At 44.7% G+C, this 72089-nt stretch overlaps 1 protein-coding gene and 1 long non-coding RNA gene across 3 annotated transcripts; one reads left to right on the forward strand and one right to left on the reverse strand.

Annotated features, from left to right (window-relative positions):
• Positions 1-12450: 12450 nt before the first annotated feature.
• Positions 12451-31712, forward strand: LOC147101173 (uncharacterized). Its single transcript, XR_015073499.1, has 3 exons — positions 12451-12540; positions 15140-15212; positions 31479-31712. It is a non-coding gene; the product is annotated as an uncharacterized LOC147101173 (long non-coding RNA).
• A 35575-nt stretch (positions 31713-67287) lies between these two features.
• On the reverse strand, positions 67288-71243 carry arl4d (ADP-ribosylation factor-like 4D). 2 transcript variants are annotated; one of them, XM_085966389.1, is made up of 2 exons: positions 71003-71243; positions 67288-69683 (listed from the first exon to the last, which is right to left on the reverse strand). In XM_085966389.1, exon 2 carries the CDS (start codon positions 69524-69526, stop codon positions 68924-68926), a length of 603 nt encoding a protein of 200 aa, XP_085822515.1. In that variant the 5' UTR covers positions 69527-69683; positions 71003-71243; the 3' UTR covers positions 67288-68923. The 2 variants fall into 2 exon arrangements, with proteins under 2 accessions (XP_085822515.1, XP_085822516.1); XM_085966390.1 differs by lacking the exon at positions 71003-71243 and adding an exon at positions 69983-70990.
• Positions 71244-72089: the final 846 nt, after the last annotated feature.

Consider the following 72089-nt stretch of genomic DNA (forward strand, 5'->3'; position numbering starts at 1 on the left):
TCACCGTAGCTCAGTGCACACAAATTGGGTGTGAGTTCTGGCAAATGTTATCGTTGTGGAAAGACAACGCATGATCAGAACCAGTGTTGGTTTAAAAACCAAGAATGTAGAACTTGTGGTAGGCTTGGACATATAGCTAGAGTATGCAGGTCAGGGAAGAAGACCAGCAACAAGAAGTCACCGCAAGGAAAATACGCAAAAGTACACAAGGTGGCCGAACAGGAGTCCGATTCAGACGCTAGCAGTAATGAACTGGCTGGCTTAAGCAGTATTGAACTGGCTAGCTTAAGAGTACTCAACGCTGGTAAGGGTGCAGACCTCCAGACAATTTGGGTCACTCTTCAGATAGAAGGAGTCCAAGTAAAACTGGAATTGGACACTGGATCGGCATTGACGGTCATAAATAAGAAAGATTACGGAAAGTTATTCCAACATATTCCCCTACAGGATACGGGGATTATATTGAAAACATACACGGGGCAAAGAGTGTACCCCATCGGGAAAATAGAGGTTGCAGTGGTCCACAAGGGCGAAGACAGTCAAATAATGGACTTATATGTGATATCTGACGGAGGTCCTCCACTACTAGGACGGGAGTGGATTAGGAAAATGAATATGGACTGGCATTTCCTACAAACAATAACGAGTGAGAACTCGGTGAAGATAGTCGGCCCAGACTCTGGAACGGATGATGGTAAGCCCAACTCAGGTGCAAAAGACAAAGTTTCAGCACAGAACTCCACTGAGCAACAACAACATAGTTTAACTGTGGATTCTGAGTCTGGCAAGTCTACTGATGTGCCCATTTCTGAGGGACACCGGGCTCGAACTCAACTCCATTTCAAACTACAACAGCAATTAGAACAAATGCTTCGCCGTTTTGAGCAAGAGTTGAATGCAACGAAAGAGTTCTTTGATATAGAGTTGGAGAATCTGGAAAGACAACAGAAGCAGCTGATGGAGAAAATGGAGCAGGAGCACACAAAACGTCTGATGTCAGAGGAGTTAACGGTCAGCCAACTCCTGCATATGCTGAAGGACAGGACTCTGAAATGGGAAAAACTTGAACACGAACTTCAATATTCAAACGAAAGGGGTTCGGAGCTCTCAAAGGTTATTGGAAGAGCTGAGGTGGCAACACAGACTGAGATGACTGCAACAGAGCAGACTTGGATGCCAAAAGTACGCTGACTCACGTCAACGTAGAACAACAGACCACTGAAACAGCTGCTCCGGTAGAGGGATTGCATAGTCCGATCAATCAATCTCCAAAGGAAGTTGAAGTATTAAAATCACAAATGAGGTCACTAGTAAACGACTTGCTGAAAGCCCAGAAAAAGCTGGATGCAGAGGTACACATGAAGAAGTCTCTTCAGGAAAGATGTCTGGATTTGGAACAAGAGCTGGCTAACGTCCAGCTGGGTATGGAGGAAATAGACGACCCTCTCGCTGACCTGTCGGACGACTCCGAATATTACTATGTCCTGTCCTGCCCAACTTGTAACTTCGACTCCCACCATACAGAAATCATGGAGGAGCACCGAAAGTCTACGGAACATCGGGAGAAGGTGGCTCTACTACGAAAAAAGGAGGAAGAGAAGGAGGAACTGCGCATGCAGCTGGCAGCTGTGGCAGCTGACAATGGAGCCCAGAGAGTCTCCAAGAAGCAGAAAAGGAAAAGTAAAAACAGAAGATGACCCATCTGAACCATTATCACCTCTACCAGATCACACTCGTGGTCCCTCCGAACGGAGCCAAATCAGTTCGGAAGTTCAAGCTGTTAAATCCATGAAAGGACTATTGAATGAGTAACGTGAACTGACTACACCACAGAGATTGAATCTGTGAACTGTTTTCCGCAGAGACTGAATCTGTGATATGTTACGTTAAACATGAAGTTATATATGTATATATGTTATTACGTTATGTTAAATGGGGGGGATGACTATAAAGCTAAGAAGGGAGGAGTGTTGTGTATGTAACCTGTTCCACCTTAAGAGAGCTTAAGCCTGTTCCACCTTAAGAGATGTACTACTTTCTCAGGCTGCTGTAGACGTAATACCGGGGGTGAACACACCGGTATATAAGCACTGTGCAGTAATCTTGTATTCAGTGTAGTCCCTACCTCCAACCAGTAAAGACCTGTTTTATTGTTACTGATTAAGTCTGAGTATTAATTACTTGAACAACTCACAGACTTAACACTGGCGACGAGTCAGGTTCTTACCCTGCGGCAGTTATTCCACGGCGGCTTCGTCCACAGACAGGACGTTGAAGAGAGGTTTCAAATCTCACCACCCCACTGGAAGCGACAGGCATTAGGACCCTGAAGCCTCCATCAGCGACTGAAAACTGCAGGACAGAAGACATCCTGCAGCTTCTTTTTCAACCTCGGTGGTGGGTAAGCCAAGCAGCGTTGGCTGCAAAGACAGGGCTGGGGGAAGTCGGAGGTAGAAGGGCCATCGATCGCAATCCCTGATAAGGGCCGCACTCGGGATGAAAGGCGCAGCGTCGGCAGACACTGAAGGCGCGAGAGCCGCGGTGAAAAGCGCGGGCCATCGATCACGGCGGAGATAAGGGCCACACTCGGGGCTGAAGGGAGACGGCGTCGGGGGACGGGTGAAGACCGCCAAGCGCGGGAAAACCGCCATTTTGTGGGCGGAGGACGACGGCAAGAGCGGGAAGCCGCCATCTTGGATAGCAGTAAAAAAAAAATCTGAGAAATTGCAAATCTGATAAAGTACTACAATGCCTAAACATGGGAATATTAGCAACTTTGATAGTGACATCGAAGATTGGGCCATATATGTTGAACGAGTTAAAAATTATTGTAAGGCCAATAAAATTCGTGAGGCTGATAAAGCACTAACATTATTAAATTTAATGGGTGCGAAGGCATACGGGCAATTGAAACACCTGTTATCACCAGATGAACCGGCGGATAAGACGTTCGATGAGATTGTCACTGTCCTGAAAGATCATCTAAACCCGACGCCGCTGATGCTAGCGGAACGATTTAAATTTTACGACAGAAGGCAGCTACAGCATGAAAGCAATGCTGAATATTTGCTGGAATTGCGTAAATTAGCGAAATATTGCCAGTTTGGAACGGGACTGACAGATGCACTACGAGACAAATTTGTGTGTGGTTTATTTAAACAGGATACACAAAGGCGACTGCTCAAGGAGAATGAGCTGACGCTTGAGAAGGCGGTCACTATGGCAGCAGCACACGAAGCCGCAGCGAGAGGCACGGCAGTAATGCAGCTACAGTCACCGGAGCTCAGTGCACACAAATTGGGTGTGAGTTCTGGCAAATGTTATCGTTGTGGAAAGACAACGCATGATCAGAACCAGTGTTGGTTTAAAAACCAAGAATGTAGAACTTGTGGTAGGCTTGGACATATAGCTAGAGTATGCAGGTCAGGGAAGAAGACCAGCAACAAGAAGTCACCGCAAGGAAAATACGCAAAAGTACACAAGGTGGCCGAACAGGAGTCCGATTCAGACGCTAGCAGTAATGAACTGGCTGGCTTAAGCAGTATTGAACTGGCTAGCTTAAGAGTACTCAACGCTGTTAAGGGTGCAGACCTCCAGACAATTTGGGTCACTCTTCAGATAGAAGGAGTCCAAGTAAAACTGGAATTGGACACTGGATCGGCATTGACGGTCATAAATAAGAAAGATTACAGAAAGTTATTCCAACATATTCCCCTACAGGATACGGGGATTATATTGAAAACATACACGGGGCAAAGAGTGTACCCCATCGGGAAAATAGAGGTTGCAGTGGTCCACAAGGGCGAAGACAGTCAAATAATGGACTTATATGTGATATCTGACGGAGGTCCTCCACTACTAGGACGGGAGTGGATTAGGAAAATGAATATGGACTGGCATTTCCTACAAACAATAACGAGTGAGAACTCGGTGAAGATAGTCGGCCCAGACTCTGGAACGGATGATGGTAAGCCCAACTCAGGTGCAAAAGACAAAGTTTCAGCACAGAACTCCACTGAGCAACAACAACATAGTTTAACTGTGGATTCTGAGTCTGGCAAGTCTACTGATGTGCCCATTTCTGAGGGACACCGGGCTCGAACTCAACTCCATTTCAAACTACAACAGCAATTAGAACAAATGCTTCGCCGTTTTGAGCAAGAGTTGAATGCAACGAAAGAGTTCTTTGATATAGAGTTGGAGAATCTGGAAAGACAACAGAAGCAGCTGATGGAGAAAATGGAGCAGGAGCACACAAAACGTCTGATGTCAGAGGAGTTAACGGTCAGCCAACTCCTGCATATGCTGAAGGACAGGACTCTGAAATGGGAAAAACTTGAACACGAACTTCAATATTCAAACGAAAGGGGTTCGGAGCTCTCAAAGGTTATTGGAAGAGCTGAGGTGGCAACACAGACTGAGATGACTGCAACAGAGCAGCCCTTGGATGCCAAAAGTACGCTGACTCACGTCAACGTAGAACAACAGACCGCTGAAACAGCTGCTCCGGTAGAGGGATTGCATAGTCCGATCAATCAATCTCCAAAGGAAGTTGAAGTATTAAAATCACAAATGAGGTCACTAGTAAACGACTTGCTGAAAGCCCAGAAAAAGCTGGATGCAGAGGTACACATGAAGAAGTCTCTTCAGGAAAGATGTCTGGATTTGGAACAAGAGCTGGCTAACGTCCAGCTGGGTATGGAGGAAATAGACGACCCTCTCGCTGACCTGTCGGACGACTCCGAATATTACTATGTCCTGTCCTGCCCAACTTGTAACTTCGACTCCCACCATACAGAAATCATGGAGGAGCACCGAAAGTCTACGGAACATCGGGAGAAGGTGGCTCTACTACGAAAAAAGGAGGAAGAGAAGGAGGAACTGCGCATGCAGCTGGCAGCTGTGGCAGCTGACAATGGAGCCCAGAGAGTCTCCAAGAAGCAGAAAAGGAAAAGTAAAAACAGAAGATGACCCATCTGAACCATTATCACCTCTACCAGATCACACTCGTGGTCCCTCCGAACGGAGCCAAATCAGTTCGGAAGTTCAAGCTGTTAAATCCATGAAAGGACTATTGAATGAGTAACGTGAACCGACTACACCACAGAGATTGAATCTGTGAACTGTTTTCCGCAGAGACTGAATCTGTGATATGTTACGTTAAACATGAAGTTATATATGTATATATGTTATTACGTTATGTTAAATGGGGGGGATGACTATAAAGCTAAGAAGGGAGGAGTGTTGTGTATGTAACCTGTTCCACCTTAAGAGAGCTTAAGCCTGTTCCACCTTAAGAGATGTACTACTTTCTCAGGCTGCTGTAGACGTAATACCGGGGGTGAACACACCGGTATATAAGCACTGTGCAGTAATCTTGTATTCAGTGTAGTCCCTACCTCCAACCAGTAAAGACCTGTTTTATTGTTACTGATTAAGTCTGAGTATTAATTACTTGAACAACTCACAGACTTAACAGTGTGCTCCTTGCACTGCCTGCGCTTGGCTTCCAGCTGGTCTTGGCGAAGAGACTCAAGGTGTTCGGCGCCTTCCCGGATGCTTCTCCTCCACTTTGTGCGGTCTTGGGCCAGGGATTCCCAGGTGTCGGTGGGGATGTTGCACTTTTTCAAGGAGGCTTTGAGGGTGTCCTTGAAGCGTTTCCTCTGCCCACCTGGGGCTCTCTTGCCGTGTCGGCGTTCCGAGTAGAGCGCTTGTTTTGGGAGTCTCGTATCGGGCATGCGGACAATGTGACCCGTCCATCGGAGCTGATCGAGCGTGGCCAAAGCTTCGATGCTGGGGATGTTGGCCTGAGCGAGAACACTGACGTTGGTGCGCCTATCCTGCCAATGGATTTGCAGGATCTTGCGGAGGCAGCGTTAGTGATACCTCTCCCGTGCTTTGAGGTGCCTGCTGTACATGGTCCATGTCTCTGAAGCATACAGGAGGGCGGGTATCACTACTGCACTGTAAACCATGAGCTTGGTGCTGGGTTTGAGGTCCTGGTCTTCAAACACTCTCTTCCTCAGGCGACCGAATGCTGCACTGGCACACTGAAGGCGGTGTTGGACTTCGTCATCGACGTCTGCCCTTGTTGACAGTAGGCTTCTGAGGTATGGAAAGTGGTCCACATTGTCCAAAGGCCTCGTCATGGTGCCTGGATGAGTGCAGCTCCAACAACACTCAAGTTCAATACCATCTAGGACAAAGCAGCCTGCTTGATTGGCATCCCATCCACCACCTTAAACATTCACTCCCTCCACCACTGGCGCACCGTGCCTGCAGTGTGCACCATCTACAAAATGCACTGCAGCAACTCGCCAAGGCTTCTTCAGCAGCACCTCCCAAACCCACGACCTCTTCCAACTAGAAGGACAAGGGCAGCAGGCGCATGCGAGCACCATCACCTGCGAGTTCCCTTCCAAGTCACACACCATCCTGACTTGGAAATATATTGCCGTTCCTTCATCGTCGCTGGGTGAAAATCCTGGAACTCCCTTCTAACAGCACTGTGGGAGTACCTTCACCACACGGACTGCAGCGGTTCAAGAAGGCAGCTCACCACCACCATCTCAAGGGCAATTAGGGATGGGCAATAAATGCTGGCCGTGCCAGCAACACTCACATCCCATGAACAAATAAATAAAAAATCTAGCACAGCGAGATGCAGAGTGAAGCTTACTCTACTCCGCCCCAACAACTTGCCACAACCTCAGAAGGGCAGCTCCTACTGAATCGTTGTGACAAGTTTCCGTTTCCCGCAACAGTCATCTCTCTGAGTGAGACTGTCAATTAATGGGTTAATTTTCCCTGCCCACTATTTTTAGTGCACTGGTTTGCACAAATCCCTACTTGTGCTATTTTAAGGCAGTTGATGACAAGTTTATTTAAGCAGGTTAATGACTGCGCTAAAATAGTGCAGACAGGATTTTATACAAATCCATTAACCAGAGCGCTAAAAATAACAATGAGGAAATTAAGGCCATTAATATCAATTATAACTGAATTAGACGCAGTTTTGTCCTGCAGGCTGATGCCTACAGCGAGCTGGATTGAAACGGGCTAGATTTCTTTATAGTTTAATTTTTTCATGGAGCCCATTTAAACAAAGTTACATTGTCACACCTGCTAATGCAAATATTGATGCGAGTTTTATTCAGGGCCTCTGTATTTACACTTTCACTGCAGCTGTGATCCAAGTTACAATGCTGTCCGTGCAGAATGAGCTGTGGTAGACTGAAAATGATTAGCAATTTTCAAATGGAATTACAAAATTGATCTGCCGAGCAATACAGAGAACCTAATGTGTTAACGATTTGTTGTTATTGTGGGACCACTTTAAGGAATTTAGCTTGCAAGCTTTAAATCAGAGGGGCATTTATGTGTCCTAATTTGACAGATTGGAATCCGTTGAATCTGATGCGTAAGAATAAATGCATCGCTGCTTGCAATTCAAATAAATCTGACAACTTTAATTGGAACTTGTCACACTCCTCACGCACAGTGATGAATCTCCTTCATCAGCAATAATTAGAGCAATTAAATAGGAGTGATTCCATATTAATAGCTAGGTTATGTTTTGACACTTCCAGTAGTTCTGACACCAAACATTTGTCAGCAGTTCAACTCTACAAGGGCCAGGAAGCTGTGGACAACATATGTCAAGGTCACAGACATTCATGTTATTAAAATTTCCTCCGAAACAGAAAGGTTTTCAATGATGATTTACCTGTGCCTAAATCTTAAAAGGCAATGTCATTTAGGGGAAAAAGAGCTGTTTGGTGAATCTTTCTTTTTCTTATTTGTTTACAACACACAGCGTGATTACATAATCTATATCAAAATGCATCATTGCATCATTGAATTGCCCCATCATCAGCACAAAATTGATTAATGGCTCTTCCTTCTGCCCAAATAGAAAAAAAGTCTCCTAAATGTTTTTTAAGCAGATGGTGTCCCTTTGAGTTTTGCTACCTATTGATTGACAATTCCGATTGATATGACGGTATATATACTGAAGATGAAGAACTGTGCTCTTTTTCACCTACATCTATCCAGTTCTTCATGAGGCGAGGAGGTCAATGGCCCTTTTAATTGTCACTGTAAGATACCAGCAGCCTTGGCCTATGTAATGCACGCTTCAAGGGGAGAAACATTTTGTTGCTGATACAACTGGCCAGCATTGTTCTCAAAGGGTTAATTACTTAATCCGAATTTGTGGAGCTCTATGTATGGTCCTATATTGGTACACATGCATACAAAAATCTTTTATGCGTTTATTACTTTTTTCCCTCTAGCGTTCTCCTGGAGATGCTGACTCATTCTGGGGTACAGTTCCATGGGCACCATCTGCCCTCTGATACCTTGCCCATATGCCTATCCTTATTGAGTGAACCTAGGCAGTGAGGGGTAACTTTAACCTAACTCGTCAGGTGGGAAACCCACAAGATCGGGTGGAATGCCTGTTTTACACCCCACTCAATATTAATCTCCAGTGACTTCAATGGAGAATAACCAGGCGGGATGCAAAACCAGTGTTGTAACCAATCCCATCAGCTTCCTGATGTGTGCGTTAGGTTAAAACTCCCCCCTCAAGTGTCACTTGACCATGGGTAAGAGGGCAGCATCACAGTCAGGCCAGAGCCTATGGGGTCGATTTTCCCGAAGCTGTCAGGAAGAAGGCGGGACTACAACTTTCGGGTTTTAGACCCGCCTACTTCGACGTCCGGCCAATCCGCGCAATTTTCCCTTGATTGACCTTGTTGAGCCCGCCTAGCAGGCTCAGCAGGCCAATTAAGGGCCACCCAGCAACAGGTGATGTCACAGACTGCAATTTCACCTGTCAAGAGTTCTTGACAGATGAAATATTAGTGTTTCACAGCTGTTTCAAGCTGTGAAACACTGACAGTCTGAGTTCTAACATGAGTCCTTCTGCACAGACTCAGTTAGAACTCTAACCGGCACGCAAAGCTGAAGGCTGTCACTTTTCACAGATCGCAGCCATTCAGCTTTAAGTGCCGGCTGAGTGATGGGCTCCCGACGGCTACAGGAAGAAAGGCTGTTAAGGTAAGTACAGGTAAGTAAAAGTTCTTTACACACTTTAGACACACCAAACACACTTACCTTTGCACTCATGTACCCATCACTCACCTGAGCACCGACATCACGACCCCTCCAACTCCTTCAACTCCTTCAACCCGACGGCCCGCCTGCTCCAACCTGGCGTGGTTTGGAGCTGTCGGGAATCCCACACGACACCCCTCAAAATAGGGATTAGGCTAAAAACTGCCTGTTAACTACCTGTTAACAGGCAGTTAATTGGCACTAATCACTTCCTGCCTGGTTTCGGCGGGTCCCAGTGTGGGGCGGGTACCCGCCGCCCCTGAAAGTTGCGTGGAGCGGGGTTTTGGGCGGGATGGTGTCGGGACCCCCAAATTCAGGATTTCCCCCCCACCCCTGAAACCCCGCCTGATGGCTCCACGAAAATTGACCCCTATGTGTGTCTTCCTAATGTCCACCCAGGAAGAATCATTGGCTATCATTCAGGAGTGAGAGTTCTGGCTGATGTTTCCACTCCATAGCCTAGGAATTAGGGCCCGGAATTTGCAGTCAGCAGCGAAGCAAAGGCATTCGCCGCTGGCCCCGAAGAAAGCTGCCCACAAAGATCTCGCGATCTCTGTGGCGAGAATTTCGGGTTTTCCGACGCGCAATTGAAATCAACGCAAGTTAACGGGGATTCCCAGCGAAGGGCTGCTGTGACAGCAACCAGCTGTCTAAGTAGCCAATCAAAACGCAGGATTCTCGCAGACAGCAAACCAGGGAGTGGGTAAGGTCCTTTGATTCTAACTTTTTAAAAATGTTAGAGAAAGCGAAACAAAGATTGGGGCTCTCACACGGGGAAAAGGCAAACCTGAAATGAAGGTGAACAAACTTAAATTTTTTTTTTTAAAGTTTCTTAAAAATTTTAATTTTTATTAAAATGGATAAATTTGACACTCCACAAAATTAAAATTAGTTTTTAAGGGCCATAACCTTTGTTTAGCAGTCAAAAATGCTGTTAAAACCCCAGTTACACCTAAACCAAAAGGGTCTAAACTTTAATGGGGTATTTAACAGCGTAATTACCATGGAAGAGCTGAAGATTTGGTCAGTTTCCATGATTTAACAGATTACACTGATTGCTGGCTCTGTGGCGGAGGGAGGGGCGGTGCGGTGCGGTCACTGCGCAGCCTGTGAATGACAGCCCGCAACTTCAGGGTTTCCGCTTTAGGCTGCACGAGCGCTACCTCCTGAAGTTTCGGTCAGTTTCAAAGGCGAAATGACGACGAATGCAGCCAGTTCGCCGCCATCATGGACCACCAATCCCAGGCCATAGAGAGCAATTGTAAAGGCTTCGTCCCCAGCCGAGATTAATAACTCCGCACAGGCTGCAATTTGCACCTACCTGATCGTAGCACCACTTAGCTCCACAATGGGCAAGTGGCTTTAGTTACTGAGCCACCAGAAAATTGGCTAAATCCATTTAAACAAATTGTGGCCAAGGCAAATCCTGTTCAGATTCTGCCTTTTTTTAATCTTTATTTCAGTGCCGAGCTGTTGCAGCAGTTTCAACCTGGCTTAATATTTGCCTGCTTTTTTGTTTGTCAGCCCCATTCATCCTAATGCACTCTGTCTGATTTTGTGCTTTAACTGAAATTGTTTTAAATAAAATGTTCAGCAGGATTCCATGATTGCCTCAGATACTGTCAGCACTGCTCGTTCATCAGTTTATCACTCATGGATTATGAGGTCAAGGTGACTTGAGAAATATTTTCACCATCCCAGTGACCCTGGTCTATCTCCTGTTAATACTCCTCTTACTGCTGAATATGCAGAAGGGAATCTGAATCAATTAAACTGTGCTGTTGGCAAAGGCTAGACGTGCTCCAGCATTTGTTAAAGGACTTTGCATATTCTTGTCACACTGAATTATAGAATAGCAGCACGCAATGACTTAAACCTCTGAATTGGGAACCCCCCAGCAATTTTTTTAAAAACCTACTTTCAAAATGATCTTCTGAAAACCTCCCGTTATAACATCTATAATGTTTGCGTATTTTTACCCTCATTAAGGTGAGAAATATCAACACCAGAGAAAGGGATATTTTCCCCAGATTAGGCACCTAGTCCCTCTAAACTCTGTTACGCAGCATCACAGACATTTTAGGTGGAAGCTGGGCTCCGAATAGGCAAAAAGGGGACCCCAGGAGCAAGTGACCCAGATGGTGAACTCTGTCAACCACCAACAGGATCTGGATGGAAGTGAGAAAGAGTTTCCACGACTTAAAAACAGCACAAAGGAAAGGCATGAATATTACTGTAAAGTAGGAACACAGGACGTATGTGCAAATGATGGAGAGCTATAGCTATAAAGAGATAGGTAAGTGCAAAGGAAATGTCAACAAGAATGAAGCAAGTAAAATATTAGAAGTGGAATAGCCTGGTTATGATGGGAGAGAGAATGTACTGCAGGAAGCAGGTTCCTTGGGCCAAAATCACCATGTCTAGATCGCCAGTGTTGTTGTGTTTAAAGGCATAACTCTTATGTAACGGGAAGGTCCAAGGTGGAACATGTAGTAGAATCCCAAACATAAACCACAGCCACTGCATGAACAAGCTACAGTCCATCTATTCAGGAAGGAGAGCTTGGTTGGTCTGAGGTCTGCGGAGCTTGGAGGATAGCGCAGATCTATTCATGAATTCAGATATTCCTAACCACTCACCAGGATACCAACCATTGCCATCCCAACTTGGAGCAGTCACCAGCACAGATACACACAACCGGAAGAAGTAGATAGTGAAGGTCAAGAGCAATTACAGTACTCGTGACGAGAAGGTAAGAGTGGTGGTTGTTGATGGATGGCCAGTTGGTGCAGTGCTGAGGTCCAGCGTGGAAGTGCCCCTTTGTTGAATTATATAGAGAGACAAAACTTAGTGGTGGTGCTTTCAAATGGAGACTGGCAAAGCAGCATGACTGTATGGAGCAGTCAGTTGCCTCTTTGCACAAACAGTGGAAGATGGCCTGGGTAGTGTGGAGATGCCCTGCAACAGAGCATATGTGCAATAGCACAGGAGCATCCCATTGGCACTCATGGCAGCCTCAATTCTGGCCATCACATAGTCCTGCACAAATGGCAGTAGGCAATGCATCTGAAAGGAATTAGCCAACAGTAACCTGAGCAAAGGAGACCCCTGGCACTGGTACAGGTGCACCACAGTTAGCCACAGATATAAAGAGTGTTGCTTCTCTATCTGTGCAGCCACCTGCCAGTGGTCCTCCTCCAACTGGGAGACACATGCCCAACCACAGCACAGAGAAGTTCACATCACACAAGAGGCAAATGCACCAACAGAACACATTGCACATGTACACCGCCACTGTGCAATTGCATAAATTAACTAATTTTTGTTTTCTTTGCAGCCTGTGTTTCTTTTATTGCGCAGAAAGGAACAAATCAGTTAACCCAAAGGGAAAGCAAAGTAGCTGACACCTGGATGGACCCCGTAAGTTCCTGGTAGTGCCCTGGAGCCTTTAAGTTGAAGGTAGTGGAGACAGACTTTCAATGACGCTACTGGTGTTTTGCAGATGACTGAGTATCCTTACAGGTCTTTGTACAGTAGGTGGCACACTGGAGTCACACCCTCCCTGGTGAGTCTGAATCATGCACTTGCACCATCTTTGTGCCCTGGTAGCTGACTGCTGCAGCACACCTGCTATCTGAGGCGTGCTGCAAATTATGCAGCTCACACGCCTTCTGCATTTTCAGAATGATTTCTCCTCCTGCGGTGTACACATACAATAGGTCAGATGGCCTCTCCCTGTACTGTGAACTTCTATCAAAGGAAAATAAGGTGGTGGCTACTTTTATGGTGCTGGCCTATTAACTCAGAGACCATGAGTTCAAACCCCACCATGGTAAGTTGAGACATTGCTCTTACCCCAATTAGATAGCACCTTTAGTGTAGTAAACATGCCAAGGCATTTCACAGCGGCAAAGACAGATACTAAGTTATTAGAGGAGATGATCAAAGGCGTGATGAAAGAGGTAGGTTTTAAGGAGATGTTAGAAGGTGCAGAGAGAGGTGACAAGGCAGTGGGGTTTAGGGAGCAAATTCTAGAGTGAGAGGTCAAAAACACTGAAGGCTTTGCCATTAAGGTGGAGTGGAGGGAAGGACAAAGCAGAGAGGAGACCAGAGTTGGAAAAGCAGAGTTGTGCACTGCAACTTCTCACTGGAGAACATTGCAGAGATAGGAGAGGAACAATCTGTAAACAAGGACAAGGATTTTGAATTCAATGCATTGGGAGACAGGGAACCAATGGAAGTTGGCAATGATAGGAGTGATGGTGGGACAGTGAAGAGCAGAATGCAGCTGATGGAGTTTTGCACAGTTGGAGTTCATGTAGGCTGGAACATGGGAGGAGACCATTGGAAAGGTGAAACCTGGACATGATAAAGGCATTGATGAGGGTTTCAATGATAGTGGGGGTGAGGTACGGGCAGACATGGTGGAGGTGGAAATAGGCTGTCTTGGTGATATGGAGATATCCTATTACCCTTGTCTTTGCCAACCTCCATTACTACCCCACCTCAATGCACTGAATTCAAAATTACCCTCACTGAGGCTGCCAAGATCATCTATTCCCACCTATGCTACATCATCCGCATTGAAGCTGAACTTGGGACAAACAAAAAGCCTGAGTGAGCAGCTAGGAAGGAAAATGAAATCAGGGAATAGCACGCGATGTATGTAATAGGAATTAAAGAGGATTGCTTCAATTTTGCCGCTGTTACATTGGGGAAAGTCTGACTTGATATCAGAGAAGTGAATAAGAAAGCACAGTGGTAGAAGTAGAGCCTTGACAGGGAGCAGAGAGGTATAACTGGGTGCCATCAGCATAGATATGGAAGCTGGAAATACTCAGCAGGCCAGGCAGCATCCGTGGAGAGAGAAACAGAGTTAACGTTTCAGGTCTGGGACCCTTCATCAGAACTTTGGATTCCTGATGAAGGGTCCCAGACCTGAAACGTTAACTCTGTTTCTCTCTCCACGGATGCTGCCTGGCCTGCTGAATATTTCCAGCATTTTCTGTTGTTATTTCAGATTTCCAGCATCCGCAGTATTTTGCTATTATATTATAGATATGGAAGCTCACCCCTTTAAACAGCCATCCTTATTGTGTCTGAATGAGATTGCCAATTTATGCCATATTTCAGTAATAGTTTCATATTAATGTAAAACTGCCAAGGGAAGCAGTGTACTGTTACATTAAATGTAGCTCTTCAGAGGCATTGGTGCAGTGTGTTGATGTTTTAATATGATGCACCATGCAGAGGGAGGGCATGAATACTTGACAGGATGTTATTAAAATACCAATTTTATGTCAGAGCTCTCAAAGAAATAAAAGATTTGCTGACAAATTATTGGAAATAAATAGCTAAACTAGAGATTACGATTTGTTAACAAAAAATGTCTGCTTGCCTGGAATTGGCAACCATCGATTGTATTCCCATTCATCAACTTGAATAAGAAATGATCATCATAATATCTATAAGTAGGGCCACTGTGTGAATCTACTATCTCTGCTTCAGTCAAACTGAGATTCCATCTGAAACAATTCTTTGTATAAATGAAATTTAAGGATGTAATAAAGCAATAAGAGCGCTTCAAGCAACATAATGTACTTGGACCCAGAGCTAAGTCTTCAATTATATGGTTCAACACGTCCGCTTAAATGTGTTTTAACAGTTGTATTTGTAGTTTCCTACGGCTATTCCGCTCCTTAATGGAATGCTGATGGTGTTGTTTCTTCCTTTATTTGTACTAATTATGTTGCAGATAAGAAACAAAGAACAGAGCTTGTTTGGAAACAAAATGTCATCCCCTTAATCTCCCTTAATCACATAATGGACACATATTGATTGACACAGCTCACAAAGGATGTGACAGCACAGAAATGATCAATCTTTCAGTGCTTAGTGCAAGACATTAATTTGCAAATGTCTCATTCTACACCAACACACCATAAGTAAAGGCACCGTTGTGTTAATTGTATGGTTCTAAGGATGTCAATACCCATTTACTTATTATTTATTCTTTCAGAAACCAAGGTGAAGAGCCAAGCTCTATAGTACAGGACACCGTCAAGGTTGAAATGAACAGGAGAGAAGACAAGGTAACTCAGGGAGTAATGATTAGACAATGGCAAAGAGTTCCAGAATTTTTTTAATCCTGGGAAAGAATGAGTTAGAGTAGGAGACTAAGCAATGAGCCTTAATTTCGATGTTGTAGGGAGAAGGAAGAGTATGTAGAACAGCATATTAGTTCAGAATAATAAGATAGGAAAGTTCAGAGGAGCACTCACCAGAACAGTATTAATAAAATTGGAAACAATAAGAAAGTTTGGAGTGAACAGAGAGCTTGAAAGCTAGAGGTGTCTATCAGATGAAAAGCCTTTTCATATATCCTGTCCAGAAATTAAATGAGCCTCCCCAGATATGGGAACAGTATTCAAGTCTTGGATGGAATTGGGCTTTATACTGAATTAAAAGTCACTGAGGGGGGGGAAAGAGCTCGAGACAAAGGAAGAAACTAAGTTGCTTGGAGAGAGCTTTCACCTTAAAGGAGATGTGATATAAAGGTACAGAGGTTTAAAACTGTTCATATTTTCAACTGCCATAGGAATATAGGCATTGCTAGATGAAAAAAGACCACTATCCATCTAGTTCGTCTTCTACCATCCTGATAGTCGCGTGATACAACAATAATAGAATTGTTGACTTATCATGGCTATCAATCTCTATCAATTAGTTTACAATAGATCAGACATGAGGCAAGGAAACCCCCAGTGGTGGAAAGCTTTTAGAACCAAAGCTCCAAAGTCACCTGTTCCTCCCAAGCATGCTACACTTACCATATATTATGCCTCAAATTATTCATATACTGTATCCCAAAATATTATTTTCTGAAAGAAATCTATCGAATCTGCATTTGAATGAATCAATACTATCTTCTTCCACCGTCTCTCTAGAGAGCCTATTCCATAGATTTACCATTTGCTCATTTTTCCACAGATTAGTTTTGAATTTAACTCCCTTCAAGCACAGGCTCGCTCCTTTCTCTCTACTGTATTGGACAAGGTGAAATAGCTTGTCATGGTCGGCATCATCTAATCCCTTTAGAATCCAGCAATCAAATCTCCTCTCAACCTTCTCTTTTCCAGTGATAACATGTCCAATTTACATAATTGCTCCTCATAATCCAATCCCTCCCTCCCCTCAAACATTCTGGTTGCTCTCTTCTGTATCCTTTCAATAGCTGCAATATCCTTTCTATACTGTGGCAATCAGAACTGTACATGGCATTCTAAGCGTGGTCGCATCAATGAGTTATAAAGTGGCAGGATTACCTCACTATCTTTGCTCAATGTTGGCCTTTTAATACATCCCAACATTGGTTTTGCTTTAGTCACTGAGCATTGTTGTGATAGCTGTCAATCAGGACTCCCAGATCTCTTTCATTTTCCATGCACATCATTTTCTTTCCATTTGAGTAATAGTCCCTTCCTGATTTTTTTGTAACCATATGAAGCACCTTGCATTTCTTTACATTGAACATCATCTGCCACCTGTCGGCCCAATTCGCAGGTATATTCAAATCCTCCTGTAGCTATCCTATTCAGCTTTGGAGTCTACCATCTTCATTAGTTTTGAATCATCTGCAAATTTAGCCATTATGCTTGTGACTCCTAGCTCCAAAGTATTTATGAAGATATTAAACAAAAGAGGTTGCAAAACAGACCCCTGTGGGACCCCAGTGGGAACATTCTCCCAGGCTGATGGCAGTCCCAGTACCATCACTCTCTGGCTTCTATTGACCAACCTATTATATATCCATTGTAAAATATTTCCACTGATTCCCACTTTCTTTATTTGCAGTACCAGTCTTTCCACAGGAACTGTATCAAAGGTTTCACTGAAATCCAAGTACACCACATCCACTTCGCTTACCATGTACAATTTGAATTTTTTTGCCACCTTCATGCCCTTTTTACACTCCAGCATTCCTTTTGATGTGCCATTTTCCTTCGTGGCCTTAAATGCTTTTTTGTTTCATCTTTATTAGTTGGTTTCTGGTCCCGTGCAACCAAGCAGGAGTGTCTTTAAGCCTGGTACTTTTGCTTTGCAATCTCAGTGAGATCACATTCAGTTTGGATCGCAGTGATTATTATCTTAAAGTTCTGTGTCATCTCACCCCTTCCCCAAACTTTAGGGTGAGGTCTTCTTATGTAGCTAAAGTGTCCAGCTAATCAATTATGAAGGAACATTTAACAGAATGTGTGATGAGTGACACAATTGGGGATGCAATTGTGTTATTGTTTCTTCTTCTTCTTACGTCTTCTTAGACAGTCCCTCGGAACCGAGGATGACTTGCTTCCACATTAAAAATGAGTTCTTAGGTGACTGATGAGTCCAATGCGGGACCTACAGACTCTGTCACAGGTGGGGCAGACGGTGGTTGAAGGGGCGGGTGGGTGGGGTGCTTGGGTTGATGTGCGCTCCTTGCGCTGCCTGCACTTGGCTTCCACTTGCTCTTGGCGAAGAGACTCAAGGTGTTCGTCGCCTTCCCGGATGCTTCTCCTCCACTTTGTGCCGTCTTGGGCCGGAGATTCCCAGGTGTCGGTGGGGATGTTGCACTTTTTCAAGGAGGCTATGAGGGTGTCCTTGAAGCATTTCCTCTGGCCACCTGGGGCTCTCTTGCCACGTCGGAGCTCCAAGTAGAGCGTTTGTTTTGGGAGTCTCGTATCGGGCATGCGGACGATGTGACCTGTCCATCGGAGCTGATTGAGCGTGGTCAAAGCTTCGATGCTGGGGATGTTGGTCTGAGCGAGAACACTGACGTTGGTGCGCCTATCCTGCCAATGGATTTGCAGGATCTTGCGAAGGCAGCATTGGTGGTACCTCTCCAGTGCTTTGAGGTGCCTACTGTACATTGTCCATGTCTCTGAGGCATACGGGATGTTTAAAATGTTTTGGGGATAGATACAATATTGATACAATAATACTATCTATCCCCAAAATATTTCAATCTTTAATTAAAAAATTTTACAGCCTCTCCAAAACACCACTTTGGAAAAGTTTCTGTTTCAGCAGATGCGTCGCCAGCTACACTACAACCTTCTCCCAGCATTCAAAGACATCGCTCCATCATGACAATCTGAATATGAGGCAGGTATAGACAGGAGCACTAGGTAGGGATTGACGCCACCTCCAATTCTGGCCAGCACAGAAGCACCTCAGCGCAAGATAATAACTTGCTCCATTACAACAGAAATTCAATTATTTGCACAGATGCTGGTCTAATTCTCCAACTACCATACATTGACTTTTCACTGTATTACCACAATGATGAAAATTGGGTCCATTGTGGTCTGTACATTTTCAAGCACAATTCAAACATAAAAGGAATAAGAGTGCTTTCAGGTAGTTCCAAAGACATGGATTTAGGTGCTAATGGTGCCAAGATGCTAATTTCATTTGTGAAGGTCTCAATAATCAGTTGTCTGGTTATGAGCCAAGCATCACTACTCAATTACACTGTATCATATAAAGATCAGCTTCTATCCACCTGGTGCCTGTTCTCATATTTCAGTCAAACAGACCACCCTAGTTTCCCCAGCGTATTTGTAAAATAAAGCTTCAAGGATTTCTTTGTTGCTTTGGTCCAGAATCATCAATTTGTTTTATTGTGTGGCCAGAATTTGTGTTGCCATATTTTTAATATTAACATACCTTTCAACATAACATGAAGACTAAATCCTATTAAGTACATAACTAATAAATCAAGAAATGTGATCTGAACAACTGAGATACAGAAAATGTAATTTTTACTTTATTATCAGTGAGTGCTTTTCTTTGTTTTTATTAAACTGGCTCATTTAAATGTGCTGTTATTGGACAATATACATATGCACCTGATAATATATAGGGTCAATTATCTGCATTACTCCCCGGCACAGAATCGTGCCTAGCAGGAGCACATACTGGGAAATTGTACACCCGCAGCCCATGATTTACTGCCCATTAATGTTAATGGATGGACATCAAAGGCTGGAGTGGGGGAATTTTCTAATATGAACTCACAGTAGACACATTTCCACAGTGGGCTGCCAAAGTGGAAAATCTTGTGTGTTTTACGATGGATTTATGCTTCACAATGCCTGTATGGAACTGACAATGCATATATATGTCTGGTAATGCCTGTGTATACATCATAATAACTTTATATGGTTGACAGTTCCTATGGGGTGAATTGGCATGTGTTCAATTTCTTTTATTATTCGTTCATGGGATGTGGGCATCGCTGGCAAGGCCAGCATTTATTGCCCATCCCTAGATGCCCTTGAGAAGGTGGTGGTGAGCTGCCTTCTTGAACCGCTGCAGTCTGTGTGGTGCAGGTGCTCCCACAATGCTGTTAGGGAGGGAGTTCCAGGATTTTGACCCAGCGACGCTGGAGGTCGGGTGGGAGGTGGGCAGTTATGAGCCCACCACATGCCCAGTGGAATCAGTGTGATGACCGAACCATTTTCATGGTCAGACCTCATTTGAATAATCTTGGCGAGCTGCCAGTGTTGAACCAGTGCTGACAGGCATCGCGCCGATCGAAGGGGGTTGGGACGGGAAATCCGACCGCTCCCCCATGGATCTGAGACCCAAGTGGAACCTTAAAGGGGCAGGAGGCAATTGGGAGGTGGGGGGTGCATGGATACACTGGCAGTTGTTGGAAAGATTCTTATGTTGGCCAGGGAAACATTAATCCACAAAAATTATTTTTAAAACTTTTACTTACCCTCTTATAAGCAGCCTGCAGCAGTCCTTTTAAGGACCGCTGGTTGGGTAACTTTATGCCAAGTACCAATTGGCAGCATGCTCTGCTCATTGGTGTCTGAAAATTGTGGGCAGATAGATCGGTAGTGGAAAGGGGGCGGTAAGTGAGTGTCTTCTTCGGCAGTCCCTCGGAACTGAGGATGACTTGCTTCCACATTAAAAATGAGTTCTCAGGCGACTGATGAGTCCAATGCGGGACCTACAGTCTCTGTCACAGGTGGGGCAGGCGGTGGTTGAAGGGGCGGGTGGGTGGGGTGCTTGGGTTGACGTGCGCTGCTTGCGCTTGGCTTCCACTTGCTCCCGGCGAAGAGACTCGAGGTGTTCGGCGCCTTCCCGGATGCTTCTCCTCCACTTTGTGCGGTCTTGGGCCAGGGATTCCCAGGTGTCGGTGGGGATGTTGCACTTATTCAAGGCGGCTTTGAGGGTGACCTTGAAGCATTTCCTCTGCCCACCTGGGGCTCTCTTGCCGTGCCGGAGCTCCGAGTAAAGCACTTGTTTTGGGAGTCTCGTATCGGGCATGCAGACGATGTGACCCATCCATCGAAGCTGATCGAGCGTGGTCAAAGCTTCGATGCTGGGGATGTTGGCTTGAGCAAGAACACTGATGTTGGTGCACCTGTCCTGCCAATGGATTTGCAGGATCTTGCGGAGGCAGCGTTGGTGGTACCTCTCCAGTGCTTTGAGGTGCCTGCTGTACATGGTCCATGGTAAGTGAGTGCACTGTCCCTTTCCCTGCACTATAGTCTCGTTCCCGCCAACAAATAGGGAAGAAAATCGGCCATTACATGTTTTTTTTTCTATTCGTTCATGGGATGTGGGCTTCGCTGGCAAGGCCAGCATTTATTGCCCATCCCTAATTGCCCTTGAGAAGGTGGTGGTGAGCCGCCTTCTTGAACCGCTGCAGTCCATATGGTGAAGGTATTCCCACAGTGCTGTTAGGGAGGGAGTTCCAGGATTTTGACCCAGTGATGATGAAGGAACGGCGATATATTTCCAGATCAGGATGGTGTGTGACTTGGAGGGGAACTTGGAGGTGGTGGTGTTTCCATGCGCCTGCTGCCCTTGTCCTTCTAGGTGGAAGAGGTCACGGGTTTGGGAGGTGCTGCCGAAGAATCTTTGGTGAGTTGTTGCAGTGCATCTTGTAGATGGTACACTCTGCAGCCACGGTACGCTGGTGGTGGATGGAGTAAATGTTTAAGGTGGTGGATGGGGTGCCAATCAAGCGGGTATCTTTGTCCTGGATGGTGTCGAGCTTCTTGAGTGTTGTTGGAGCTGCACTCATCCAGGCAAGTGGAGAGTATTCCATCACACTCCTGACTTGTGCCTTGTAGATGGTGGAAAGGCTTTGGGGAGTCAGAAGGTGAGACACTCACCACAGAATACCCAGCCTCTGATCTGCTCTAGTTGCCACAGTATTTATGTGGCTGGTCCAGTTAAGTTTCTGGTCAATGGTGACCCCCAGGATGTTGATGGTGAGGGATTTGGCGATGGTAATGCCATTGAATGTCATGGGGTGGTGGTTAGACTCTCAGTTGTTGGCGAATGTTACCTGCCACTTATCAGCCCAAGCCTGAACATCGTCCAGGCCTTGTTGCATGTGGGCATGGACTGCTTCATTATCTGAGGAGTTGTGAATGGCACTGAACACTGTGCAGTCGTCAGTGAACATGCCCATTTCTGACCTTATGTTGAAGGGAATGTCATTGATGAAGCAGCTGAAGATGGTTGGGCCTAGGACACTGCCCTGAGGAACTCCTGAGGTTGTGATGATTGACCTTCAACCACCACCCTTTGTGCTAGGTATGACTCAAGCCAGTGGAGAGTTTTCCCCCCTGATTACCGTTGACTTCAGTTTTACTAGGGCTCCTTGATGCCACACTCGGTCAAATGCTGCCTTGATGTCAAGGGCAGTCACTCTCACCTCACCTCTGGAATTCAGCTCCTTTATCCATGTTTGGACCAAGGCTGTAATGAGGTCGGGAGCCGAGTGGTCTTGGCGGAACCTAAACGGAACATCAGTGCTGCCATCCCTGGTGGTGGGACAGAACCTATCCAGGGATGGTGATGGAGGAGTTTGAAAGCTATGATTCTGTGAGTGTGTCAGGCTGTACCTGACAATATCTGTAAGGAATTGACAATACCTGTTTGTGTCTGTGTGTGTGTGAGACACCTGACCATTACTGTGTGCCTCTGACAATGTGTGTGTTTCACAGCAGAGATAACTTAACAGATCAGTTAAAATTAAAGTCTGTGGATCACAATTTCCAAAGAGTTCTGATTAAAAAAAGTAAAATATTTGTACTTCAGCCTATTTTGTCACAGAATGTGAATGAACTCTCCATCCTTATATACAATAAGTATCTTTTCTGAAAAGTGGCTTAGGTGCAAAATATGGCTGGCACACTGAACAATGAAACCACAAATAATTGAAATGCAGCTAATGAGATTCTGTACGTAAATGTAGTGAGAGCCAGAGTTCTGAACAACAGAGAGAATGAGAAGTGACCTGATACACTACAGCTAAATTAGTTAGGTCCAGTTTACATTTATCTTGAATTATTCTGAATAATTCTGTTTTTTAATTAATTTTCTGCTCATCATGCTGAGGGATGTTAGTAGTGGGGAATGAATCCAGCAGGTCACTTTTTGCATGGTTAAAGGCACAGTAAGGTAAAACTCCCTCCACTTGTCCCATAATGTACTTCAGCCTCCGCAGGACACCTCAAGTGTACCAGTGTGACATTTTTCCATTTCCCACCCCAGTCATCCTGTAGTCTTTCTGACAGATATTTCCCATTAGGGACATGTTGTATGAAAGGAACTAGATTGAAACTGTCCAAACTAATTTTACAGAGAACCCTAAAGCCAATAGACAGAAGCGATTTCTAATCCAACAGCCTATTGTGGATTTGAACCCTGGTCCCAGTGCTAAAAGGTCAGTGTTTAACTTAGTCCTGCCCATATTTTAACTCACTCCAAGTCTCGTTCATCCATCACCCCTGTGCTTGCTGACCTTCACTGGCTCCCGGTCCGACAATGCCTCAGTTTTAAAATCTTCATCCTTGTTTTCAAATGCCTCCATGGCCTCGCCCCCTCCCTATCTCTGTAACCTCCTCCAGCCCTACAAGCCTTCAAGATCTCTGCGCTCCTCCAATTCTGGCCTCCTGCGCATCTCCGACTTTAATCGCTCCACCATTGGCAGCTGTGCTTTCAGTTACCTTGGCCCCAAGCTCTGGAAATACCTCCCTAAACCTCTTCACGTCTCTACCTCTTTCTTCTCCTTTAAGGTGCTCCTTAAAACCTACCTCTTTGACCAAGCTTTTGGTCATGTGTCCTGACCTCTCCTTCTGTGGCTCAGTGTCAAAAATGTTTTTCTGGATATCGCTCTTGCTACATTAAATGCGCTATATAAATGTAAGTTGTTGTTGTTGTTGCATCACCCAGTTCCCAATAATTATATTTATATTTAGCATGACATATATTCATACCTGGTATTTTGGAATTCTGAAGCTCCACAGTGTTGTGTCACAGAGTAGCAGAGTGTGTGTACTGCCAATTCCCCACATAGTGACTTCCTTAAGGACAGACGCAGGGTACTACAAAAGATGGAACGGATTAAATCAGGAGGTGAAACTGTTGCAATGGAACTGCCATAGCACTGGTAGCCATTGAAAGATTCAATGAGCTGGATTTTACCAGCCCTGAGGAGATGGGTTTAGAGGTGGGACTGCTGGGAAAGTCAAAAAGAATGGGAGCGGGTCCCGAATCCACTCCCAACCTGCCTCCAACCAATCTTCCCAGGAGTCAGGTCCCCGATTTGCGCAGGGACCCAACTCCTAACGGCAGGAAGAGGATTATAGTCACTTAACTGCCTGTTAACAGGTAGTTAACAGGTATTTAAGAGGCTTTTTCCAATTTTTAGAATTCTGCTGTGGGCTTCCCGACATCGGGGAACCCCGTCAGGGTAAATGTGGCATGCTGTGGGTCTGTTGTAATGTTTGTGTGTAGATGACAGCTGCAGAAGTGGTGTGAAGGATGCAATGGGACACTGGTGAGTATCAGAGGTAAGGAAATGTTGGGAAAGTCATTTTTAATGTGTTTAGATTTTTCTGTAGGTGACATGCTTTGAAGTGTTTGTGTGGCCTCACCTCATTGGGAGAAGTGACAGATCGCTTCTGTACACTCACCTCCAGCAGCCATCTGTTTCATCCTAAGGAGAGAGTCATTGGAGAGCCTGAGTACAAGGGCTCACCTTTGTACAGTGATTGTCAGTGTTTGACAGCACCTCAATGCTGTCAAACACTGTCAAACCATTTGTCAAAAATTTATGGTTCATGTGCCTTTAAGAAAACCGGCAGATGAAGCATCATCAACTGACATCATCTGACACCGGGTTTCCTTTAATTGGCCAGCAAGCCCAAAGGGCGGGCTTAACAAGGCCAATCAGGGGAAAATAGCGTCTCTGCGTCGGATGTCGCTGGGGGCGGGACTAGAACCCAGAAGGCAGCAGTCCCGCCCCCAACGCGTCTCGGTGAGTAAAATCCAGCCCTATGTGCCTTGGGGAATATAGGTGAAGAGACTAAAATGCAAAATAAAAAGAACACACCCGCATGCTAGCGAACAATCTACACTTGATGCAAATTTGATAACTGGTGCATTATAAAAACAGCATTTCTGGTCCTAATGTGAATACAATCATTTAGGTTTAATTTTCAACTATAAACTATACATTCAAATTATCAGCACTAATTAGAAAACTGCATGAGCAATTTTAGGACATAGAAGGAAATTGCTCGTAACAGTCTTATGTTATGACGGAAATGGTCAGATTCTGTCTAAGTCTGTAATCATTTAAAACCTGGTAACAATGATCTTATTTCAGAACTCTATGCGTAGGTTTGGCTCTATTTTATTTTCCATTTTTATGCCACCTCCAGATTAAGTTTGACAAAGATGAAGTTTGAAATGTTTAGGTACCAAACACTTTCCGCTGGTTTCAGATAGAACATATTCAGATGGATGAACCGACCCATTGGATGCCATTCAACTGGAAAACCATTGCCATTAAGCTGAGCCTGTAAAATCTTCTGTCCCCAGCATATGTACAAGTTGATTAAAGAGTCACTAACTTCAGCTGTCTCACAAACCCTTTTCATTTAGTTGTAAAAAGCAAAAAAAAGAAAGACTTGCATTTCTATAGCACCTTTCACAACCTCAGGACGTCCCAAAGCACTTTACAGCCAATGAAGTACTTTTTGAAATGTAGTCACTGTTGTAATGTAGGAAACACAGCAGCTAATTTGTGCATAGCAAGCTCCCACAAACAGCAATGTGATAATGACCAGATAATCATGTTGACAGAGGGATTTCAAAAGGGAATTGGATAAGTACCTGAAGGAAAGAAATTTGCAGGGCTACGGGGTAAGGGCGGGGGAGGTGGGACTAGCTGAAGTGCTCTTGCAGAGAGCCGACACAGGCTTGATGGGCCGAATGGCCTCCTTCTGTGCTGTAACCATTCTATGATTCTATGATAAATATTGGCCAGGACACCAGGGATAACTCCTCTGTTCTTCGAAATAGTGGCCATGGGATCTTTTACATCCACCTGAGAGAGCAGACGGGGCCTCGGTTTAATGTCTCATCTGAAAGACGGCACCCCCGACAGTGTGGCACTCCCTCAGCACGGCACCGGAGAGTCAGCCTAGATTTTTGGGCTCCGGTCTCTGGAGTGGAACTGGAACCCACAACCTTCTGACTCAGAGGCGAGAGTGCTACCCACTAATGTAACGTTAAACTGTTCATTTAACAGGTATGAACTCCTGGCATGAGCCATACATTGGGAATTTTGGAATGCGCTGCCCAAAAATATTGCATCCATTACATTATGTACCTAAATTCCCAATATCCCCTTTTGGTTGGCCTGACTCCATGCTGTATTTAAACTATTCTGCAGCACTTCTACTGAGGGGGAGGGTGTAATTACAGCATTTCAAGTTTGCATAGGTAGCATCCATTATAAATATGGACATAGGAATTTATAATGTAAAATGTTGACAGAAAATGCTTGCAGATGTAAAATTGTTAATATATTTATTACATTTTATATATAGTGTAAAGGAGTAGTATGCTTTATTTGCGATATACATATATATACTGCATTACGCTACATATACACACACAATATTAAATATTTATGCACATTTGTTATATATATGTGTGTCAAATAAAGCACACTGCTCCTTTTATTGGACAGGAACTCCATTTGTCCCTTTCATTTTGAAAGCTGTGACTAGCATTCAGTGCTCTGGAGGGGCTTGGTGGAAGGCTTCACACCTCCATATCCACCCCATGGTTATATGGATGTCTAAAATCATTTGTATTCATAACTGTGCATGCCAACCAGCATTCACAGTGACAGCTTCCTTCAAGCACAATGGCTTTTTCACAGCTGAGATGGGTTCGTGAAATTCCAGATCCCAGATAGCAGCACTAAAGAAAAAGGGAAAATGAAATTGGTTTCATTATATCGGAGAAGAAAAAGACAGTTGTTCCAGAAATAAAAGCAGAAGAGAAAGAATCCAACTCCAAGCATTCAATAGATTTTTCAGGCAAGAAAACATTTCTTGTGAAAGAATAAAAAGAAACATTCTGAAACAAAAAGTGTAAGAGAAGCTAATGGAAAAGCAGCAATTTGTTCATTTCGTGGTTTCCACCAAAGTAGGTGCTGTCTGCTCCCTGACGATAATTTCACTCTGCCTTTTCTGTTCATGTTGAAAGAGGAATTGGAGATTAATCCCTTTGACCTGTAGAATTTATTTCATCTTGCAAGAAGTATCTATTAGGTTTTCTAAGTCATTAAATTATTTCCGCTTCCTTTACTGGCCGATTATGATTGGTGAAAAGGCCCAGTTACTGCACTGATATGTTTGAATGACAACGTTTAGTGAGGCATGCAAGCAAGGTTCATTGTTCAGACTCTGGCCTGCTGTGCATGTGTGTGCTTGTCTGGATATACCAAGTGTACATTTATGTGCATCTATGTGTTGATGTGTATGTCTCGCCTGCATTTGAGTGCAGTCATGGAAGAAAGCTAAAAACAGTCAACAGATGAACTATATTTCACCTGCAATGTTGGAATTATATCTTACATCGATCAATCAATCTCTTCTTTCTCCGTTAAAATTTTCTTGCCTCCTATCGTGAAAGAGCGACCAATGCTGGGTAACAGTTCCACGGGTGCCAAGAGTGCTCTGATACCTCAGGCAAGTGATCATTCTTCATGGAGAAACCTAGGTAATGAGTAGACTATTCAACTGAGGAAGGGGGATTAGAGCTGAACTCGCTCCTGTCCTCACCCGATGCCCACGCATACAGGCGCACTTTCCAGCAGGATTCACTGGACAGCGATAGACGCAGGGACCCTGGCTAATTATTTCCCCCCTCCTAGCCCAGAGGCCAAGCGTCGGTCCCGTACCCTGGCTAAGATCAGCCAACACAACAGAGACTGGAGACGTCCCTGGTTTGCACGACTCAGCTCCATGCCAGGCAGTGAAATTACTAACTGAGCCATCCAGCTGTATCAGTACATTTTTCTTTATGTAATTCACTAGTCCTGGTTGTTACCAGACTCACATGGATTCCCCCACAATAATGGGGTTTTTTCTATCTGAGAGAGGAACTGGATCAAAGACATTCAAGAGACTGGTAGCAAAGCAAACAAAGGGTTAACTTACATTTTTCTGACAAACTGATTGGAGGAAAGTTACAATTATGTATAATTTTATAACAATTGCTTTTGTCTTTATTTCCTTCATTCAGTGCCCTTGAATGGGAAAAACATAATGGCCCAGAAATTCGGGTCCCAACGTGTGAGTACGCATGGGGTACTCACGCATAGGCCCAACAAAAGTGCCGGTTTCGTGCATGCACCGCGGCACTTCCGTTCCCCTGAAAGAAGGGGTTGACAGGTGGAATGCGTGCGCCGGAGAGGCAGCGCGTGCGCATCGAACTTAAGTTTTTTTTGCAGGTTTCTCCGGGAGGGTAAGTCTCCAGCAGTTACACTTTAAAAAAGCAGGTGCAAGGCTTGCTTTTAACAAGGTAAGTGGTGAATTAATTAAAATGAAAACATTTTTTCCACTGGTTTATTATTTTTAATTACTTTAAAGAAAAGTAAGTTTATTTTTAGCCCCGTTAGAAAATGTAATTAATTTTTTCAAAAATTTAAATTATTGTTTAAAATAGTTATTTCATGTAATTTATAGTTATTTTAAAAATGTGATTTAAAAAAAAAAATTATCTGAAGTTTTAGTGATGTTTTGAGGCTTATAGTATTTATAGGTTTGACAGCTCTTCCTGTCAAACTTATGAATGAAGCATTCCCTGCTACCATTGGCTCTCCATGGCCCACATGATCCCAGGGGACACATCGAACTAACTGCGCCCCTGGGATATGCAAGCACTGCGCGCCGGCAGTTGGAGGAGGCCCAGGATCGGAATCCCACGCGGGCCCACAGCTCAATGGCCGGCGCACTAGGTAAGTGCAGGTCGGGGGCTTGCACCCGCGGGAAGCCCCCGACCCGAATTTCTGGGCCAATAAAGTTGTTGAGTGGTATAGTGTGCCACAGAGCAGTAGTAGGTCTAATATCTAAACTTGGCTGTGCTTTTGCCTACTTTGGCTCCCGGTTCTTAACGCATCAAATTTAAAATTGTTGTCCTTGTCTTTAAATCACTCTGTGGCCTTGGCGTCCCTATTTCAGAACCTCCTTCTCCAACTCTACGTTCCTCTGACTCTGGTCTCTCGTGCATCCCACCCTTTGTTTTACCCCATCATTGCCTGCCATGCCTTCAGCAGCCTAGATTCCACTCTCTGGAACTCCTTCCCTATACCCCTCTGTCTCTCCATCCCCCTCCTCTATAGATCCTCTTTAAAACCCAGCTATTTGATTAAGTTTTGATCAAGATCAGCTCACCCCTCCTTCCATTGTCTTCAAGCCTGTGTGAAATACCTTGGGACGTTTTTCTATGTTAAAGGGGCTATATAAATATAAGTTGTTGTTACTTTGGGGGAATACTGAATGGAGTCTAGGCACCTGTCAACAGGAGGAAATCAGGTCACTCTCACATTTCTAGATGTTAGCTGGGAGGCGATGTTTCAGCTGGACAATTATACATGGCAGGGAGACAACTTAGAGAGGCACAGAATAGAATCATAGAATAGTTACAGCACAGAAGGAGGCCATTCGGCCCGTCGAGCCTGTGCCGGCTCTCTGCAAGAGCACTTCAGTTAGTCCCACTCCCTCGTCCTTTCTCCAAGAGGATTTTCTTTACTTAGTGAGATAGTAGGCTTCCCCTCATAGGCCAGTCAGTAATTTTACTGCCCGGTGTGGAATCAAACCATATGTACCAGGTTCAATCTCTGGTCGGGGCTGAGTTAGTTGATCTTAGTTGAGGGGTTGCTGGAGATGCTACAACTGACTTCAGTACACCCAGACTGTGTAGAGGGGGAACTAAATCAGCCAGGATTCCTTTTGCTGGTGGTTATTCAGTGAGCCCTGCTGAAAAGTTGTGCTGTGTGGATGTTTGCTGAGGACAGAGTGGGCTCAGCCATGGTGCCACCCCGCACCCCCACATGGTGGAATAGCCCGTCAACAATCACTGGCCAGGCTCACGCGTAGGCTGATGAAATAGGTAGAAGCACCAGATGGCAGAATGGAACCAAGCCCTAACATACGTCACTACCATCGGGAGAGAAGAGGAAAATATTGGAGGGAAAGCATACCATTCGAAGAGAAGTTGCTCGATGTGTCCGTGATGCAAAAGGTTAATGTGCACGTTCTGGAAGAGTAAAAAACAGAATGCTGGAAACGAAAGAACGATGAACAGAAGAGTCCCACTGAAAATAAAACTGTAATTTGCCACATTCGTGTTGGCTGCTACCAGTCTGTGTGCTGTGAGGCATCCCTTGCACTCAATTACTCTCCCGTAGCCACAGCTCATTGTTTTGCTGAAGTCACAGTAAGCCCATGAGGCCTTGCTATCAACTGGCACTAGCCCAACTTTATCACTGTGTGACTGATTTTCGTTAAATAATTAGTCAGACTTCGCTGAACTGCATCTGTTAGGTGTGCTCCACATTCTCCAAATGCCACATAGAAAGAACATTTTAACTACAGCATGAAAAATGAAATGAATGAACAAAAGCATAGGTGAATGCCAGTTAGGAGGTATTTTGTTTCAATCTAAGACGGCAGGGTTAAAATGTACAAGTAGTGGCCAAGAAGGCTATTTGCAATTCAAATACAATAACCATCTCAAAAATTAGCCTGTCATCCTATGAAAATCTCTCTGCTTTTCAGGCTATTATTTGCAACTTGCCAATAGCCATTTTCCTTATGACTGTGAACGCAGTACCTTTTTTGCTAATCAATGTGAATGGTGTTGGTGTTGGAGAAAAGAATGCCTTTTCATATTGATCATCCAGATGAAATGCAGCACAGTGAGAGAGAAAGAAAGGAACGATACCCATAGAGGTTGGTCTCAGGGCAGCACTGATCTCCTGTTTCCATTGGTGACCAGGCAGGAGATACCTATAACAGTGTGACAATTACTGCACACTCCTGTGGTTTTTTTTTTACAAGCCACCTCATAAAGCTATTCATTTTATTCACCTCCAGAAGGATGAAAAGTTGAGTGAATCCTCCTAGGATTCAAACCCAAGACCCTCTTGCTCCAAATGCAACGTGTAACTGACTGATCCAGCCAACCTTGTAAAGTTTGATGCAGAATAAAACCCCGTCTCCTCTTCTCTGATAATGTGCCTCAGCTCCGGTGTCAAAAAGCATCCCTATTTTCCGCTTCCTGCATCACCCATCTTTATGGCATTTCTGAGTGGCGTTGCAAATCTAATTCCAATTTGTACTAACTTAGAAGTACACGTTGTACTGTGTGAACCATGACCACTAGCAACTGGGTTTAAATTGCTCACATTTATTACAGCCAGTAGAGAAATAGAACTCTCACCCATCAGTCTGAGATGGTTTGAATTCCAACAAATGGAGGGGCACTGTGCTAACTCACTGACCGCCAGTTGTCGCCCCCCAAACATACCTTTTAATAGAATAGAGTGGTGTTAATTTGAACACACTTTCTGGGTTTTTTCTCTAAGTGGTGAGTATTATGACAGACTAGTACGACTAGAGGACACAGTATTCAGTTAATATGTGATGACATCTGAACTTTCTTTTATTCGTTTATGGGATGTGGGCGTCGCTGGCAAGGCCAGCATTTATTGCCCATCCCTAATTGCCCTTGAAAAGGTGGCGGTGAGCCGCATTCTTGAACCGCTACAGTCCGTGTGGCGAAGGTACTCCCACTGAAGAATTAAAGCAAGTCTAACCCCTCCCGGAAACATTAATCTCTCAAACCCTTCCAAAGCTGGTTTACTCTAGCAGTTTTTCTAGGATCGGTGCATGATGTCAATTCTTTTTATGATGCTTCAGTTTTCAAGGCTGTTGATCTAGGCTTTCACAGTCCTAAACATACTTTCTTTTTTGTAGTTCTGAGGACCATCCTGCCCTTACTCAGTTGAGTGGTGCCTATTACGCTGAACTTGATGACGTTTGCCCTAACCCAATCTGGTTCTGTGACTTCCAGTTCTGACTTCTGTTCTGTTCCTACTTTGTAAATCCTCGGTATGCCATTGTTTATTATCTTACTTCGTCATACAGTTCTTATTGTCCCTGTATTGTACTCACAGGCAATGTTGTTTCTTGTATTGGTTGAAAATGATAAATAAATGAGGGAAGCAAAGTTTCTACAGTCTAATCTTTATTTATATATAATGTTTCAAACTTATGTGTGGGTTTTATTCTGACATTGCACTGTTTTGGTGCCAGCAGTGATGCTCAGTGCAGCACCAACTGTGGCTGTACTCAGTGTCTTTGATGCAGGATGGCATTCACACATGATGGTTAATGTTCCTGACATCACTAATAATGCAGGTTTATCAAGAAACAATCTGGAGCTGATTCCCAGGAAACTCTGGCTGTGAAATTCGGCACCTTAGCGCCGGCTGTTATGGCTGGTTTCGGCAAAAAATGGCGGCCAACTCGCTTCTGCCCACCTCCGGCACAGCCCGCAGCGGCCGCCATTTTAGGCAGGTTGCCTGCGCCCGCTAGAAAAATGGTAATGAGCAGATCGTGACGTCAAACAACGTGCAACACTGATTTGACACACAAATGCTATTTTGGACGTCGCCCCTCTAATGTACGCCCTCTCCAAAGCACGCACAGCTGAACATGTGTTCAACTGCATGACAGACTCCTCCCACCAGTGCTACTTAAAATGACACATGCAACTTTCAGGTAAGTTTTGATTTTTGCTTTTGTGGTGGTTCCTGTACAGTTTAGTTGAGTAGTGGCTTGGTGCAAGACATTTAAAAAGTTGTTACAGTGTGCAGAGAGTGCTGCTGGACATTTGCAAGATTTCGGCTCTTAAAGAAAGGCCTCTGAGAACGCCACTTGCTCCCAGTCCTGGGGGCTCTAGTTGCAGTCCCCCCTTGGGCTGCAGCATTACATGGAGATGGAACAGAGGCAGCAAAGGGGACAAGCTGCTCACAGAGGGAGGAGGAGGAGGAAGAAGAGGAGGAGGAGGGAGAGGAGGAAGCTGAAGAGGAGGAAGCTAAAGAGGAGGAGGAGGAAGGAGGCAACCCAGACAGCCCCTTTCTGGTCAGGACATCTGGGATCGAATCATCATCCTGCGGTACCAGTAAACACAACCCCAATTTCCCTTTCAGCATTTGTCCCACACCTTACCTTCACTCTGTTACTGACCATCACAGCGTCCTCTTGGCCACAATACTGAAATAAAAACCACCACAAAGGAAACATTCCAATTCAACTTTATACATCAATCCATCCAATATTACATCACAAAATCAACTAATCACCCTTGTGCGTTAATTTAGTGACTGTCTTGCCTATCCTCATGCTCCTACGCAGTGCTACCCCAGTGACTGCAGCATGGCTGCTAGAAGGCTGCTGACTTTCAGTGGGGGACACTGCAGATGGCCTTGCAGGATGACCTCGAGAAGCTGGTGGCTGGGCATGTGAAATTGAGTGACGGTGTTTCTTCTTCTTCACTCTCCTTCCCTCTTCTTGTTCAGCCATTGGCTGGGCAGGCTGGATTTCTTGGGTGTCTGAAATGAGGAAAGCACAAGGGTAGGATTGTGGTGAGGGGAGGGGAGAAAGCAAGAGGTGTATGCTTACGTCATGTGCAGCTTGTAAAACAGAACATATTGTGGGATGAAGGGGAAGTGGGATGCGAGAAGGAGGATAATGTATGAGGGTATCAGCATCTTGTATTCTTTCAGCCCCGCCGCTGGCCATGGGCTGAACCATGCCCCTGCCAAGAATGGCCAGCACCATCTCCTCCAAGGGGGTGAGATCAAGCTAGGAGTGTGAAGTGTGCCTCGTGTTTGGTAGAGATTGTTGGTAGGTGAATGATGGGGAGGCAGGTCATGCAATGAGCAGTGTGTGAGGCTAGTGGTGCAGTTGGTAGGAGACGGCTTTTGAAGATGCATTCACTGACCTTGACCACTCATCTGAGGTCATTAAATTTCTTTGGGCACTGGAGCCAGGTCCTGGGGCGACACATGCTGGCAGTGGCCGTTCCGGCGATCTGGTCCCATATCCTTCTTTCTGAAGGGCCTCCTGGCCCCCTGTGTGGTAGAGAACCTCAAGTGTTGCATCCGAGGCCCTGGGTGCCCTTTCCTTGGCCTGTTGAGCCATTTGGGATTGTGCTGAAGTGCTTTTAACAGTTTTCATCACCAGATGGCAGCTCATCTTTAAGAGGCGCAGGCTAGCGTTAAGCAAAGCTAGTCTCCCGCGAACATCGCGAACTTCAGCCCCCTGCTGAGCGCACAGCCTGTCAGCAGCACGTTCAGCGCTGGGCTGTGCGCTGCCATCATGTAAAGTAGCAGGCAGCACACATTTTACATGCTGCCTGAACTCCTTGCAATGGGCACGGGCAGATCATGTACTGTATTGTGATCCCCGCGCCCATTTTTGAGCTTAATCCCACCCCCCCTCCGTGTCCAGCATACATATACATAATTGATTAAAGTACTTGATTGTATTCAAGCAAGTATTTAAAGCAAGTCATTTCATTTGACATAATTTGATCATGGTTAACACTTAATTGTGGTTTTTATCATCGTTATGTTTTAATCGTTGAATACCAGGATTCAGTCCCTGGCCTGTGATGAGTTAAGTTGCTTTTACATTGTGTTTGGTGTTCTATTAGTGCAGGCAGCTTCTAATTCAGCCAGCCAGCTGCAACATGCAACATCTGGGTTCACTAAGATCCGCGGTCCACAGGCCCTATTGTTTACTGGGTAAAATACAGCTTAACCAGGGTAGCAGTTGGGTTGTTACAGGTAGCCTAATTAAGGCACATGGGATTGGGGGCAAGGTATTGACTTGGATAGAGAACTGGTTGGCGAACAGAAAGCAAAGAGTTGGAATAAACGGGTCATTTTCCGAGTGGCAGGCAGTGACTAGTGGGGTACCGCAAGGATCGGTCCTAGGACCCCAGCTGTTCACAATATATATTAATGATCTGGATGAGGGAATTGGATGTAATATCTCCAAATTTGCAGACGACACAAAGCTGGGTGGGAGGGTAAGCTGCGAGGAGGATGTCGGGAAAATCCAGTACGATTTGGACAGATTGGGTGATTGGGCAGAAACATGGCAAATGCAGTATAATATGGATAAATGTGAGGTTATCCACTTTGGTGGCAAAAACAGGAAGGCAGATTATTATTTGAATGGCAATAGATTGGGAGAAGGGGAAGTGCAAAGAGACCTGGGTGTCCTTGTGCACCAGTCGCTGAAGGTAAGCATGCAGGTGCAGCAGGCGGTTAAGAAGGCAAATGGTATGTTGGCCTTTGTAGCAAGAGGGTTCGAGTACAGGAACAAGGATGTCTTGCTACAGTTGTACAGGGCCTTGGTGAGACCGCACCTTGAGTATTGTGTGCAGTTTTGATCACCATACCTGAGGAAGGACGTTCTTGCCATGGAGGGAGTGCAGCGAAGATTCACCAGGCTGATACCTGGGATGGCAGGAATGACGTATGAGGAGAGATTGTGTCGATTGGGCTTATACTCACTGGAGTTTAGAAGATTGAGAGGGGATCTCATCGAGACCTATAAAATTCTGTCAGGTCTGGACAGACTAGATGCAGGAAGGATGTTTCTGATGGCTGGGGAGTCCAGAACCAGGGGTCATAGTCTAAGGATAAGGGGTAAGCCATTTAGGACTGAAATGAGGAGGAATTTCTTCACCCAGAGAGTGGTGAACCTGTGGAATTCTCTGTCACAGAGGGCGGTGGAGGCCAGTTCATTAAATATATTCAAGAAAGAGTTGGATATGTTTCTTGAGGCTGAAGGGATCAAGGGATATGGGGAAAAGGCGGGGACAGGGTACTGAGTTTGGATGATCAGCCATGATCACATTGAATGGCGGAGCAGGCTCGAAGGGCCGAATGGCCTACTCCTGCTCCTATCTTCTATGTTTCTATGTCCCTGGGCCAGGAAGGGGAAAAGAAACAACCTGGGCTCCAATCAGCCGTGGTTCAGCTCCCTATTGTTAACCAGCCAGCCCCTGCAGAAAGTGTTTGTGCACACATACTGAGTGAGAACAGGGTCAGGCTCAATTGTGTCAGCTCCCACCGCCTTCCCCCCCACCCTGCCACCCCCATCCCCACAAGCAAATAGCCTACTGGCCGGGATTATAACGTTTATGAGGAAAACGTTCCCAGAAGATTGTGGGAGCTGCTCCGTAAAGAGTTCATTAACACCAGGCACAGTGGGGAGAAATGGCGAGAGCTAGCTAGAATCGAGCTCACGTTAAAAATAACTGACTAGCTTAAGGAATACGAGGTCCCCCACCTTCCCAAACAAAGAGCATTCAAAACGGTGCAGAACCCTCAGTTCCACAGAGGCCACAGGAGCCTCCCACAGCACCAGCTGCAACATACAGGATTGCGAAAACTGGGAAAGTGCTTAATGGGCCCAGCCCTTTTGAGTCCAGGCATCTGTGAAAATATTATCAGCTGTGGAACATTCTGTCTCCACTCTGCAACAAGACAAACACATTCCAGTTACACACGCTCCCTTGGGAGGTGCCTCTGTACAGTCCAACTGTCCAGCTCGGAAGGAAAGTGGAGAGACTAGAGAAACTGGGATTGTTCTCCTTCGAGCAGAGAAGGTTAAGGGGAGATTTAATAGAGGCGTTCAACATTATGAATGGTTTTGATAGAGTAACTGAGGAGAAACTGTTTCCACTTGCAGGAGGGTCGGTGAGCTGAGCACACAGATTTAAAATAATTGGCAAAAGAACCAGAAGGGAGATGCGCAACGGTTCCTTTAAGCTGCACGGCGCTCTGCGGGTCCCGCGCAGCCAGTGAGCTGGCTTTTAAGTAGAAAAACTGCGCATGCGCAGAATTTTGAATTGCCCGCGCAGCCCGTTAAAGGGGCTGAAAAAAAAATGAGTGGGAGCATTGAAGATGAGGAGAATTTTTTTTATTCAGCGAGTTGTTATGATCTGGAATGCACTATCTGAAAGGGTGGTGGGAGCAGATTCAATAGTAACTTTCAAAAAAAGAATTGGTATGTACTTGAAAAGGACAAATTTGCAGGACTATGGGGAAAGAGCAGGGGAGTGAGGCTAATTGGAGAGCCAGCACAGGCACGATGGGCCGAGTGGCCTCCTTCTGTGCTGTTAGGTTCTATGATGCTCTGACATGAATTACAGCGACTTGAGGAAGGTACTGGAGGATTACTGATTCTATATCACAGAATACCACACATCTTCCAGAGAGGAAGGAAGAAAAAGGGAAACATTTGGGAAATAACTGGTTGATGTGGCCGTGTGGTGGTACAGTGCCCTGTAGCACCACCTCAAGGTGTCATGGAAAGGAGGGGGAAATTTCTATCACCGTTCCGCCGAATTTCCACTCCCAGACATTCTGCTGTGGGGAGGACACATTTATCGCCACGAGGGTGGAGTGAATAGCAAATAGGGAACAAATACTCTGGTGTACCTCCATGCCAGCCAGCCGTGAACAGCATTGGCAGGGACCTAAACACAACTGCAGCAGGTGAATATCGAAGCAGGGACTGGCGATGGGAGGAGGAAGGACGTAACATACCCCTCAGCGATAAATCAAATCTCCCTCAGGTTGATGAACATCCGAGCAAATAACATTAGCATCAGTTCCATTAAAGCTATCTATGTGCTCATTATATCAGCAGTTCAACACACAGGAGGCAATTGGCAAGCTTCAAATGAAACTAGAGTAATGAAAAAATAATCCACTGGATGTGTGGCTTTGACTCTCATTAATACAGTTAATGATGTGTCCTTTGTCCTCTATAAAAAGGAGCCTGATGAGTAAATGTTTAAGAAGAAGACTGGAATTTATAAGGATAAATATACCACTGATGATCAAGAGTTGTCTTTATACCTTGAATGACCCATGCTAACACCATCTGGTTCCTGACACGTGTAGACATCGGAGATTCACTAAGACAGGCGGTGAGAAGAAACTATTTTTACAGATTTTTCTCAGCTGCCAGCCTAAGCAAATGCGACAAGTTTACTCTCGAGTTTCAGCTTTTTGCACAAGACCAGTGCGTCAGGAACCAGTGGTGCTAGCACAGGTCTCACATGGTATAAACTATTCTAAGGCATCGACTCCCTGTTAGTTTAATGAGCTTATCAAGAGAGTAGCTGACCCTTACAGGTCAGGATGGCCACTACTTTGATCCCTAGCCAGCAGATCCTGACTGAGGCAGCAGTAGGGATGCTACAGTTGTCCTGAGAGCCCTTAGAATAGGGAGAGAAAAACTGGCCAGGGTTTCTGCTCCTGATCACTATCCAGTCACGCTCATTGTCAAGGCTTATACGTGGATAATGGTCAGTTGGGTGAGGTGCTGGAGGACAACCCACATCTGCGGAACCAGCCAGAGTCAGTGCCTTCCGGGTAGGGGAGAAAACGGAGGGTGGAAAATTGGTGAAACTGAAATAAACCTTCTCTCCACAAACAAAAAAAAATGAATGAAACAGTAGACCTATTGGTATCATGGGAATATCATTGATGGAGTGCAACCAGTTAACAACAACTTGCATTTATATAGGGCCTTTAACAAAGATAAATGTCTCAAGGCACTACAATGAAGCAAAATCAGACAAAAATTGACACCAAGCCAAACGAGGAAACATTAGGAGGGGTGATTGAAAGCTTGGTCAACTAGGTAGGTTTTAAGAGGGTTCTTAAAGGAGGAGATTGAGGTGGAGAAGCGGAAAGGTTTAGGGAGGGAATTCCAGAGCTTACAGCCTAGACGGTTAAAGGCACGGCTAAACAATATAGATTGATAGTAAGATATTTTCACTTCATTACTTTTGGGCACCAAAGAGATATTTCACAGAGTCTTTCTTTTTGGAAGTTTTGCTCATCCGCTGCTGAAACCCTCATCCATGTCTTTGTTACCTCTCGACTTGACTATTCTAACGGACTCCTGGCTGGCCTCCCACATTCCACCCTACATAAACTTGAGGTCATCCAAAACTCGGCTGCCCGTGTCCTAACTCGCACCAAGTCCCGTTCACCCATCACCCCTGTGCTCGCTGACCTACATTGGCTCCCGGTTAAGCAGCGCCTCGATTTTAAAATTCTCATCCTTGTTTTCAAATCCCTCCATGGCCTCGCCTCTCCCTATCTCTGTAATCTCCATCAGCCCCACAACCCCCCCGAGATATCTGTGCTCCTCAAATTCTGCCCTCTTGAGCATCCCTGATTATAATTGCTCACCCATTGGCGGCCGTGCCTTCTGTTTCCTAGGCCCTAAGCTCTGGAATTCCCTGCCTAAACCTCTCCGCCTTGCTACCTCTCCCTCCTCCTTTAAGACGCTCCTTCAAACCTACCTCTTTGACCAAGCTTTTGGTCACCTGCCCTTATTTCTCCTTATGTGGCTCAGTGTCAAATTTTTTGTCTTATAATACTCCTGTGAAGCACCTTGGGACGTTTTACTACGTTAAAGACGCTATATAAATACAAGTTGTTGTTGTTATGATTATTCACCTCATCAGGAGATTAAATAATATAGCCCGAGTTGGTCAGTGGAGTGCGTGTAAATGGTAACAATGGGATTAATGGACCTTGTGGTCTATTCTCATTCCACACTTCGTTATGCTCTGGTCTCCCATGGGCGTCACAGTGACATAACAGTGTAGTGTTCACTGTTGAAGTGAACTGCCAATATCAAAGGGCACAAAATGTCTCTCACCTCTCTCCTCCTTAAAGTCTACCTCTTTGACCAAGCTTTCAGTCACCCCTCCCGATAGCTCCTTGTTTAGCTTGGTGTCAATTTTTGGACTCATTTTGCTTCTCTGAAGCGCCTTGAAACAGTTTTCTTTGTTAAAGGCCCGATACAAACACAAATTGTTGCTGTTAACTGGTTGCACTCCATCAATGATACTCTTGTGATACCAACAGGACTACTGATCCATTAAATATTTTTTCATTTCTGCAGAGATGGTATGTTTTTTAGTTTCACCATTTTTAACAGCCAGGTCTCCACGGCCATGGACTCCCCGGGTGCGCCTCCCCACTTTGAAACACAAGGCACCCTACCCACCCTTCACCACCCCCCCCCCCACCACCTCCCGCCACCCACATTAAAATCAGGGCCTAAAACATAATGGGGGAAAAATTCAGTATCGCCCCATTTGGGGCGCCGTTATCGGCCGTGCGCAAAGTTCAGCGCCTGGCGCTAATTATCGCCTCCGACAGCAAACTTGGCTTTTATCGCCCCTGGAGGTGATTGGAGCGCTAAATCAGGCGCTTCACACCTGTCTTAAAGCGCAAACGCCGAGGAGTGAGGCTGGCGAAGCAAGGAAGGGCAAATCAAAATGAACCTGCAAAGTGCTGCTCAGTACTCAAAACTCCTTCACACAGCGTTGAATCTCTCCAGAAGTCTCTCTCCCTCTCTCTGACTGCGTGATGCAAAAATGTCACCGACAAAAAAAGGCAGGAAGCGGTCGCCTTTAAGTAGCGCTCCCCTAATCCCTTCCTGACAGCATAACGCTCCCCTCAACCTGTCGTTGCTAGCGGCAGGCAGTAAGGCAGGGGGCGCTACTCAATATCCGGTCCGGGACGCTAACGGGGCGTTGCGCACTCGACTGATGTCACAATCTGCCGGCGCATGAGATCGTGGCGGAAGTGTTTAGCGCCGCCGCAAAATGTCTAGTTAATTTCCCGAGCGGCACAAACATCACCGCGCCCAGCCTCTAGTTGCTTTGCGCCCCAATTGGCGCCCTCTTAAGGTGCTACCGGGAGGCGCAAACAACTGAATTTTTCCCCCAAAATGTCTTGAAATAAACTGTAATGCAAAAAGCCCATTTACATCACTGGTTGCTTGGTAAGGTAAATTTCAATTCTCGATTGACGTTGGGAGTTTAGTTTAGGGTGTTTGAGACTTTTTTTAGTTATTCAATTCATTTGCAATTGACACAGCTAATGTTCAGCAATGGTTCAGCTGCCTGGCCTCACTCCTGCCTATCCTGTTTTCCAGGTTTTCATGCCTGCTCTCGTCACTGCTCAAAGTAAGGCACATTTAAAGCTAGAGAATCAAAACCACATTCTAATGATGAAATAGAGTCCGAAAACAAGACCTGGCTGACGCAGCGAATCTTTTGGAAGGCCTTTCTGCATTCCTACATCCTTACTTTCTAATATTACACCATCAGAAACTACAATTTGTACTCATTAAATATGCTCTCTGTTTGAATTGTTACAAAATATGTGGTGTCTACTTTTATGACCAGATTAAACACTAGGACAAAATAAAAGGGCTTTGCCATAGTTTAGATGGGTGTTAAAATGCAATAAGACACTCCCAATGTTTCAGTGACACATAAGCTATGAGAGTGAACCTCAGGAGGGTTTATACAGCCACGCCGACACCAAGGGGCTGAGCTTCCACAGAGGTTCATCTGATCACCTGCCGTAACCTTGCCGGAAGATCCGCAGAAACCCTGGAGAAGTGGCGTCACCAACATTTACGCCGTTTCTCTCCTGGGTTTCTGCAGAGCTTCCATTGAAGTTACGTAGGATGATTGGGAGAGCCCCCCCCCCCCCCCCAGAAATAACTGGTGCAAGGGTCATTTAGCTCAAATTCCCAAACATTGGTAACATTTTATAATACAAGGGTTTCCTATTGTTTACCTTCTCAGCTTGGCACAGTTGGTAGTGTCTCTGAGTCAGAAGACTGAGGGTAAATGACCCTCTCCAGGGTTTGAGCACATAATCTGGACTGACACTTCAGTCTTCTTCTTAGGCAGTCCCCTAGAGTTGAGGATGACTTGCTTCCAATATTGTGGGTTCTAAGGTGACTAATGAGTCCTATGCGGGATCTACAGACTCTGCCACAGGTGGGGCAGATGGTGGTTGAAGGGATGAGTGGGTGGAATGTTTGTTTTGTCATATGCTCCTTCCACTGTTTGTACTTGGCCTCCGTGTGCTCCCGGCGAAGAAACTCAAAGTGTTCGGCGCCTTCTCGAATGCTTCTCCTCCAATTTGAGCGGCCTTGGGCCAGAGATTCCCAAGACTCGATGAGGATGTTACATTTTTTCAAGGAGGCTTTGAGGACATCCTTGAAGCATTTTCTCTGCCCTCCTGGAAATCACTTGCCGTGATGGAACTCCGAGTAGAGCACTTGTTTCGGGAGTCTTGCATCAGGCATGCGGACAATGTGGCCCGTCCATCGGAGCTGATTGAGCGGGATCAATGCCTCAATGCTGGGCATGTTGGCCTGAGCGAGAACACTGACGTTGGTGCGCCTATCCTGCCAATGGATTTGCAGGATTTTGCAGAGGCAGCGTTGGTGGTACCTCTCCAGTGCTTTGAGGTGCCTGCTGTACATGGCCCATGTCTCTGAGGCATACAGGAGGGCGGGTATCACTGCTGTTCTGTAGACCATGAGCTTGGTGCTGTGTTTGAGGTCCTGGTCTTCAAACACTCTTTTCCTCAGGCGACTGAAGGCTGCACTGGCACACTGAAGGTGGTGTTGGATTTCGTTATCGATGTCTGCCCTCGCTGACAGAAGGCTCCCAAGGTATCGAAAGTGGTCCACACTGTCCAAGGTCTCGTCATGGGTTTTGATAGTCGGGGGGCAGTGTTATGCGGCGGGGGTAGGTTGGTAAAGAACCTTTGTCTTTTGGATATATAATGTAAGGCCCAGTCTCTCGTACGCTTCAGTGAAGGAGTCAACGATGGTTTGGAGTTCGGCCTCCGAGTGTGCACAAACACAAACGTCGTCTGCATACGGTAATTCAATAACAGAGGTTGGGACAATCTTGGTTCTGGACTGAAGGCGACGGAGATTGAACAATTTCCCGTTCGTCCTGTAAATTAGCTCCACTCCGGCGGGAAGCTTGTTAGAGGTGAGATGAAGTATTGCAGCGAGAAAGATTGAGAAGAGCGTTGGTGCAATGAAAGGGTTAACCATTCATATATGGACTATATTTATTGCATCCACTTTGGAAACAGAAGAAAAAGGAACTAAGAACTAGAAATTGGGTTGCTTTGCGCCTCTTGGGGCTCAAATCCCCTAGCGCCCGGGCACGGCGCCGCTACCGCCTCCGCGAAATTCAGCAGGAGGTTAGCGGTGGCGGAAGCCGGTAGCGCCCTGCTCTGCTGCACCGGTAATGATGACATCATCGCCGTGCGCAGCGCCCCATTTGCGTCCCGGCCGCAAACTTCCCTTGTGCCCCCTGACCTATCGCCGGGCGGTATGTGCGACAGGATCAGGGGGCAGTCTTGCAGCGGCGGTAGCGGGCGGCAGCGCAATTTAAAGGGCAGGTGTCGGGCGGCCATTTTTATTTTGGCCGACTGCCAGCACCTGCCGCCTTTCACATTGGTATTCGGGGTGGCGGCCGCAATCGGTCAGCCCGGCTCTCCACAGCACCCCACTCCCCAGTGGTCCGGCAGGGCCCCGGTGTGTGCAGCGCTAGGCCCCTCCCCTTTAATCAGTGACGTGACACTACATGCCGTGACATTGAGTAGTAGTGCCCCAAGAAGGAGGTGGAGCACTTCCAGTAGCACCCACCTCTTTCTTGGGGTGCTACTACTGAATTTACAGAGATGGGGCAGTAAAATTAGTGCCCCGGCGAGATTAGTGCCCCAAAATGGGCTATACCCAATTTTTCCCCTAAAACTTTTAAAGCAGCATTACTGGGCCCACCTGTGATTAGTTTTCTGATCTCCCCTAAGTCAATGTTTAGGGAAGCCTTAGCTTCTTGCATTGGGAACTCAGAGGAGGGAAGGCTTAATTAGCCTTGCTTCTAACTCCTGATTCATATCCTCCAGCAACCCCTACTGGAAAATGCATAAGCGTAGGTCAGAATTGAGTTCGATCATGATGCCTTTGGTAACCAAATTGCCTGCTGTCAATCCACTGTCAAACCTTACACATTAAGAATGGTCACTTTAGGCCAGAAGTACTGGAGGGCAAATATCCCTATCCAACCCCAGCAAGGTGTCAATGCCCTCAGGAGAGGGAGGGCAGAAAATTGTCAAGAAGAACACTGGGCATGGTTGCATCAGTACAGGAAACTTTCGTTTAACCGGAAGTTAAATGTCCGGAAAGCTCTATCTACCGGCAAAATTCAGGAGCCGTTTCCTATAAGTTTTTTTACTTCTCGTTGCTTTTTTTTTCCAGTCAGGCTCTGCAAGGTCTAGCTGAAGCTGTTGCTTAGCTACAGAGACGCTTTTAAGCTGCGGCCGACTGTTTTGAAGCTGTTGCTAAGCAACAGGGTTTGTTGATTCACACGGAGCTCAAAAGCTCCGTATGTTTTAACATTAGCGCTGGTTTCTACGGCAGTTTTGATGGTACGGCACCAGCTCGGTCCCATCAGTGCCGGATACCAGAAAGTTTCCTGTACCTAGAACTATGCAATATTGGAAGAGTTTGTTCTGTTCTGGGCTGTTTCTAGAGCAGGCACAGTCCCTGGAACAACTAGAACAACATGCTCCAAAATCCACAATCGCAAGGCTGGCGTGTTATTCTCAGTTATACTTGAGCTGTGATTGCCATTTCTGGTGCATCATGAGTTTTCCCGAATGTCTTTTTTCATTTGAATCCAACTCGCAAAACAAAGATCCCATTGCTCCATCAGTCACATCATTGTGTAGCCCGCCGTTTACAAATCTGGTCAAGTGTTTTCTGAGGTATTGCTGTACTAAGTTGGTTTCAGTGCTCTTTTAATGGATTACAATCTATCCGCTCATCAACTTTTCAGCATCTCAGCTGGCATTTAACATTTGTTACAACTGCCATCTGTTTCACAGGAAATTCCCAAATGTGAGTGCATAGTTATCTACTACAATCCTATTCTTGACTAATACCTCCCACCTCCAGGGAGCAGATCTAATCCGTGCTGTAAAACAACCATCTTCCATTAGGCTGCTAGTATCCCAAATGTGAATCTCCTCCCAATCGCCACAGTCAGCTAACACTTGGAGCTGTCAAGAGTCATAATTTCATGCAAAGGTCACATCAGCACCTCCTTTTAAAATTAAACAGAATGAATTCTGGTCAGTTTTGACACACTTTTGGTATTTTTTTGACTATATCGGGTGATTTTTTTTCTACTTTGGCATCATTTTTGTTTAAACAGTAGGGTGTCAAAAGACACCATCAGGGGAACCAGCTGGTAGATAGAAATGGTTCTGTTTATTTTGGCTGCCTATGCTCTGGAATTGCCCCATTTACATTGTAGGGAAGGTTTCAGGGCATCAGCAGCAACAGATAAACAAGCACAAAAAAGCAAAAGTGGAGAGACTGGAGAAGCTGTGGTTGTTCTCCTTGGAGCAGAGAAGGTTAAGAGGAGATTTGATAGAGGTGTTCAAAATCATGAAGGGTTTCGATAGAGTAAATAAAGAGAAATTGTTTCCAGTGGCAGAAGGGTCGATAACCAGAGGGCACAGATTTAAGGTAATTGGCAAAATAACCAGAGACTACATGAGGGGAAATAATTTACACAGCTGCATTATGTATGATCTGCAAGAGTGCAGCAACTCACCAAGGTTAGCACCTTCCAGCCAAGCAACCTCTGCCACTGAGAAATACAAGAGCAAAGGAACAAGATCCTGCAAAGTTACAGATTAGCCAGACTTGGACATTTACTGCCATTCCTTCAGGATCACTGGGTCAAAATCCCAGACCCCTGCCTAACATCATTGTTGGAGCATCACCAGCACATGGACTGTGTAGGACCCCAATTTAAATAATTGAATAAGATTCCTGTTTTGGGCAGGAGCATTAGCCGGCCATTTCAAGGCCTGCCTGAAAACTACATTGGGTGGGCCTCAGACTGCCAATGGGCAGATGATTTAACTTTTCCGATCACTGCGGGAAAATCCACTGTTTTCCAGCATAAATGAAGCGGACAGCAATTGACACATGTGTTTTCAGTTGCTGTTGATAGATTGAGTTAATGATGTAGGACCACAGGCTAATAGAGGAGTAGTGTAGGACCTCCATTAGTATATTGGATTGATTTTTTTTTTGCTCGTTTTCCTCCCTTTTCTCCCTCCTCTGCCCAGATGTGTTTCCAAAACGGACTTTTGCTCGGATATAGTCCCATGGACGCTGGTGGTTCGCTGGTACCAAGAGCCCATTCTTCATGTGTGAGCCTCGACAGTATGTGTCCGCAGGCTACTTACCAAGGGGCACATCACAATCCTGTCCTCATGCAAAGTCTACACACACACACACACACACACACACACACACTTTACAGCAGGGAACACTGGATAATGATGAACAGTGGGAATCCTGGTTTATTTTTCTCTTCTCTAGCCTAGGGGCACTGTGCTCCAACTATTGCACTGATTGGCATAAGGTAGCTACTTAGACCAGAGAGTGAACTTTCCTGACCTGCACGGCTCAGTAGCACGCTGGAAGTTTGCCCACTGAGCCCTCAGAAGAACAGGATAAGATTATGTTGGGTAGCAACTGTAGAAAATTCACTACCATGTAATTATCGTAAAACAGGACTTGTAACATAGCAGGGGCTCTGCTCCGAACAAATGAGACTGTCTGTCTGAACTGTTGTTGGAATCTTGCCTGGTTGAATGAAGATGCTGTAGTTTATACACAAGTCTCCTATAATCAAAGCAAGTGAGTGCAAGTAGGAGTTTCTGCTTGTCAGCTAATATGGGAGCATGCAACCAGCCTAGCTCTGGTTGATTTTTATCCTTACGTTAGCTTATTTTATTCCTTGTCAAGTCTTTTATTATAATCTGATGAAATTTATAACAAGAATGTCAGGAACTTGTCTGAGCATTGCTGAAGACCGGAGGGTAAAATGTACACAGATTATCATTATCACTTGTGTATATCATTAGTAGATTCTGGTGCCTGTTAAGAGTCAGCTTGCTATAACGTCGCAATTTTATAGAATATACAAATCAGTGCGGACAGGCCTTGAAGGTAGAAACAAAGGCAATACTTCAAAGGGTATACTTCACTCAGAGCTTCATTAGAATTGGTGCATATGATTAACAGATTCAGTAGCTTGTTAAAGGTTAACCTGATGAACTGTGCTGTATTTGTTTAATACACTAAGAGATTTTAAAGGAGACAATACCTACTGAAGAAAAAGGCACAGAGAATAGCATTGGAACTCTCCGAAGGATTAACTGCTTGCTTCCATTATTGTTTTTTTTTACTTAGGTTTTCCCTGTAAATATTAAGTTTTGTGTTCTCATCCATTATCTACACCCCATCGCTTTCCATCAGAGATTCCTGGATAGCTGTCAGGAGCAGGGACACTGGATGATTTTTCCCTTCTTAGCCAATTGACATTGATTCAATTGTAGCACTCCAACTCCTCAGCTAGCTCAGCGCAGAATGGGAATTGGACAGAGGACCTTCTGGTCCATGTGGGTTACCTTTACCCACTTTACTGCTTCTGATGATTATCTGTCTGCCCAGGCTGGAATGTGTATACACGAGTGTGTGTCGGGTGAGAGTGTGATCAGATTCAGCTGTGAAACCCCTTTATTGTCAAACAGCTTTCCAACATCCACTGTCTAGGCTCACACCTGAAGAGCAGGAACTGCCAAATCTGCTGTGCAGCCCCTCCGTCCACTCAGCACCTTCCCCCCGATGCCAAACATGATTTTGGGAACTCATCATCTGCACCATCGCAAGCACAGAGCCACACATCCTACTGCACCTTGACACCAGCTGTACTATCGGGATGCACTCAGTGCTGCTCTTAAGAGCTCCCTATATTTCAGCAGCAACATTTTTAGCAAAGTCACACAAGTCCCTGAATCCAAGATGCTCCTTACTGATCATGATGTTGTTTCAATTTTCTTACATTTGTTCTTGAAAGCTTTTGCATACAATTGTTTAAAAAGCTGACTTTACGGGACCTTCCCTTTCCAGCTCTGCTAAAAACACACAAAATATCTTAAATATTTAATGAGTTCCCCGCTTGCCAGACCCTGTGAAGGACAAATTGAGTGCAGTTAGCACAGTACACCCAGATTCATGAATACTTTATTAGCTGCCACTTTGTTAACCTACACAATTTGAACCAGAATATATGTTGAGTGTTTCCTGAGCCATGCAGTGCAGACCCTGGAAAAAAAGGTGGGGCAGATCACGCCTTGTCCAATACTAGTGCCACTCTGATAGGTGGTGCTGGAAATGGTCCAAAGTGGGACTCCAGACAAATTTTCTTGCCCTTCAGCTGTGGCACAGTTGGTAGCACACTCACCTCTGAGTCAGGTGGTTGTAGGTTCAAGTCCCATTCCAGAGACTTAAGCACATAACTCTAGGCTGACACTCCCAGTGCAGTACTGAGGGAGTGCTGCACTGTCGGAGGTGCAGTCTTTTGGATGAGATGTTAAACCGAGGCGCCGTCTGCTCTCTCAGGTGGACGTAAAAGATCCCATGGCACTATTTCGAAGAAGAGCAGGGGAGCTATCCCCGGTGTCCTGGCCAATATTTATCCTTCAATCAACATCACGAAAACAGATTATCTGGTCATTATCACATTGCTGTTTGTGGGACCTTGCTGTGCGCAAATTGGCTGCCGCGTTTCCCACATTACAACAGCGACTACACTTCAAAAAGTACTTCATTGGCTGTAAAATGCTTTGAGACGTCCGGTGGTCATGAAAGGCGCTATATAAATGCAAGCCTTTCTTTCTTTCTAAACCACTGAGAAGAGACCTCTTATTTATATTTACATTTATATATATTACTCGAGTCCTCAGTTCTTAACTTGGGTTCAAATAATTACATAAACACAGATGGCATAACATTAATTAGACTATAAGTTGTTTACACCGCTCACCCGTTATTAATTCCATTTACTTATAATTGCGTCCCAGATTCCTTCTTCCTTGTAGTTTATATCCATGTTATCTTCTTTGCCTAGCTATTTGGGTCACACAAGGCTCAAACACATATGTAGCCATAGGAATAAATACATGGCTAGTACACGTCTGAATGACTGGCATGTTGGTTTATGACTAGCACTGGCTGGCACGTTGGTGTATAACTAGTATGTGGGTTTCTAGCCAGCAACCTGCATAGGATGGCACCTCCTGTTGGTATTTGCTTCCAGCTAGGTTTGTCTGTACTAACTCAATTGTACAGCCATTCAACTCCACTTAACTAAACATTGGATAAGTGAATATTTCTGTTAACTGAATAGAAGTTGAAAATTGCTAATCATTTTCAATCAGCACCCATTACAATCATTGCTGTCTGTATTTATATCCTGAATATGTTGTTCAGTGCAATTTGGTTGAGTGAATCATGTGTTGTTGAGTTTTATGTTTTTAAGTGAGTTTTGGATAACTTTGCAAAATTTCCACTATTTCAACAATCAACAATCAACCAAGTTACTGCAAGTCACAAGCAATAACTGAAACCAATTAGAATTTAGAAAAAAAAACACCCATCGAAATTTGAACTATGCAATAAAATTGCAATGGAAACTATTTCCCAGTTAATTCCTAATCACTGAATAAGATGATGTGACATACGTGCCCACTGAGTGGACCTCAACCTCCGCAGCTCAGGTTATTCACTGAACAGAAATGAACTGTCTGCACGCATCTGCAGTTAACCATAAATACACTAATACAAAAAAAGCAATAAGAGGGTGTGTCAAGCAATTAGCTGGAGGAAGGGTGCCAAGACCAAGAATTACAAAATTGTAGGCAATGCTTAGTACTGCGTGATTCAGTACCCACCCTTTCTTAATAGTTGCAACATTCACAGCCTATTCAACATATTTCCTTAACGATTAAATTCATACTTGGTGGATAAAAGTGGTTTATTAACCACTTCATTACTGGTTAATATTTTTGTCCAATTTTCAGATTTAACGTATGTTGAAGATGAAATTAAAAAGCCTTCAGGATATGAAATCATAATTTTGAATAATAATTCTTAACTAGTATTCTAACTCAATTTCCTTTAATGTGTGCCTTTCATTTGACCTTAGGTGGGCTAGTCATCGACCTGAAACGTTAACTCTGTTTCTCTCTCCACTGATTCTGCCTGACCTGCTGAGTATTTGCAGCATTTTCTGTTTTTATTTCTTGTAAATATTGTTCAATTCACTGATTAGAGATGCACTTCAGTGCAATGAGCCTGATGCTGGAAACGTTTTCTAACTTCTGCCCCAGACTAGCCCACCCAAGGTCAAATGAAAGGCACATGTTAAAGGCCATTGAGTTAGGATACTAGTTAAGAATTTGCTGTTCAATTTATATTACAAAAATTAAGAGAAAATAGCAATATTTGAAAATACAGCTACAGTAAAATCTTGATGAAATGTTCTACCCCCTTCTTAACTGTAATTTCTTGTGTTTTGCTGCTTGATCCCATTTGGCAGTCAAGAAGCCATGTGAGCACCTGCCGACCCTTTGACCACTGAAAGGAAACTGACAGGTGCCAAGGCAACAGGATGTAGAGGGAGTGAGAACCAAACCGAGCCCTGCCCTCTGAACAGAGGAAGTGAGAAGTCACAGGATGTAATATGATGCTACATACCTTAGACCTTATCGGCTGGAGTTTCCACAGGGATTCGCCCAAGCCCCCACCATAACTTCAGTGAAAGATCGGCAGAAAACCGGGAGAACATCAGAAATGGCCATTTGTCTGGGCTTATGATTATGCCGATCTTCCACCAAAATTACAGCAGGAGATGGAGAGAATTCCCATGGAAATTCCAGGCGCATATACCTGCCATGTTTATTGTTCCTTTACTTACTCACATTGCCTGTTTTGTGAGGGATATGTTGAAGGTAGGAGTGGCAATCAAAAATCTAAGAGCATATACACTGCATATTGTGGTACTGAGCCACAGGATTGGTTCAGTTCCTGGCCTGCAATCAGTTGGTAGCACTTTCACTTTTTTTTATTTGTTCTTGAGATGTGGGCGTCGCTGACAAGGTCACCATTTATTGCACATTCCTAGTTGCCCTTGAGAAGGTGGTGGTAAGCCACCTTCTTGAACTGCTGCAGTCTGTGTGGTGAAGATGCTCCCACAGTGCTGTTAGAGAGGGAATTCCAGGATTTTGACCCAGCGACGATGAAGGAACGGTGATATATTTCTAAGTCAGCTGCACTCATCCAGGCAAGTGGAGAGTATTCCATCTCACTCCTGACTTGTGCCTTGTAGATGGTGGAAAGCCTTTAGGGAGTCAGGAGGTGAGACACTCGCCGCAGAAGACCCAGCCTCTGACCTGCTCTTGTTGCCACAGTATTTATGTGGCTGGTCCAGTTTCTGGTCAATGGTGACCCCCCAGGATGTTGGTGGCAGTGTTGTAGCTGTAGTGGAACTGCTTGACTAGAGGTGCTGCTAGTTCTGGAGCACAAGTCTTCAGCACGACAGCCGGGTTTTTCCCTCGTGTTGGTTCTCTCACCACCTGCCGCATGCTCAGTCTGGCAGCTATGTCCTTCAGGACTTGGCCAGCTCGGTCAGTAGTGGTGCTACCAAGCCTCTCTTGATGATGGATGTTGAACTCCCCCAGTCAGAGTACATTCTGTGCCCTTGCTACCCTCAGTGCTTCTTCCAAATGCTGTTCAACATGGAGGAGTACTGATTCGTCAACTGAGGGAGGGTGGTAGGTGGTAATCAGCAGGATGTTTCCTTGCCCATGCTTAACTTGAAGTCACAAGACTTCATGGGGTCCAGAGTTAATGTTGAGGATTCTCAGGGCCACTGTATCCCAACTGTATACCACTGTGCCGCCATCTCTAGTGGGTCTGTCCTGCCGGTGGGACAGGACATACCCAGGGATGGTGATGGAGGAGTCAACTTCTGAGTCAGAATGTTGAAGGCTTAAGTCCCATTCCATGACTTGGCCACATATGACAATGCCAAAGTAGCTGGCCTTCGGATGTGATATTAAATCGAGCTCCTGGGTGGTGGTGCAGTCGGATGTTAATGACCTAGGTTAGTGTCCAATGCTTCAACCAATGTCACCAGAAACAGATTAACTGGTCATTCATCTCATTGATGTTGTGGAATCTGGTTGTGTAGAAAATAGCTACTACATTTGCCTATGTAACAACTGTCATTATACTTGAACTAGTTGAGATTTTTCTATGAGATGTTACATAAGGTGTTATATTAACGTGAGCCTTTCTTATTAAGTGATTGGAGACAGGGAGGCGGTGTGTAACTGCAGTGATACGCAACTGCTGTTGAGCCTAGTGTCCCCAGACTGGACAGGTTAAAAATCAGAACGGATTCTCACTCCTAACAGTGACCTATGCATAAAAGTGACATCACTGAATGTTAAAGGAGTTATACATCATGACAGCTAAATTAACATTGATCTTTGTCTCAGTTGTAATTTTTGTTTTTGCAAACAATAATTTTGTACACCTTAAAAAATGCACACCAGATTGTGTTTATTAAAGGAGGCAGGATCAGGCGTGGTTGTAATACCAACTCCCAACACTCACACAAGCTGCTGGCATTCACTGTTAAGGCTCATGTAGAAGTCTCAATTCTTGTGTGAGATACCCATGGGATCATGCCCCAGCACGAGGGGATAAAATTATGGAGGAATACGCCATATATTATAGTAAATGACAAATATTTACAGGAGAACCCGAGCACCTAATTTAATCTCTTGTTTTGCTGATGAAACAAACCACAGAGTAAAGACCTTGAGGTTATCACACCTTCAGAGCCACTTGATTGAATTACTGCTTTATAGCTTACTGCCTGCCTCCTACCTTGTGTTTATTCCCTGTACTGTCTTTCTCTGGCACACCCACATGAAAGGATTTCATCAGTTGTCTCCCCACGTGAAGAAGTACAGACACTGAACAGTGTGTTCTTTGTTGCTCCGTTTGTGGAATCCTCCCAGGATTCAATGATCTCATATAAATACAGTTCATGTCATCTAAACTCAAGCATAGATATTAATAATGAATAGCAAAATCATTATCTTTCATAACTATTTGTAAACAGTGTGCTACAGCTTTCCCTGTATGGAAATTGTCTATATTGGGCTGCAACCTGAACCATGGTAAGTTAAAGAGTTAATATAGGATTTATTTGAAGTACCTTAGGGGAAGTAAGGCTTTTTAGTAAGAAAATTTATGAGGGCAGAAACTCAGTAAAGCTACCATTGTGATTCCCTGAGGTGATATATAGCCGAAATTGTCATTTGACAGTTTCTCATGTAACCAGATTGGCTCCAGGGACTGACATCCTGTCAAATCTACTTGCCTGGGTATTCATTTCTTTTTACACAGGATGATGTAATTGTTGTACCAGGTTGCTGGAGGGTCATGTGCCGGTTTGTGTTCCATACCATCATTCATGCAAAACCAAGGTGACCTCATTGTGTGCTAAAGCAGTTATACATGGTGCACGACAGATTGCCATGCTGCCAGTTGGCATTGGTCGGGTTTTTTTTGTTGTAAACAACAATAAATTTGTACAGATTCAAAAATATGTGCTCGAATGGGTCTGTTAAGCTGTTAAGAGTATTACCACTTTTAAACATTATGACGCATTCTTTGACCTTCACCATTGTTAAATATCGCCGAGTTGTCTGTGACGTACGAAAACTACTAGGCACTTGGTCTAAGCGTTAAACAAAGCTTTAATCAACTGTTTTACAACATGGAGGTCTAGTTGTATCCTTCACTAGTTCCTGTTAAGAATGTCCCTGCGCAAGCTGGGCCCGTGTCTGAGTATTTATACCCTCCCTGGACAGCACCACCCACAGGCCGCTCAGTATCATTTCATAAGTCTTTCTTTTATGAATGACTGATTCATGTCAGTCTGCGTGGTGTTTCTTCAAGATTGCTTGTGGAAGGAAGAGAATGCGTGGCCTTTGAGTGCAGATGCATTACGGGAGCAAAGCATTGTGGAAGGTCAAACATGGAGCAATGGTTCAGGAGCACTCTCGGGATAATTATCTCTAATTTTGTTGTCTTAAAATACTCCTGTGCAGGCCCTTGGGATGTTTTACTACATTAAAGGCACTATATAAATACAAGTTGGTGTTGTTGTTGTTCAAGAGGAAAGTTGTTTTAACTGGTGTAACTCAGCACAGAGGTTTCTCTGTTTCATTTAGTCAACACCTAGAATCATAGAATCATAGAAAGTTACAGCACGGAAGGAGGTCATTTCGGCCCATTGTGTCCGCACCAGCCAACAAAGAGCCATCCAACCTAATCCCACTTCCCAGCTCTTGGTCCATAGCCCTGCAGGTTACAGCATCCCAAGTGCACACCCAAGTACTTTTTAAATGTGATTAGGGTTCCTGCCTCTACCACCCTTTCAGGCAGCGAGTTCCAGGCCCCACAACCCTCTGGGTGAAGAAATTTCCCCTCAAATCCCCTCTAAACCTTCCACCAATTACTTTAAATCTGTGCCCCCTGGTTTTTGACCCCTCTGCTAAGGGAAATAGGTCCTTTCTATCCACTTTATCTAGGCCCCTCATAATTTTATACACCTCAATAAGGACTCCCCTCAGCCTCCTCTGTTCCAAGGAAAACAGACCCAGCCTATCCAGTCTTTCCTCATAGCTAAGATTCTCTACTCCCGGCAACATCCTTGTAAACCTCCTCTGTACTCTCTCTAGTGCAATCACATCTTTCCTGTAATGTGGTGACCAGAACTGCACGCAGTACTCTAGCTGAGGCCTAACTAGTGTTTTATACAGTTGAAGCATAACCCCCAACCTCTTGTATTCTATGCCACGGCTAATAAAGGCAAGCATTCCGTATGCCTTCTTAACCACCTTATCTACCTGGCCTGCTACCTTCAGGGATCTGCGGACATGCACTGTGCACCTGTGATGGAATAATTTCTGAACTGGAGCTGATGCATGGTTGCTGACAATATTGGCTTCCAATAGTTAAGGTAGTGAGTCGCCGATTCACACAGACCCGGAATATCCCAGATTCAATCTCCCGGCAGTGCTGATCTCCACTGGAGGGGCTCTCGGGGCATAACAAGTGGCCTCAGCGCCCCTGACTCGGGGAAAGGAAAATCGGCCACGGTTCCTGCTTGTGATCGCCATCCGTTGACACTGCGGGAAAGTGCACGAAGGCAGCATTCTGAGGGGATTGCAATGGTCTGTGACCGGATCGCCTGTCAGCATTGACTGTCCAGGCACACTTACGAGGAATGGCCACTTGGATGGCAACTGGCGTCTGTGGAACTGTATCCCAAAAAGAAATCAGCGGGAGGGAAGGGGGTAAAATTCGGCTCTGGCGGGAGCGGGGAGCGGGTGGAAGCCCATTAACTGCCCCTTTATTTGCCCCATTGAATCCAATGAAAAGGACAATCGGGCGGGGTATATAACGGGCGACCAATCTGCTACCGCCCGTTTTGCACCCCTGTCAAAGTTGAATTTTACCCCCAACAGCTTAAGGGGAGGAGGAGCTGGAGGAAAAAAAATGCCACGTTAAAAAGCAAAAAGACTGGGGTGAGGGGAAAAAAGCTGACAGCACGATATTAATGGCAATACTGCCACTTATTGCACATTGTGTTATTGCTATGCCCATGGGAAATAAAAAATATCTCACGGAGGTAGTGCAGGTTAGTCTTCTGAGATTGTGCTTAAAGCATCCATTACTCTGCACCTGCTCTGTGCTGTGCCTAACCTGAGAATCATTACTGCTGACACTGCCCAAAGAAAGTGGAAAATTATTCTATCTCTCAACATTGCGAACGCTCGCCTTCACCAACATGAAGACTCATCAAAATATATTTATTTAACCCTGAAGAGAGAAAAGCTAGTGAAAGCGATGAATCCTTATAGACAATAATGACCACTGCAGGGTTCTTGGCCACTGAATTTTATTTGCTTTTTTGTCGCGCGTGCAATGTTTTCATGACTCTGATACAAACAGTATTTCTTTCTTTCATCCATTACACTCTTTCTCTTCCCTAAATAGTGTATTAACATTCCTACGTGTCTTTGCCCAATGAGGGAACCAGTGACACTACAGCTGCTGACATTTCTGCTGCTCTTTTAATGAACTCACTGTCGTTTCTCTGTAACAGAGTGTAGAGATTGTTCTATACTGTCCCTCACTGGACTAATTGTCACCTTGGCTCAGTTGGTAGCATTCTTCATCTGTGAGTTATGAAGCTCTTGGATTCAAGCCCAAACGCAGGCCTTGGGCACATAATTTAGGCCGACACTTCACTGTGCAGTGACCCCCCCCACCGCCACCCCCCCCCTTACTAGAAGTGCACGTGTGGAATGTTGGATGGGGACAGGAACCGGCTCAGCTGTGATGGCCGGAGTTTTCTGTACCTGGGCGGGTTGGGTGCGGGCGATCGGCGTGGCGGGTCACGACCCCATTCCTCATTTCATTCCGCTCCTCAGAGCGACTTTCCCTTAATGCCGCCTGACGTAAGAAAACTACTAGGCACTTGGTCTGTGTATTAAACAAAGCTTTAATCACCTGTTTTTCAACATGGAGATCTAGTTGTGTCCTTCACCAGTTCCTGTTAAAGAATGTCCTGCACAAGCTGGGCCCATGCCCGAGTATTTATACTCTCCCTGGACAGCGCCACCAGCAGGCCGCCCAGTATTACTTCATAAGTCATTTCCACATGAATGACAAGATTCATGTCACCGCCTATTAAGGCCGCCCTGCGCGTTTCCCAGCCCTATTGGTATGGGTCTGATGACGTCATCGATGACACATTTTCAGCCGGGATATTTAAAGGATCTACGGCCACATTGCATTTGAAGGTTCATCTAGGATTTTACAGGCATTGTATTAGAGCTTTTGAGTGTTGCAAAGCTTTGGAAACATGACTGCACAGAGGCAGAGGGCAGCACCCAGGTTCTCAGATGAATCCTTCCATATGCTTGTGGAGGAAGTGAGAGCACGCAGGGAGGTCCTCTTCCCTTCGGACGGGCAGAAGAGACCTCCCCAGCAGACCAAACGAGCCTGGCTCGAGATAACAGAGGAGGTGAACAGCAGGGATGTTGTCAGGAGGACCTGGTTGCAGTGCCGGAAACGTGTCAATGATCTGATGAGATCAGGAAAGGTGAGTGCAAAGTCACACTTAACTTCAGCCTGCTGTGCCTCTCATCACATCCCCCTCACTCTGCCTTCCCATCCCTAAACCTGCACATCATTACTCACACCAACATACCTTGCACGTCTACCCATCCCTCTCTATCTATCTGCATTATCACATCCCCATCTGACTAACCACCCCTCACACTCACCCTCATCCTAATGCAATCATACTAACTAACAACACACAAGGAGGCCATTTGGCATTGGCACCCCACTCCCTCATAGTCACCCTCTACAGATGTAACCCATCCATTCCTTACACTCATTCCATCACTCTCACTCAAACTTCTCTTCTTTCCCTCCTTGCAGGAGAAGAGAGCCCACAATAAGAGGGAGAGGGAGAGAACTGGAGGTGGCCCTCCATCACTGGCCACCTTAACTGCAGCAGAAGAAGTTGTCCTGGAAGTATCAGGAGTTGCAGAGCAGCTGGAGGTGGGAGACGGCGAGAGGGGGACATCTCAGCAACTTGGTGACAGAATTACATCTCATACAACCACATGGCATACAGGAGTCACTCATATGGGGACTGATGTCAGCAACCACTGAATGTTCATCATGTGCATAATGGTATCATTACCTATTCTTCATATGATATATCTAACTCATCTCTTTACTCTCCCACAGGTCCATCAAGAGCCGCCCCACCCTCCCACCCACTGTCCAGGGGGAAGAAGAAGACAACTCCTCAGAGGAGCCTCCAGCCTCTGAGAGCGCACCGCCAGCAGAGATAAGCGCACCCAGCACCAGCACAGATACGCACACCTCAGTGGGTGCCACGCGAGATAGAGTAGTGTTGTCACCTGGTGTTTCACAAGTCACAAGTAAGCAAGAGCAGATGGTGAAGACAGGGACAGCAGTGGAGACTCCTCGCTGGAGGGCGCAGAACACTCCCAGCTCTGCTCAGCTGCATGCAGACGCTGAGCCTCGGGGGCCATCCAGAAAGAGGGCGATCCTGGAGGTGCAGCAAGAAGTGCAGGAGGCTCTGACAGGTTTTGCAACTGCAATGTCTGCAAATGTGCAGAGAATGGATGAGTCCATCTCCAACATAAGCACCACCGTGTCGCAGGCAATGGTGACTGTAGGCTCTTCTGTGGAAAGGATGGCCACCTGCATGGAGCAGCTAATGCGCCACTCACAGGAGCTCATGGAGAATAGATGGCTATCTATGGGGAATAGATGGTAGATGCTCATGGACCTCCTCTCTAGGAGGGATGTCAACATAGACTTGGGTCCTCATGGCCCCACTGGTGCTCTCCAGCTCCTTGCTTGCAGGGAAGTGTGGGTGCCCCATGCAAGGGATGACAGTGAGAGGGCACATGGAAGTGGGGGCTCCTTTCAAAGCATTCCCATTTCTCCCCTGTTGCCTCCCCCTCAGTCACAACTTCCTGGGATCACGATGGCCGTGTCTGCCCCTGCACAGTCGCAGGTGGAGCAGACTTTGGCTGGGCCATCACAGGCTCCAAGACCCAGGGGACATCCGCCAACAGCGTCTATGCAGTTGCAGCAGGGAAGTGAGGATACCTCTGCTGAAGCCACAGGGGTAGCACCTCGTAGAAGCACGTGTAAGAGAAAGATGAAACAAAAGTAGGTGCACAAGGGTAAGCACTCGGGTGTTTTAAAAACTGTTTGTGTAAAGTTTCCATCACTATGATGTTACAGATAAAAATATTTGTTTTTGCCACTTTCCGGTTACGGACAATTTTATCTGCAATTTTGGAAGTGGCTTAGTGAGTTGGAGTGAATGGTGAGACATAACGTTACCTCCAGCAATGGTGATCAGTGTGAAAGGAATGGCTTGGTCATTGTAGGGATGCTTTATGGTGTTGCTGTGGGGTGGTGGGAACCTGGCACAGCATGTGGCAGCCATATGGGTGTAATGCCTGAAGTTAAGTAAATCTGGCCAGGAAGAGACCATCCCTGGCCTCCCGGGCAGCAATGTTCCTCCTGCTCCTCCTCCTCCTCATCTTCCAGCTGATGCTCCTCCGCCTCCTCTGAAGAGGCTGTGCACTCAGTGCTTTGCTCCTCATGCAGCCCTAATCCTCGCTGCTGCGCTATGTTGTATAGGCCACAGCAGAACACAACGATTCTGGAGACCCTGGCTGGTACGTACTGAAGGACTCCTCCAGACCTGTCAAGGCATCTGAAGCGCATTTTCAGCATGCCTATTGTCTGCTCTATGACACATCCGATGGAAATGTGGCTTTCATTATATCTCTGCTCAGCCTCAGTACTTGGTCTCCTCAAGAGTGTCATGAGCCACGTCTCCAGTGGATAGCCCTTATCTCCAAGCAGCCAGCCGGAAAGTATGTTTGGAGGTGCAAAGAGCTGAAGCATGGTGAACTGGCGCAGGACAAACAAGTCATGGCTGCTGCCAGGAAATTTGGCACACACATGCATGATGATCTTCCTATGGTTGCAGAGGAGCTGCACATTGAGGGAGTGGAAGCCCTTGCGTTGAAGCCAGCCAGAGCAGCAAAGCCAAGAGCCCGCTCAGTAACACTGGCTTCATCAGTGGAAAAGTTGATATAATTGGCTGACTTGTCAAACAGGGCATCGGTGACCTATGTGATGCATGTGTGGGTGACCGACTGTGAGATGCTGCAAATGTCTGCTGTAGATCTCTGGTAGGAGCCTGAGGCAAAGAAGTTGAGGGCACTGGTGACTTTGACAGCCACTGGTAAGGCGTGTCCACCCGCTCCTCTGGGTTGCAGGTCTTGCTCCAGCAATGTGCAAAGGTCTGCGATGATCTGGCGTGATAGCCTGAGCCTCCTTTGGTACTGTTGCTCCGTCATGTTGAGGAAGTTCATCCTCTGTCTGTATACCCTGTGTTGGGGGTATCACCTCTGGCACGGTGCAGCCCTGCGCTGATGCCCTCTGTCCTGTGGAGCATCAGGTGGTTGAGGAGAAGTTTGATGGTGTTGTTGTTGGTGCTTTGGATCATCCTTAGAATGTGAAAGATATTACAGAAATGCAAGTCTCTTTCTTTCCTAACCTATATGGTGCTTTTGATGCCAACTCAATGGGCGCGATCTTGCCAGCCCTGGGGAGGTGGGTTTGGAGATGGGACTGCTGGGAAAATGGCAGAATTTGGGGGCGGGTACCTGCCTTGAATTCAAGACCTCATCAAACTACAGAGAATGTCAGTGTTTTTCAGCTTTACAGAGCAGTCAAACTATGACAATTCATCTCTCAAAAACCTTTGACAGATGAAACGACATACGTTGATGTTCTCTGCAACTGGCTTTCCCTTAATTGGCTTGCTAAGCCCACTGGGCGGGCTTAACAAGGTCAATCAAGGGAAAATAGCACGGGTTGGCCAGAAGTTGATGGAGGCGGGACTAAAACCCGACAAGTGGGAGTCCCGCCTCCAAAAGCTCCCCATTGGCAAAATCACCCCCAATGTCTCAGAGGTAAAGCCTTGGCCTCTGTGCAATACAGAACTGTGCTACGTTAGTTGATCTTAACCAGGGCAGTGGTAGGGACACTACAGTTGGCTGCAATGTCCCTGGAATAGGGAAGGAAATATCAGCCAGTTTCCTAGTCCTGAGCACTGTGCTGTGACCCCTACAGGAAGTTCACGGTTGGAATGCTGGATGAGAATAAGATTGGACTCAGCTGTGATGCCTACACAGTCGGATAATCTGCGACAGTCACCGTAAGTCAAACATGAACAATGGTCATTTAAGCAAAATGGCGGACACCAACTGCGAACTGTACCCGAGTGAAGGGGAAGTCAACACCTTCAGGAGAGGCGGGGAGGAGAGGGCACAGAATTGGAGCAGAAAATCGTTTTTTATAAAGAATGAAAACAGTATATGGCGTTCTAATACTTGTAAAGTATTATTAAAGATGAATCTACTGTGATCCAATTAACTCATAAAAAGTGTTTTTATGTTACACTTCGGACCCAAAATACAGCACAATAAGAAAAAAACACAGTTGGACTGCTTCCAGTCACCAGATGCATCTGGTCTGAGGAGAGTAGCGAAAATAATTGAAGCCTCAAATTTTATTTCGCTTGAAGGCAGCTTGATTTCATGTTGATTTAAACTATAATTACTGGCACCGTGCTTAGTTCAGGAAAGCTGATGGAAAAGGATAATCTTCATTTGGAAGTAACGTTCCTGTTTTTCCAGAAATTGCGCTCTGCCCGGTCATTTTACTCAACAGAATGGCTGGTGCTGCAAAAAAGTTAAAAGCATATTGAAAATTAATTGTGAGATTTTATAGGTAAAGTTGTTAGTAGGTTTCTTGTTCCTGTGAGCTTATAATTAATAAACTTGAACGCTAGTGATGTGGCAAAGCATGTTGGCTCGTGTCCGTGATTCCACGCAGCGAGTTCTCAGTTTCTGGTCATGCCATCTGGGAGAGGTGCTGAGCGGATGCTAGATGATTCTCCTCAGGAAAAGCTAATCTCAGACAGTCAGTCTCCCCACAAGAATCTCATGTAAATCCAAGTAAGCTACAGAACAGCACTAGCGGTGGCCAGGGGAAAAGGAAAGCAAAGAGATACAGAGAGAGAGAGACACACACACAGGCAAGATGCAATGTGTCATAGAATCAGAAAGCAAAGAAAGACTGAGCCGAGAAACAAATGCAGACACAAGAGTCCGAGAGAGAAGGAGACAAGGTCAAGATGTAAGAACACAAACACAAGAGTAGATTTTCATCAGCACCTGGGCTGTATCTAGTGGGCGGATCACAGGCTCTTTATAGAAAAAGGTCCTTTTTGCATCATCCACCCTGCACATTTCTGCACAGGTGGTGAAGATGAAAACCTACCCCATAATATAAGAAAAGTCAGGAATGTAAAAAGGTATTTGGCAGACCAAAGTTCATCAGTCCAGCACATTAACTCACCTGTCTTTTTATAGCATTTTAAACAATCCTAATGTTTTTCCCTCTATTAATCTACTTTCTAAATTATTCCAAATATTTAACACTCTTTAAATATAAATATAGATGGTATTTTTCCTGATACCTGCTCTAAGTGATTTTTTATCTAATTTCCATTATGTTCCCTGGTCCCACTTCTTTCCATACTTTGCAGTAATAATCCAGGTTTATCTTATCGGTACCATTTAATGTATAATATACTTTGATGAAGCATATTTTTAACCACATTCTTTATTTACTTATGTGTTTCTAATCTTTCCTTTCATCCCCTTTATACTTGGGGTCAGTTTTGTTGCTCCTTTCCAAAGTAAACATATATTTTTTAGAGTGGTGATAAAGCTGAACACAGTATTTCAAGGTTGGTCTAACTTTTTTTAATTCATTCACGGGATGTGGGTGTTGCTGGCAAGGCCAGCATTTATTGCCCATCCCCAATTGCCCTTGAGAAGGTGGTGGTGGGCCGCCTTCTTGAACCACTGCAGTCCGTGTGGTGTGTCGTAGTGGTTTGATACAACTGAGTGGCTTATGGGTCATTTCAGAGGGCAGTTAAGAGTCAGCCACTGACATGAATCTTGTCATTCATGTGAAAATGACTTATGTAATAATACTGGGCGGCCTGCTGGTGGCGCTGTCCAGGGAGAGTATAAATACTCAGGCATGGGCCCAGCTTGTGCAGGACATTCTTTAACAGGAACTAGTGAAGGACACAACTAGATCACCATGTTGAAAAACAGTTGATTAAAGCTTTGTTTAATACTCAGACCAAGTGCCTAGTAGTTTTCTTACGTCAGACACATTACTGGAGTCACATATAGGCCAGACCGGGTAAGGACGGCAGATTTCTTTCCCTAAAGGACATTAGTGAACCAGATGGGTTTTTACGACAAGCCAGTAGTTACATGGACATCATTACTGATACGAGCTTTTTATTCCATATTTATTTAATTAACTGAATTTAAATTCCCCAGCTGGTGGGGTTTGAACTCATTACTAGCCCAATAACAATCACTATGCTAACATTCCCTAGTGCATTGTAAAGCCTTAGCATAAATTCTGTAGATCTATTCTTAACTGTTCTGGCTATAAATAATATAAATGTAGGACATATATATCATATATACTTAACTGTTCTGGCTATATATCTATATACACACATATATATATATATATATATATATCCATATATATATATATATATCCATATATATATATATATATATATATATCCATATATATATATATATATATATCCATATATATATATATCCATATATATCCATATATATCCATATATATATATATATATCCACATATATATATATATATATATCCACATATATATATATATATCCATATATCCATATATATATATATATATATATATATATATATATCCATATATATATATATATATATCCACATATATATATACATATATATATATATATATCCACATATATATATATATATCCACATATATATATATATATATCCATATATATATATATATATCCATATATATATATATATATCCATATATATCCATATATATATATATATCCATATATATATATATATATATATATCCATATATATATATATATATATCCACATATATATATATATATATCCATATATATATATATATATATACATATATATATATATATATATATATACATATATATATATATATATATATCCATATATATATATATATATATATATCCATATATATATATATATATATATATCCATATATATATATATATATATATATCCATATATATATATATATATATATCCACATATATATATACATATATATATATATATATCCACATATATATATATATATATCCACATATATATAATATATGGATATATATGTCCTACATTTATATTGTTTTTTAATTGCTTCACTACATTGTCTGGACATTGAAAGGGATGTGCATTGTACTACAGCCAGGTCCCTTTGTAAGTCTCTCTGTCTTGATTGAATTGCATTATATTTATGTCCCATATTTGTGACCTTTGTGTAATCATTTGCATTTAGTGTTTTGCCACATGCCCGCTCAGTTGCATAGCTGATCTAAATCCTTTTGCTGCATCCTCTATCTCTACTGCTCTACTTCATGTTGACAGAATATTAGAGCATCTTCCATTTGGTTTCAGTAATGAGGTCATTTGTGTAGATGAGAACCAATAGGAATTAAAGCTTTCTGGGACTCCACTCAGCACTTCCCCCAGTCCAATGTTACAGCTCTCACAAATACTCTTTCCTTACTTTTTTTAAATCAATTTCTTATCTAGGCCCATGTTCTTACCTTGAATTCCCATGGCCTTTAATTATGTCTTTCATGCAGGAACTGGGTGTTACCGTGGGCTAGACACTGGACTGAGCTTCAAATTCAGACCAGACTGCTGGGATGAAAGGCTCATCTATCCGCGCGCTGTAATGACTCTGTGCGAAATTGGTGAGGGGGAATCTCAATGCAGTTCTGCATGGACATGGCTGTATAGTACAAAGCTGCCCCTAATTCAGTACTGATTGGCAAAGTCACTCCAATAGGCTTAAGGATGATTGATGTGGGAGATGGGAAACAAAATGCACTAGTGAAGTAGAGGGTGCACTTCTGAGGTTGGGGCAAAGGAGAAGGAGATTTAATCCTCATCTAGCTGTGTTACACCCGGCCTAGTAGTGCTTGATGTCGACACAGCTTGTCTGAAAGGGAAAGTGTTCCATTTCCCATGACTGGCATCCCTTACCATGATGAGCACAAAAACCTTCTGAAAGTCCAAACTATAACACCCTAAACAATGACATGCCTTGCCAGTTGCCACGATCTATTTTACCTGAAATAGCCTGAAAGAAGCAAGGAGTTTTGTCAGAATCTTTTTTTATTCGTTCCTGGGATGTGGGCATCACTGGCAAGGCCAGCATTTATTGCCCATCCCTAGTTGCCCTTGAGAAGGTGGTGGTGAGCCGCCTTCTTGAACCGCTGCAGTCCGTGTGGTGAAGGTGCTCCCACAATGCTGTTAGGGAGGGAGTTCCAGGATTTTGATCCAGTGATGATAAAGGAACAACGATGGCCCAGAACTTGGTGTCGGGGGCTTGCCGCGCGTGCAAGCCCCCGATGTGCGTTCACCCTGCGCGCCGACATCTGAAACCTGGCCCGCAGTGGATTTCCTTTCAGTGGCCAGGTTCTGATGTCGGCGTGCTGTGTTAACCTGACCCAGCGGCGTAGTTAGTGCGATGTGCCGGCTGGGATCAGATGAGCACTGTTCAGCCAATCAGGGGAGGGGAAACTTCATTCATAAGTTTGAGAGTAAGAACTGTCAAACTCATGAGAAGTACTGCACCCCAAAATACTACTTAAACTTTAAATAAAAATTTTAAAAACATCCCAATCGTTAAATTAAGTGTAAATAAGTTTAAAAAATAATTTAAACAATTTTTTTTTTTGAAAAAATAAATTTTTAATAAAAAATGTCTAAAACTAAACTTACCTTATTGTAGATTCTTTAAAATAATAAACCTTTGGGGAAAAAATTACTAAATTACACTAAAACACCACTTACTTGTAAAAGTAAATACTTACGTGTGCTTTTTACAAGCGTAAAGACCGGAGGCCTTCAGACATGTGCAAATCCCCCAAAACAGAGGAAATCCAAGACGCACGCGCTGCCCCCTACAGCGAACGCGCTAGCCTCTTCAACTCTTGGGTGAGAGGAGAGGAAATGCCGGTTTTCAGCGCATGCGCTGTGCATGCTGAAAACCAGCATTTCCTCCAGCCAGACGCATGAGTACCCCTTCCATACTCACGCGTTTGGGGAGGAATTTCTGCCCCAATATATTTCCAGATCAGGATGGTGTGTAACTTGGAGGGGAAATTGCAGGTGATGGTGTTCCCATGCGCCTGCTGCCCTTGTTCTTCTAGGTGGTAGAGGTCATGGGTGTGGGAGGTGCTGCCGAAGAAGCTTTGGCGAATTGCTGCAGTGCATCTTGTAGATTGTACACACTGCAGCCACGGTACGCCGGTGGTGGAAAGAGTGAATGTTTAAGGTGGTGGATGGGGTGCCAATCAAGTGGGCTGCTTTGTCCTGGATGGTGTCGAGCTTCTTGAGTGTTGTTGGAGCTGCACTCATCCAGGCAAGTGGAGAGTATTCCATCACACTCCTGACTTGTGCCTTGTAGATAGTGGAAAGGCTTTGGGGAGTCAGGAGGTGAGACACTCGCCACAGAATATCTACCGAGCCTCTGACCTGCTCTTGTTGTCAAAGTATTTATGTGGCTGGTCCAGTTAAGTTTATGGTCAATGGTGACCCCCCAGGATGTTGATGATGGGGGATTCAGCGATAATAATGCCATTGAATGTCAAGGGGCCATGGTTCAACTCTCGCTTGTTGGAGCTAGTCACTGCCTTGTGTGGTGCAAATGTTACTTGCCACTTATCAGCCCAAGCCTGAATGTCATCCAGGTTTTGCTGTATGCAGGTATGAACTGCTTCCTTATCTGAGGAGTTGCGAATGGAACTGAACACGGTGCAATCATTAGCGAACATCCCCACTTCTGACCTTATGATGGAGGGGAGGTCATTGATGAAGCAGCCTAGGACACTGCCCTGAGGAACTCCTGCAGTGATGTCCTGGGGCTGAGATGATTGACCTCCAACAACCATAACCAACTTCCTTTGTGCTAAGTATGACTCCAGCCAGTGGACAGTTTTCCCCCTGATTCCCAGTGACTTCAGTTTTACTAGGGCTCCTTGGTGCCACACTCAGTCAAATGCTGCCTTGATGTCAAGGGCAGTCACTCTCACCTCACCTCTGGAATTCAGCTCCTTTGTCCATGTTTGTACCAAGGCTGTAATGAGGTCTGGAGCCAAGTGGTCCTGGCAGAACCCAAACTGTGTATCAGTGAACAGGTTATTGGTAGGTATTGCTTGATAGCACTGTCGACAACACCTTCCATTACTTTGCTGATGATTAAGAGTAGACTGATGGGGCGTTAATTAGCCATTTCTTGATATCATGTGGAGTGAATTGAATTGGCTGAAGACTGGCTTCTGTGATGGTGGGGACCTTGGGAGGAGGCCGATATGGATCATCCACTCGGCACTTCTGGCTGAAGATGGTTGCAAACGCTTCCGCCTTGTCTTTTGCACTAGCGTGCTTGGCTCTGCCTTCATTGAGGATGGGGATATTCATGGAGCCTCCTCCTCCTGTCAGTTGTTTAATTGTCCACCACCATTCATGCCTGGATGTGGCAGGGCTGCAGAGACTTCCCCAGCTAAAACCATGCTGGCTTTTTTTGTATCGAGATATTATTTTGTATTAGTCCATTATTTCACTGATGGACTACTAGTTGCCCGGGCAACCCTTTATAAGTGTAAGTACATTTGCCTAGCGATTCCTCCACAATAGCAGCAACAAATTACATTTGTGGTCTCCTTCAGGGTATTTGTTAGCCTTAAAACCCAAATGTTATCAACTACCTATTATGCTGACTTAAAAATATTAAATGCTATCTCATTTTTGATCTACTTATAAAAGAGAAACAGAGACAAAACGCAAAGATAATTTATCGGACCCCAGCACATACTTATTAAATTGACGTTGCAACTATTCATCAATGCAATTTGTCAATTTTTAATTCATCCCTTTCCCCAGTGATTTGAGGTGCAAGTGTGTTCCTATATCCATTAAAAGATGATTGAAAATCACACTAGAAAACAGATCTGAAATAATGAGGTAAAACTATTACAAAAAGAAAAAATGACCCATCTTTTCACTTTATCACATCTTACAGCATTTTATTTCAACACCAAACCCACAATGTTTTTTTAAAAAAACTATTAAAGTACAAAAAATTATATGTACAAATCACCATTTAATTTCACAGCTTAAATATTTACAGCAAGATCCAGTTTTTTCAGCATGAAAGCCTGAGTTGAACACACTTTAACATAGATAATGCAAAACACTTCAAATGAAAAGATTTGACATTGGCATCTTCCCTTTCATTCAAGTACAGTGGCTCATGTGTACTTCATATCCAAAGCTACAGCTACACTGCAGCTATTGGTTTCAGACCAGGTATCAAGTGAAGTGTAATGTGTAAGTGTAACCAGACCGGAGTTATACTGCTAGCTACCCATCCAGCTAGGTCACAGTAAGGCCAGCCACAAAGGAACTCTGCACATGCTTGGACACGTGAAGAGCTCTGATCCCTGGGCAGCAAATTGTTAACGCTAGGAGAGTGGAGGCAGCTCACACTCGTTCTCTCAACTTGCAGATTATTTCTCCAGCTCGGCACTTTTAAAATGCAGCTTCACACCGAGTAAGAGTTTGACTGCAGCTGGAGCAGACTTCATGAGGTGCTGAGAAGCCTTCTTGGAGGGACCTCACATCATTTGGCCTTAGTACGTGCGGGTGTCAAACTGGAACTGCTTCACATTGGTAGGAATGTGGAAGAATTATTGCAACCCAATACTCACTTATTGAAATACTGCTTTAGGTGCTCCCATGTGTTTGGGATGTGTAGCTGAACTATATTTTCAGACCAAAAAAAAAATGTACAAAGTGCCTCCCTCAGTCCACTTGTTATCTCTGCAGAGGCGTTACCAGCACGTGCGGAACTAAACGTCTTTTGTAGCTTTTGTCAATCGTGTCCTTGGCTTACACATCAAGTCTACAAAAAGCCACACAAGTTTCTAACACTTTATACGACAAAGTAACATCAGAGAAATGTTGGTGAACCTCAGAACATTTTGTCATGTTCAGCTCTTCTGGGGCTAAGTGACTAAGCAGTTTTGGAAAAAGAGAGAGGGAGAGAGAAAAGGAGAAAAGGAAAGAGAAAGAGAAAGAGAACACTTCAGTTGCCTCTCAATTAATCTAACTTTCCAGGCAATTCTTAGAGATCCTCTCTCAGTTTATATGTGAAGGAGTTAGCCAGGTACAACCAATCATTCCAGGAATTTATTTGCAAATCCAAATCAAAAGACCACGTTATCCGGAACACTGAGGAGTTTTGCTGTAAACGTCAATCCTTAAACGGTTTTCAAACTTCCTGTAAAATGCCAATCAGTACTGTTCCCTGGTAGTGGCTGGCTTGTTATCGGTCAAACTCCTCACCAACCATCCCTTCCTCTACTGTTTTGTCACTTGTCCCTGTATGTTCCTTTTTTTTTAAATAGGCATTTGGATCACAGGATGTGTGTGTTGTTGCTGTTGTATGGACTGGAGGGGGGGGGGGTTGAAAAATCGAATTTGGGTCACCCCAAAAAACCTAGAAAATATATTCTTGGTAAGTTGTGTGCTTTTGACCATTTAGTTGCTCCTTTTAAGAGACTCCACTGATGGTCTATTTTAGAATAAGCACAGATTCAAGTCTTAACTGATTATAGAATGAGGTTCACAGTTCATCTCTTTCTCTTCTGGTGCCTGAGCATCTTCTTCCGTTTAATGATCATTTCATATAACCTCTCCAGTCCTTGTTGCAAGCCTTGGCCGTTCACTGCGCTGGAACTCTGGATGTGGTGCAGAGTGGAGGCACCCAGTTCATTTAAACCGAGAGCTTTTTCTACCTCGGCGACAGAAACAGCCCCCGGCAGGTCTTGTTTATTGGCAAAGATTAACACGGGAACCCCTTGATTTTCAGAACTCCTGGAAATTTTATGGAGCTCAGCCTTGGCCTCCTCCAGCCTCTCCATCTCAGAAGAGTCTATCACAAAGACGATGCCATCTGTACGCCTGGTGTAGGACTTCCAGAGAGGCCTCAGCTTCTCTTGGCCGCCAACGTCCCAAACCTGGAAAGTAATGGCCCTCGAGTTCCCAACTGGCACTTTGATTTTTTCAGTGTTGAAGCCTTTTGTGGGAATTGTGTTGACAAACTCCCTTAATTTCAGTCTGTACAATAACGTTGTTTTCCCCGCTGAGTCTAAACCAATCACGACAACGTGCAAGGACTGGAAAGGAGGCAGGAAGGTACCGCTCGGCGTTAGCTCAGAGAGTTGATTTCCCATTGTCGACAAAAATATCCTCTTCACCTCCCCTTTAAAAGAAGCACACTGAGCGTTAATTGCCGATGTTCTTAACTTTTTAGGAGTTCCTGAAGGCGTCGGTTTCTTGGCACCTTCTTCAAAGCCAGCCTGAGTTCATTGAACACAATTTGGTTGAGATCTAATTTTTTAAAAACAAGAAGTTAACGTCTGGTTAGTAAAACCACATTTAAAATGCTCCCTTTCCATCTTACCTGAAAACACACTTGGAATAAAGATGAAAGAATATTTTCCTTGCATATTTATCTTTAAGACTGCTATTTTAAATATAAATGCCATTTTAAATATAATTGCCATTACTAACACAGTAAATCTTTGATGCATGTGCACCTTACGAGGCGGGGATTCATATGATAATGTAGCCCTCTAGATAGAAATGGAATGAATACACTGACCAGTATTTAAAAGCTCAAATCAAACCTGGAATGCTTTATTTCGTCCGCCTGAGTTGGATGCAGCATTTGTATGTGTCAGTCACCATCGAGCCGGATTTGTTTAGACTCCTGGCGTTTTTAAGCGTAAAACTCCTTTGATCCCTGTTTATTTACTAATCAGACGCTTCCTGATTATACTCAGCGAGAACCCATTAGGGTCAAAGCAAACCAAACACGAAATTAACACATCAATCTGGAGTGCTCTACCCTGGACCCAGGCTTTCGAGGTTTCTTCTGGGTCCTAGCTTCACAACACACACATGTCACCAACTCGTCTGTGCGGTACATTCACTGGATTTTTAAATGGGTTGTGTGTGTGTGTGTGGACAATATTTATACAACTGCACTTCAGGGGCGTCCAAAGCAAATTGCTACCCACACATATTACCAGAGGCAGGTAAAACTAAAATATTAATACGATATATAAAGGTCAAAAAATGACTTATTAATGAAAGTCCTCAAAACTACATTTCTCCAGAGTATCTGTTTTCAATGATCAAAAGTGCCTATTTCGTAACATCTCGGGGTTTGCTGGCAAGCCCTGCAACTGACCAGCACCGCGCTGAGGCGCTCGGATCAAGGGCAGCACAAAACGTTTTTTTAATTTTAATCCGAACATATAAACCCAGAGGTCAATGTGTTGACGGCACCTAAGGGGACCGAAATCACGGCTAAAACAACCGGGAGATGAAATAACGTGTCAGCGGACAGACTCGCAATAAAAAGCGCCAGCACGAAACTTTATTGCCCTTTATTGTGAAATTCACATTTATGGTGCAACAGACCCTCACACATTTGTCAATTGCATTTTCACATACAATTGCACAGGTTGGAAAGTACTGGAATAACTAATATTTACTCACACACTCTGAACGTTAAGACTGCTCAGAAATTATCTTAAATATTTGAAAAAATATTAAATACAAATTTAAGCTGATCGACAAGTCTCCTGATCTACAGAATAGAGGGAGGCCGATTCTTAAAACAGGCAGAGTTTAAGCATTACCTTTGTCCTGTTAGAGAGAAGCTATTGTGGTTCTCTTGGTAAAGATTCAGTAAAGAAGGCTCCACGGATTAGATTTTTCAATAAGCAGGTTCTTTTAGGCACTGTCGACTGCCATCAATAAGAGCTGACAGATCAGAGAACCTCCCCCATCCTCGGGATTTCTCCGAGTAACTCGCTCACACCAGAGGCAACTGAAACACAATCCCTCTGACGTCGCCTTAACCCCGAGCAACACCTACAAGGACATTTCTTAAAGCGGCCCCAGCCCTCCTTGACGTCAACGGTGCCCCGCCTGGGCGCTGATCTGAACCAAATTCGACAGGTTTAATCGGACTCAGCCCCTGGCAAAACATTTATTTATTTAGGTACGATAGCAAAATACTGCAGATGTTGGAAATCCGAAATAACAACAGAAAATGCTGGAAAACCTCAGCAAGTCAGGCAACATCCGTGGAGAGAAATTTGAGTTGACGTTTCGGGTTTGACCCTTCTTCAAAACTGGAGAGAAAAGGAACTAGATCGAAGGCAGGGCTGCGATCGGACAAAAGAATAAAAGAACCAAAAGAAGTAAAAGAGATTAGAAGCTAGACGAGATGGTAATAGGCTGTGATTAGGTGTAAAGTGTACTGGCAGGGCAAAAGATAGCTGCCAGGTGTGAGAGAGAAACAAAAGGAAAGGGGGGGGGGGGAAAGGAAAGGAGTGGAAAAATATAAGTGAAAATGAAATAGGGGCCGAGGTTATGATCTGAAATTGTTGAACTCAATATTGAGACCGGAAGGCTGCAGAGTGCCTAATCGGAAGATGAGGTGCTGTTCCTCAAGTTTACGTTGAGCTTCCGTGGAACAGTACAAGAGGCCAAGGACGGTGAGGTCCGAGTGGGAATGGAGCGGTGAATTGAAATGACAGGCGACCGGAAGCTCGGGGTCACCCTTACGGACTGAACCGAGGTGTTCCGCAAAGCGGTCACCCAATCTGCGTTTGGTCTCCCCAATGTAGAGGAGACCGCATCGTGAGCAGCGAATACAGTATACTAGATTGCGAGAAGTACAAGTAAATCGCTGTTTCACCTGGAAGGGGTGTTTGGGGC

This window comes from Somniosus microcephalus, chromosome 24 (assembly GCF_052327205.1).
Source record: "Somniosus microcephalus isolate GS21.2 chromosome 24, FLI_Smic_1.0, whole genome shotgun sequence".
Lineage (NCBI taxonomy): Eukaryota > Metazoa > Chordata > Chondrichthyes > Squaliformes > Somniosidae > Somniosus > Somniosus microcephalus.

Coding starts and splice junctions, on each gene's coding strand:
- arl4d (XM_085966389.1), bottom strand. CDS start 69,526: ATGGGAAATCAACTCTCTGAGCTAACGCCGAGCGGTACCTTCCTGCCT.